This window comes from Arachis hypogaea, chromosome 13 (genome assembly GCF_003086295.3).
Source record: "Arachis hypogaea cultivar Tifrunner chromosome 13, arahy.Tifrunner.gnm2.J5K5, whole genome shotgun sequence".
NCBI classification, from domain to species: domain Eukaryota; kingdom Viridiplantae; phylum Streptophyta; class Magnoliopsida; order Fabales; family Fabaceae; genus Arachis; species Arachis hypogaea.
In genome coordinates, this window is record NC_092048.1 from 5,719,984 (window position 1) to 5,792,072 (window position 72,089).

The window sequence follows — 72,089 nt, forward strand, 5'->3', positions numbered from 1 at the left end:
ATTTTGTTAAAATATTTTTTATAATACAAAGATAACAATTTTATTTAATACTAATTTACTTTTTTTTCTCTAATATTTTTAATCAAATAAAGAAATTATTTTTTTATTTTTCTTTCATCTAAACAAATAAAAAAAATACATCTAAATTTTGTTTTCTTTCTATTTCTATTCTTCTATTCAATTAATACCTTATATATATATATAAGATAACTGTTGTGGGTAGAAAATATTTAACATTCGGTTGGACTCAGAACCAAGAAATATTTTGTTGGGTTCGAATTTGTTACTTTTACTTGATATTATTTTTACGTTAGATTTGAGTTTTATTTCCGGTTACTTAGCTTGGCTCAATTTTTTTATAATAAAAATATATATTTTAAAATAAAATTAATTATGTCAAATTATACTTTTATATTTTAATTAATATTTTTTATATTATATAAATTTTTTATTTTAAAATAATTTATTTTAGTATAAATATAATAAAATATTTATTAAATTTAATTTTAAAAATAAAATTTAATTATTTTAATATATAAAATTTTACAAATTTCTATATATTAACTTTACATCTAATCGGCTCGACCCGGTTTCGAGTTGCTTTCTAGTCGAATCAAAATAATTTAAAACTGTATACCAAAAAAAAAAAAATAATTTAAAACTTGTTCCGGGTCCAATTAAACTCGACCCGGCTTGGCCCTTGAATACCTCTGGTTGTGGGTTTATTTTCTGTGGATCGGGCTACGGGCCTCGTTACTGAACAAAAAATATCACAATAGAGAATCCTCGGTCTCGTGAGCCATTCATATAAATTATAAAACGTTGTCATTAGCGGTTTCGCGGAAACCCTAGCTACCACACAAGCTTACAGAGCTAGAATACATACACACAGGGAGTAGCAGCTTCAGCTTCTCAGTTTCGCAACGATGGTGAGAAATCTATATTCTCTCATTCTCAGTATCGATTTGATTTGAACCGTTCTCATCGATTCGTTGTTTCTGGTGATTAATTTTCGTTTTTGTTTTTGTGTGTTGAAGGCTGATGTGGATGCAGAGGTAGCGCCAACTGGAGTACCAAAGAAGAGGACGTTCAAGAAGTTCAGTTTCAGAGGCGTGGATCTCGATGCACTCTTGGACATGTCCACCGATGAACTCGTTAAGCTCTTCACTGCTCGTGCTCGCAGAAGGTACCTGTGTCAAACGTTTGCATTTGGATTTTGCATTTACGTGTTGAAGGTTTTAATTGTTTTTCGCTGTTGCAGGTTTCAGCGCGGTTTGACCCGCAAGCCTATGGCGCTCATCAAGAAGCTGCGTAAGGCGGTGAGTTTTCTATTTTTTAGTTTGAATGTTATTGATTCGTTATCTTTCTATATGATTGGCTTCGATTTTGATTATACCGTGCTAAGCATGAATAGTGTGATTGTTTTTTCTTGATGTATTATGTGTCTTTCATACTTGGAAAATATGCTAAGTTATGGTTTTGATTCTTATAATTTGTGTGAAAAGTCCAGAATTTCCTAGAGTGTGAATACTCATAGTGTTGATCTCTCTGATAGGGAGGAGAAACATGACCCTGTATAGCCAAAATTCAGTATATCTTTAACATCATTTGTTTTGTCGCAAGCTTTTTACCCTTTGACGTTTATTCAACTTAACTTGAAAGAGCTGTTCTCTTAGAGTGAGTTTTATGGCCTTAAAACAACACTTCTGTAACAAGAACATGGCATGTCAATTTTTGTCTCCCAATCACCTGTTTTGTCCAAGTGGCTGTTTAGGGTGTACCAAAAATATATTAGTATATGGCAGAACACATTGTGAGAATAAGGAAAATAAGTAGAAGGAAGAGTAAGTAGCAAGTTCTATGAAAAAAAACTAAGGCAGTCTTGGTTTTGCAGTGAGGACTGAGGAAATAGTTTGTGTGGGCATGTTATACAAATTCGTTTTCTTCATCTTTAACTAGTGATTGTTTTTCTGTCTGGTTTGCTTGTGCCACCTTGCTAACTCTGAATATAGTATTGCTGAGTTGCAATATATTATGATAAATTTGCTGGCTGTAGTGAATAAAATGTTTGCACATTAATTACTTAGGAAAACTGTGCTGTTGTTGTTAATTTGCATTGGTATTGGTCTTGGTCTGTTTTGTATGGATATGAATACTGTCTTGAACCAAATATTGTTTCTAATCATTCAACTGATGCCATTTGTTGAAACAGAAACGTGAGGCCCCAGCCGGTGAGAAGCCAGAGCCTGTGAGGACTCACCTCCGCAACATGATCATTGTTCCTGAGATGATTGGTAGCATCATTGGTGTTTACAATGGAAAGACCTTCAACCAAGTTGAAATCAAACCAGAAATGATTGGGCACTATCTAGCTGAGTTCTCAATCTCATACAAGCCTGTTAAGCACGGAAGACCTGGTATTGGTGCTACTCACTCTTCCAGGTTCATTCCTCTCAAGTGAAGAGATGTCACAAGGGCCCTATCCTTTTCTCTCATGTTGAACTTTTGCTTGTTTTTCGGGATTTTTTATATTTATTTTCTAGTTGATATTGCTTTACTTTTATGATATTAGTGAGCATAACTATGGATTCCAATTTTGTCTAGTGATGAACTTCCTGGATTTTGTTTTCTATATTAAATATTGTTCATGGGAAAATCATTTGATGAAGACCAAAAATCCTTTTGATAAAATATGATGCGCTATTTCAGTAATCACCACCTCTTCCAAGAATATCACATGAGATAGGTTCTTGAATCTGGAATGCAAGTTTTCATGCATAGACAATTCATATTAGAGGCTAATTAGGTTAAACATGGCTACTGAAGTAAAACTAGATGGAAACATTGCAATAACAATTGTATAACTTCTATAGTCACCAAATCACACTGCTCGAGTTGAGTAGTAATCAATTAAAGATTTTAAACAGCTCCACTGCACTGAATGGAACCGATATTGTTAGTCAATTTCCTCCCCGATCTTGAATCTTTTGTCGGCAACGAATCCATTTTCTGAATCCTTCACTTGCGAAACCCGAAAATCTTGCTCTTGAATTTGTTGCGTATAAAAGTTAAATAAACACTCCAGGGTAGGTTTGGGAAGTATCAATAGTCACAAAGCAATATGTGTGTAGTGGTAGTGAAGATGCAATCCTGCAAGGAACTGGATTTAATTGAGCAGATTTATCAATCACAAAAAATTGACAGTCTAATCGAAATTCATCAATCAGTTTCTCCATAGATATAGAATTGCCACAATGTTTTCAATTTTGCAGTTTATAAGGATTTTGTTAACCATATTTAATAAGAGTTTTTGGTATGTTTTATACTTTGTAACCTTGAAAAGTGAGAGAGAAAGATGATTTCATATAAGGTGAGTCTTTTAAATTTTGAAAACTTTACTCTAGATAATAAAAATGATCCACATTATTAATATATCACAAATGTAACAAAAAAAATATTTTTTCTTAATGCACCTAAGAAGTTCTGGTTGATTTAGTTTTACTGGAAAAAATTATACAAATAGTATTTTTGTAAATCATATAAATTATGTTTAGTTAATGTTTACAAACTCTGTCTATGCTACACCTGTAGTACGTAGTCAGCATCAAATCCGGATAAAGGAGGAGGGTTGTGTTACGTCTTTGATAGCCAACATAAAAACTTAGTTGCATCTTCATGACATGGATCAAAGACGTTATTGCGCTAAAGTTAGGTTGTTGCCTATAAGTAACGCGCTGTATGACTTGCGTACAATGTCAAATGTGCAAGAGCCATTGTATCGGTGTCCGAGTGTAGTGTTAAATGAGTAAGAGTTCTCGTGTTTTCGTGAACGGACGAGGGTAAATAAGCTAGTTCACAAAGAAAAAGGTAAAAATAAAGGTCGGAGCGAGGGAAGGTTGAGATTTGAGACATGGAACATAGACACTCTAACAGAAAAATTCATGGAGGTGGTGGATACCATGACAAGAAGGAAGATTAACATCATGTGCCTACAAGAAACAAAATGGGTCGACGTGAAGGCTAGGGAGTTGGATACCTCCGGATTCAAACTTTGGTATACAAGAAAGGTGAATAATAGGAATGGATAAAGTATTATTGTGGATAAGTAGTGGAAGAAGGACGTAGTGGATGTCAAGAAAGTGGGGGATCAGATCATCTTTATCAAACTTGGTGGAAGGAAGTACTTTTCATGTGATTAGCACTTATGTACCGCAAGTGAGTTTGGACAAGCAATACAAGCTAAGGTTTTGGGAGGATCTAGAGAGTTTGGTCCAAAACATACATTTGGGAGATAACATTTTTTTAGGAGGAGATTTAAATGGCTATGTTAGAAGAGAAGTGACTGGATATGAAAGTATTCACGGAGGTCATAGTTTCGGGGTAGTTAATACCGATAGTAAAACTATTTTGGACTTTTTCTCAATCTTTGACCTTCTCATTGCAAATACATGTTTTAAAAAGAAAGACGAGCATCTTATAACCTATAGGAGTGAGTGACATGACAAACTCTCAAATCGACTTTATCTTGTTGAGGAGAGTTGACCGAAAATTTTGCATTAATTGTAAAATTATTCCGGGAGAGAGTTTAACAACACAACAATGGATGCTCATCATGGATTTTCGCATTGAGCAAAAAATGAGAAAAAGACATCATACAAAGAGCCCAATGACGAGGTGGTGGCGGATGAAAGGTGAGGAACAAAGAAGCTTCCTAAGACGGATAAAAGAAGAGGCAAAGTGAGAAAGGGATGAAAACGCGGAGGAAATGTGGAGGAAGATGGCAGAAGTTATTAGAAGAACAAAAGAAAGTTTTAGTAAATCTAGAGGGATATGACCAAGAGACAAGGAGTCTTGGGGGTGGAATGCAAGTGTACAAGAAAGATAAATGCAAAAAGGGAGTACTTTAAAGAGTGGTCTTTGTGCCGCAATGCAGAAAATTGAAAAAAATATAAGGCAGCTAAGAAAAAGACAAAAGTGGCTGTAAGTGAAGTAAGAATAAAAGCATACGAGGGTTTTTACCAGCCTTTAGACATGAAGGAAGGAAAAAAATGTATATATAGAATCACAAAGAGCCGTGAAAGGAGAACAAGAGACTTGGATCATGTTAAGTGCATAAAGGATAAAGACAGAGATGTTTTGGCTCAAGATGAGAAGATCAATGAAAGGTGGAAGAGCTACTTCTACGAGTTATTTAATGAAGGACAGAAAACTCTTCCGAACCTTGGCCGGTTATGCACGAGAGAAGAAGATCAAAATTTTGACTATTATCGAAAGATTTGAGAATTTGAGGTAAAAGAGGCTTTAAAGCGGATAAAAAATGGTAGGGCAGTAGGACCAAATAATATTCTGATTGAAGTTTGGAAGGGCTTTAGAGAGAAATATATCAGTTGGTTAACCAAGCTTTTTAATGAGATTTTAAGGTCAAAGAAGATGTTAGATGAGTGGAGAAAGAGCAACTTGGTACCTATCTACAAAAATAAGGGAGATATACAAAGTTGCAGAAACTATAGACAGATCAAACTCATAAGTTATACTATGAAGTTATGGGAAATGGTAATAGAACGGAGGTTGAGATAAGAGGCATAAGTAACAGAGAACTAATTTGGTTTTATGCCAGACAGATCTACCATTGAAGCTACATACCTATCTACATATCGTGTTTATTGATTTGGAAAAAGCGTATGATAGGGTGTGAAGGGAGGTCCAGTGGAAGGTTTTGGAAAGGAAAAGAGTAACGATCGCATATATTCGCGCAATTAAAGACATGTATGATGGAGCTACAACTAGTCTGAAAACTCAAGATGGTGTGACATAGAAATTTTCTATTGGTATAGAATTACACCAAAGATCATCCTTAAGTTCATACCATTTCAAATTAGTCTTGGAAGTACTCACAGAGCATATCCAAGAACCTATGTCATGGTGCATACCTTTTGCCAATGATATCGTCCTTATGGGAGAGTCAAGGGAATACCTAAATAAGAAGTTGAATTTATGGAGAGAAGCTCTAGAAGTGTATAGTCTGCGCATAAGCCATAGCAAATGGAATATATGGAATGTAATTTTGGCCGCCGAAGGAAAAACTCTAATACAGAGGTGAAAATTGGAAAAATCATCCTACAAGAAATTAAAAGTTTTAAGTATCTTGGGTATATCATACAAGATAATGGAAAGATTGAAAGGATGTAAATAATAGGATCAAAGTAGGTTAGTCAAAATAGCGGAGTGCGTCTGGTCTTATATGTGACAAAAAAATCCTTTAAAACGTAAAGGTAAATTCTATCGCAATGCTATAAGACCGGCTATGCTTTATGGTACAGAGTGTTGGACGGTTAAAGGAAAGCACGAATATAAGTTAAATGTGACAGAGATGAAGATGTTGAGATGGATGAGTGGTCATATGCGACTGGATAGAATAAGGAACGAAGATATGAGAGAGAGAGAGAGAGAGAGAGAGAGAGAGAGAGAGAGAGAGAGAGAGAGAGAGAGAGAGAGAGTTGGAGTAGCATTTATTGTGAAAAAGATGGTAGAATCGTGTTTTAGGTGGTTTGGACATGTAAGAAGAAGACCGACAGAGCACTCAATTAGGAGGGTGGATGAGATGAAAGATGGATAACAGGTGACATGCAAAAGAAGACCTAGGAAGACCATCCATAAGGTGATCAAACAAAATTTATATGTAAACAGTATCTCTATAGACATGATACATGATAAAGCTCAATAGCGTCATTTGATTCATATAACTAGAGGCGGAGCTTAGTTTGGACAAAAGTGGGCATCCCCCCTCCCCCAAAATTTTATAAAATAATTAGTAGTTTTACCTTAAAAAGAAAAGGTAGCTCAATTGGTTGAAGTTGTATATTCCTAGCTAACTGTATTCGACGCCTATTTTCAATTTTCACACAAATTTTTTACTTTTTTGTTTTTTGTCAGAGTTGGAGCTAGGAAAACTCAACCCAAAAATAAAATAGTACAAGACTCTCCTCCCTCATAATTACTATCTATCCTTTTCCTCAAACTAATAACTCTGTCTCGCAATTATTTCGAATGTTTATTTTAAATATAATGGTTAATGGTTGAAATGGATTTTTGACAAATTTAAACATAATTAAATTCAATATCATTATAAAAATTAAAAAATAGTATTATTGTATTCAATAAATATTAGTATTATTATATTTATGTAAACTGATAGAGAATTTTTAAGTTACAATCTTAAAAGTTTTAATTTTTCAAACTAAGTTCTAAATAATTATATTCTTTCATATTATCTTTAAAAAATTAAGTATTTTATAATTTTTATCTTTATAATTATTTATTTATTATCGTATTACTACCAACTAAAAAATAATTATATTTATAAATTTTTTAATATAAATACTATTATAATCTTTACGTTAAAATTTTTGGTGCACTCAAAAATTTTCTTCAAATTTTGCCATTGCATGTAGCTAATCCTATTTAATGGGATAAGATTTTATTGTTATTGTTATTGTTGTTAGTTAATATTTACATTTATAAAATACTATTTTAATATATATATTTTATAAAGATAATAAATTTAAAAATTTAGATCTTCTAAATTTTGAATTTTTACTTTAGAGAGTAAAGTGTGATTTTTTATTATTTATTTCATAGGTAAGACGAAAAAAAAAATACGAGAGAGAAACTATTCAAGGGTGAGAGATCACACTTTACTCTTTAGAGTGAAATTTAAAATTTAGAAGATTCAAATCCTAAATTTTAATATGTACATGTATCATAGTTGATTTTTTAAAATAGGGTAAAGTATATTTTTTGTCCCTGAAGTTTACTAAAAGTTTCAAAAATACCCCTAAGTTTTAATTTGTTTCAATTTTATCCTTAATGTTTTCGATTTGCATCAATTTTATCCTTATCTTCAAATTTTTTGGTCAAACTATGGTCAACATTAATTTTTTCCAATAACACCCCCCAAACCCTAGTCTCTTTCATCATCATCAAGAACTCTCTTTCATCATCATCAAGAACAACAACTACCCAACTTCCCCGCCGCCGTTTGCGCCCCAACTCCGGCCACCGCAAGTGATGTATATCAAATCTTCCTTCTCTCTTTCATGGAGAAGACTCCATTACAAGACCCAGCATTCCACCACCGACCCCTGACCATGGCTCCAACCAACAAGTACTACGAAGCACTTGAAATTGAATCCATCAACATTTAAGAAGAAGAAGCAGAATAAAAAATGGGCAACGACAACATCAACAACAACAAAATACAACAACAGCTCCATGCAACAACAGATCAAAACTCCATAACAAATAAGAGGTACATGTCCCTTCTGATTCTCAATTACTTTCTTCTCTTTGTGGGTATCGTATATATCTTCAAGCATATTCTCAAAGATTTCAACAAAAAGATTCTACCTTTATCATCTTCGTTGGAATCATGTTGGAAATTAACAACCTTCTCTTCTCATGGGGCGTTATATCTTTCAGTTTGAAAGTGTTGAAGGTAAGGTTCCATGAAAGTTGTTGGAGTTAAGCCAGAGATGCTCGAGCTTCTTTAGAGCTCCGATGATGACCGAAATCCCACCGAAAAAGCCATTGTAGGACAAGTTAATGAGCTGGCGTTGAGATTTGGAGGAGAAGTCATTGGAACGTCGCCGGAAAATGTGCGGGAAGACAAATCGAGGTACCAGAGGAAGTTCGTTATGTGGCCGAAGAGCGTGCCGGAGAAGAGGTTGTGAGCGAGGTTGAGTAGCTGGAGGTTGGCGAGGTTAGGTTGGTGAGGTTGAGGAGCGGCGGAGGGAGGTGGCTGGAGAGGGAGTTATTCTGGAGGTATACTACACAGCAGAAGAGATAATCAGAGAGGGATTGAGGGATGGCTGGATGGGATTGTTGCTGAGTGAGTTTGGAGATGATGATGAAAGAGAATAGGGTTTGGGGGGGTGTTATTGGAAAAAATTAATGTTGACCATAGTTTGACCAAAAAATTTGAAGATAAGGATAAAATTGATGCAAATCGAAAACATTAAGGATAAAATTGAAACAAATTAAAACTTAGGGGTATTTTTAAAACTTTTGGTAAACTTCAGGGACAAAAAATATACTTTACCCTTTAAAATATTACTCTATTTTTTTTGCTGTGGTTCTATTAGTCTCCTAAATTGTAAATTATGAAATATATTATGGTATTTTAGTAATTTGAAATGGACACCAAAATTTAAAGTCTAATATTATAGGTCGCATTTATTTTTGGAGACAGGACACAGAGACATGGACAACGAAAATTTAAAAAGTGTTTGGAGGCAGAAACATGGACACTGGACACATTGTCTCCGAAAAAGATTTTTATATTTTTGTATCCATTCTTTTATCAAGGACAATGATGGATACGAAATTTGATAAAGTGGACACAGATTTTTCTTATGAAATTTTTTTTTGTCTATAGATATTTTTTATTATTCCATTATTAACTCTTCTTATTTTTCCTAATTTGAGCTTTTTCTCTACATCGTCGTTATCAGGGAGGTACTCTCTCCTCTATGCTTTTTTTTTTATCTCAGCGTTTTTTTTCTTTTTCTTTTTTTACGAGGTACTCTCTTCTTGTATAATTTTTTACTTGGTTGGATAATTCCTTCCTTTTTATTGTTCTTATTTCAATACCATTTTTACCTTGTTGGTTCATAGACCAGTTCTTCTTGTAATCCTCTGTACTCTTATGCAATTGTTTTCGGAGACAGGACACAGATAAAAGGACAACGAATGTTTAAAAGTGTTTGGAGGCACAGACTTAAACACCGAACACATTGTCTCCGAATTTTTTTTATATTTTTTTTGTCTATAGATCTCTTACACATTCTTATTTTCCTTAATTTGAGTTTCTTCTCTGCATCATCGTTTTCAGGTACTCTCTTTTTCCTACTTTTTTTTTATCTCGGCTTTCTTTTTCTTTCTCTTTTTATCAGGTATTCTCTTTATGTAGAATTTTTTAATTGGCTGGATAATTTTTTCTTTTTTACTGTTCTTATTTCAATACCATTTTTATCTTGTTGGTTCTTAGACCAATTCTTCTTGTAATCCTCTATACTCTTATGTACTCCTATGTATTCCTACGTACTCTCATTCTCTATTAAATTCGTTTGTACCTGATGCGAAAAATTTGGAATCACATGTCTATTTTAGTAATTTCATATAATATTTTTGTCTTATTCATGTGTATTCAAACATAATACTGGATATTACATTAGTGTCATCGTATCTAAACATAATACATAAAACATAATTTTTAATGCATCTGTTCTATTATCTCTGTCTCAGTACTGTCTTGTCGGCAAAAACAAAGGCACTTGTCACTCCTACGGCCATAGTCCTCTTCACTTTCCCACGGCCATAGTCCGCTCATATATTGAACTTGTCACTCCCACGGCCACGCAAAGTCCTCCTTACTTTCTTTGAGTCCGAAACGGATAGGAAGTTAAAATCCATGAAGAAAGTTCCGATAGAGCTATGCTCCGGTTATCCCTACAATTTTTTCTTATAAGTTTCTCTCTGAACTCTCCACCGCTAACCACTCAGAACCGCCACGAAAACCATCATGCTCTCCATTGCAACCCTCAACTTTTTAACTCCATTTAACCACTTACAGATTACACTGTCCGTCGTATCTTTAACCGTCACTTTCTCCTCCCATCCACATTCTCAATACTAACCAAATTATTAGCTAAGGTTCCAGCTTCAACAAACAAAGAAAAAAATATAGCATCGTTACTATGTACTCCTCTGTACTCTTACGTACTCCTATGTATTCCTACGTACTCTCATTCTCTATTAAGTTCGGTTGTACTTGATGCAAAAACTTTGGAATCACATGACTATTTTAGTCTTTTTATATAATATTTTAGTTTTATTCATGTGTATTCAAACATAATACTGGATATTACATTAGTATCTTGTACATGGTATCTAAACATAATACATAAAAGATAATTTTTAATGTGTCTGTTGTATTGTTTCTGTCTCAATTCTGTCTTGTCGCCAAACACAAACACACTTGTCACTCCCACTGACAGAGTCCTCTTTGTAATACCCCGTTACCCTAAACCTTACCTCTAGCGGTAAATCGAAGGATAACAAAGTGCCACGACAGTTTTAAAGCTCTTTACAGTAATAATAGTAGAAGAAAATAGTAATACTAGAAGTCCAATGAAGGAATAAAGTTCAAAGTTGCTTAAAGCGAAATTACAAAATGGGAAGCGTTCACACACGATAACTAAACACATAGGTACGAACAGAACAAAACATACTATATATAAAACCTTGTAGATAGCTCCAGGATACACAAGATAATAATTAAATTAACAAGATATATATATATATACAAAAAGAGGATTAATCACAGCCTACGAAATTTAGGCCAACTAGTCAAACTGAATACAACAGAGTTTTGATGTTTAAAGCAGCAACTACCTATCTCTCAAAGTTTTCATAAATAAAGCCTCTAAGGCAACAAGGTTATATAAATACAAAGGATGAGAGAGTAACTATATCAAAATAAAGTAGAATAAAACAAAGATGAAACCATACTCCACTCTATCACCATCTCGCAACTCACTGAGGTGGGTACGACCTGCATCTGAAAATTAACAACATATGGTATGAGAATCGGAGGTTCTCAGTATGATAACAGTGCTCAATATGTAAGATGTAAGGTTCCGGGATGCCAAAGGCAATCCTAGAACTTAACATCGAAAACAGATATTCAAACTTAACCAAAAATAAATAATTTAAACCAAGCACCATAAATAGGGTTATCTAAACTTAGGGGTATTTCTATCTAATATTAATCACACCTCTGTATCCCACAGCCTTCGCCAACCTAACCTCCGTGCGAGCCCATCGCCACTGCTCCTCGATCCTCCTCAACGCTAGTAAAACACATTTAATGCAAACAAGTAAAGCACAAATAGTATTAATGTATAACAGATAAGTCAATTAGCATTTAGACATATTAATCAAATAGGCATAACTCAAGTAATCAAAACAAACAAGCAGGTAGAAGATGCATATGATGAATGCCTACCCTATTTGGCTCGTGATATCACTTGTTGGTTCAAAATGCCAACCCGACACATCCCTGGGATGTCTCCTTTCTGCCACGACCAGTGTTATAGTGCCCTACTCACTCTTTATAGTGCCCAGCACTTTATCTTGCGTCCCGTGAGTTATAGTGCCCGGCACACTCTTTCGGGTTATAGTGCCCGAGTTCACTCTGGCGGCAGAAAGGTTATGTGAGCGGGAGACTACCACAGTCCTCACATCTCAACGTAGGCGGGAGACTGTCTCGGCCCCTACGCCGGCACCGCTACCTTGACAAGCGGGAGACTACCACAGTCCTTGCCCAAGGCGCACAGCGACTTACCAATCATTACAGTTCAGTAATACAGCACAACTCATAGCATAATTCCTCTTATACTCATTCCAATCTCATCATCCAACATCAATATCTCAAGTTCATCATCAACCTAGCCCCCATTAGTTCACAAGACAAACCACCCAACTGACATACCAAGCCTAAGTCACTGTCTTCTAAAACCCGTATATAAGTCCATTAAATATCAAACATAAACCCATCTATACTAGTCTTAGGCCTAATTATTAACCACAAGTCTTAAAGAGGAGTTATGGAAGTTTGAAAATTTAGAGAACCCTTAAAAGTGAAGAAAAAAATCATTTTTTCAGCAAAACAGGGTGTATGCGTACGATGACAAACGTATGCGTACGCATACCATAAGTTCACGTACGCATGAGGGCCTGACAGAGATACACGCTCGCGTATGGGGGTGCTCGCATACGCATGCCATCTCAGAATTGCAAAAATTCTGTAAAGTTGCAGAAATCAGTTTTAAACCCCAAACTTTAAACGTTCATAACTTCCTCTACAAAAATCCATTTTCCTCAAACTTTATAACATTTTAAAGTTCTTGAAATTATATTTAATTTAAAGTAAATTCCAATCAATTTTGAAAATCGAGGCTCAAGTTATGATCCACCAAAGTTTAAAAAAAAATCAAGTTTTACACAAAAACATAAAAATTCTCTAGTTTTCAAATTCCAAAACCAAACCAAACCAAAACATACTCAAACATCATAAAATACTACCTCCTACATCAATTCACCATTTCATAGCATTCCCATCAATTTCAACACCTATTCCCACTCATTCTCTTCCAACTCTTCCCACTGCAAATCCAACACAATTCACAACTTCCAAATCAAAATATTAATATTAACCAATTTGCACAATCCAACCATTTATAAACCCCATCCATCTTATGACATCTTCAATCCTCATAAATTATATCATTCAATACCAATATCAATCCTCAATATCATTCATTAACAATAACATCATAATATCATCAAAATCATCATATTCATCAAAATCATCACACATCATCAATTCAATAAATTTAACAACCAATTCAATCCTATCCTAAGGTCCACTAGCCTAAGTTTCCAGAAATATTACATATTACATAAAGAAAATCGAAATCATACCTTGACCGATTCTCAAAATACACCAAACACCAAAACGAAGCCACCAAGCTCGATCTAAAGCCTCAAACCAACTTCAACAAATACCAAAACTCAATCTAACATCATACAACATACCAACATCAAACCTAGGGTTCACAAAAATAACTAAACACAAAGGTTTAGTGAGACCTCACCTTACCCAACGAGATTAGGGACAAAAATCAACAATATTCCAATGCTAGATCAGTCCTAAATAAACAAAACACAAAGAAACTAAAAAATCCAAAGCCATTTTCGAGTTTTGGGTTAGGGGAAAAAATTGGAGCTAGAGAAAAAGTTTCTTACCAACAAAAATAAGTTAAAAATGACGGACTCAACGAGAGTTTCACGTGGCCACAAACGGCTCGTCAATCGGAGCTCCGAATCAAAAGCTATGGAGCTTTGAAGGAGGAGGTGAATAATGAAACCCCAATCGCCCCTCTTCTCTTCTTCTCACCGCCCCTCTCTCTCTTGTTTCTGAAAAATGAGGCCAAATGGTCTCAAACTCACTTATATATGTTAGGCTTGGACCCAACTTAGGTTCGGTCCAATCCGTTAGCATTTTTTGTTCGTTTGGCACACTTTGGGCCTTACCTTTAAGATTAACACCCGATTTTCGATTCTAAATTATTTTTGTCCTTTCAAAACAATAAATTAAATTTTCAAAATCTTATTTTCCTCAAAATGCGGTACCAGATAGACTAGAGTCGGTATTGCCGGCATAAGCTCCGGTACGCATTTTTACAAAAATCTTTCACAAAATATACATTTTCCAACTCAGAAATATTCATTGAAATCAAATTTTAGCTTTATATTTTAAAAAGAATATTTTTATATTTGTGAACCAAGTTCGGGCAATTAAATTATTATTTTATTAAAGCGTTTACTCCGGTTCTTACACTCTTCACTTTCTTTGAGTCCGAAACCGATAGAAAAATTTGTCTTATAAATATTAAATACCCCGCTCATATATTGAATTTGTTACTCCCACGGCCACGCAGAGTCCTCTTCACTTTCTCTGAGTCTGAAGCGAATAGGAAGTTAAATTCGATGAGAAAAGTTTCGATAGAGCTACGCTCCGGTTATTCCTACAATTTTTTCTTACAAGTTCCTCTCTGAACTCTCCACCGCAAACCACTCAGAACCGCCACGAAAATCACCATACTCTCCATTATAATCCTCAACCTTTCAACTCCATTCAACCACTTCCAGGTTACACTGTCCGCTGTATCTTCAACCGTCACTCTCTCTTTCCATCCACATTTTCACTATTATCCAAATTATTAGCTAAGGTTCCTTATAGTTTCAACAAACAATTGAAAAAAAATGGCATCGTTACTATGCGTTTGTTTTCAGAGACATGACACAGAGACATAGACAACCAATGTTTAAAAAGTGTTTGGAGGCAGAGACATGAACATTGAACACATTGTCTCCAAAAAGTTTTTTATATTTTCATATCCACTCTTTTATCAAGGACAATGATGGACACAGAATTTGAAAAAGTGCACACGGATTTTTTTTATGATTTTTTTTTGTCTATGGATATTTTTTATTATTCCACAATTACCCCCTTCTTATTTTCCTTAATGTGAGCTTCTTCTCTACATCGTCATTCTTAGAGAGGTACTCTCTTTTCTCTGCTCTTTTTTTTATCTCGGCATTCTTTTTTATTATTCCTTTCTTGTTATTGTTCTTATTTCAATACCATTTTTACCTTGTTGGTTCATAGACCAATTCTTCTTGTAATCCTTTGTACTTTTACATACTCCTATGTATTCCTAAGTACTCTCATTCCCTATTAAATTCGTTTGTACTTGATGTGAAAAATTTGGAATCACATGGCTATTTTAGTCATTTCATATAATATTTTAGTCTTATTCTTGTGTATTGAAATATAATACTGGATATTACATTAGTGTCTTGTACATGGTATGTAAACATAATACATAAAAGATAATTTTTAATGTATCTGTTCTATTGTCTCTGTCTCATATTCTGTCATATCTCCAAAAACAAACGCACTTATCACTCCCACAGCCAGAAAAATTTATGTCCCGCTCATATATTGAACTTGTCACTCCACGGCCACGCGGAGTCCTTTTACTTTCTCGGAGTCAAATAGGAACTTAAAGTTGACGAGAAAAGTTCCGATAGAGCTACGCTCCGATTATTCCTACAATTTTTTCTTATAAGTTCCTCTCTGAATTCTCCACCGCTAACCACTTAGAACCGCCACGAAAACCATCATGTTCTCCATTGCAACCTTCAACCTTCCAACTCCATTCAACCACTTTCAGATTACACTGTCCGCCGTATCTTCAACCGTCACTCTCTCCTCCCATCCACATTCTCACTGCTATCCAAATTATTAGCTAAGGTTCTATATAGTTTCAACAACAGAGCAAAAAATAGGGCATATTACTATGCGTTTGTTTTCGGAGACAGGACACAGAGACATGGACAACGTATGTTTAAAAAGTATTTCGAAGCAGAGACATGAATATTAAACACATTGTCTCCGAAAAGTTTTTTATATTTTTGTGTCTACTCTTTTATCAAGGACAATGATGGATATAGAATTTGAGAAAATGCACACGGATTGATTTTATGATTTTTTTTGTTTTTGTCTATATATATTTTTTATTATTCCACTACCGTTTCTTATTTTCCTTAATTTGAACTTCTTCGAGAGATACTTTCTTTTCTCTACTCTTTTTTTTATCTCAGCGTTCTTTTTTTTTATTATTCATTCCTTCTTATTATTCTTATTTCAATACCATTTTTACTTTGTTGGTTCATAGACCAATTTTTCTTGTAATCCTCTAGACTCTTACGTACTCTTATGTATACTCTCATTCTCTATTAAATTCGTTTGTACTTGATGCGAAAAATTTGAAATTACATTACTATTTTAGTCATTTCATATAATATTTTAGTCTTGTTCATATCATGTAATCATGTGTATTCAAATATAGTACTGGACATTTCATTAGTGTCTTGTACATGGTATTCAAACATAATACATAAAAGATAATTTTTAATGTCTTTATCCTATTGTATCTGTCTCAGTGTCATATTCTGTCCTATTTTTAAAAGGGGAGTGTTAGGGGAACAATGAAAAATACACTACACCTTAATTTAATGCTATTAGTTAAATTTATTCTTTTAACTCTATTAATTCACATTGTTTACACATTGTTCAAAAATTTTGTTGGTTACCTATACTTTTCCTTTCTAAAAACAAACGCAACAAGAGACGAATAATCAAAGATGAGAGACTAATTAAATTAGGTTATTTTAGTGATTAATTCATTAGTCCAAAAAAAAATAAGTGTCGGTATTTAAATTTTGCTTTGTATATATAGCAAATTATTAGTCCATGACACCCTTAAATGAAACTCTAATTTAGGATAAATTAGTCCTTGACTTATCAAGTTAAAAAATAGGGTTAATACTCAAATTCGTCCCCGAAAGATTACGCGATCTTCATTTTCGTCCTCGAACGATTTTTTTAATCAAATTAGTCCCTGAAAGATAAAAAATAAGTCAAATTAGTTCTCTTGTCAGTTGGGCGATGATGTGGCACGTTAAGTGCCACGTGGCAGGTCAGCAACACGTGGCACGTCAGTGACACGTGGCAGGTCAGTGACACGTGGCATATCCAGGTCAACGCCACGTGTCACTTGACATGTAAAAAAGATTTTTATAGTCAAAATAGTCCTTGAAAGTCTAGAAATAAGTCATTTTCATCCCTTAAATTTTAAAAATTAGTCAAACTAGTCCTTATATAATTTTTTTTTATTTTTTCTTCATAATATTAAATTTGAAATATTTTTTGATACTACTAATTTTAATAGAAATGTAATTGACAAACAAAATATTAGTAATTGTATCTTTTCTTGTTAAAAATTTTTCCAATAAAATTATCTCTCTCCTTTAATTCTTCTCAAAATCTCTCTTATTCTTTTCTATTATAAAACATTTTTCTTACATACATTTTGCTGGAATATATATATATACTCAAAATTGAAATGTATGTATTTATTAATCTAAACAAAGTTATATGCTCGAAATCAAAATTTATGTATTGTTACGGATCCGGCCCACGGATCCCGGACCCAAGGTTAAACCCGAACCCGGTTCCTCGAGTCCGACCCGTCTCCTTCTTCCGGAAGGCCCGGAAACGGCCCTTTAGAACTCCTAACCGACTTTCGAATTCAAACGTCTCCCTTATCTTAGCCAAATAAGATAAGATAAGATATTCACCATCACCTATAAATAGAGGACCCAGGTCCCTCCAGGTATTCATTCATTCCACACACTTTACACCTCTCAGATCCATTCTGACTTGAGCGTCGGAGTGTCTTTGCAGGTACCTCCCCCATCGCTCCAGTCACGCGATCCGGTCTTCGCCTTGACCCGCAGGTTCCCGATCCATCCTTCAACCCGTACCAGAGACATCTTGTACATGTATGTTAAGCTAAACAAAGTTATACCACTATTTTTTTTTCGATTACATCTTTTTTTGTCCATTACGGTATTACTTACGTATAGGATGTAATGATAGTAGTATTTAGAGTCAAAATTCACAAATTTTGACTCTAAGTATTACTATCATTACATCCTATACGTAAGTAATACCGTAATGGAAAAAAAATATGTAGTAGAAAAAAAATAGTGGTATAACTTTGTTTAGGTTAACATACATAAATTTTGATTTCGAGCATATAACTTTATTTAGATTAATAAATACATACATTTCAATTTTGAGTATATATATATATATTCCAGCAAAATGTATGTAAGAAAAATGTTTTATAATAGAAAAGAATAAGAGAGATTTTGAGAAGAATTAAAGGAAAGAGATAATTTTATTGGAAAAAATTTTTAACAAGAAAAGATACAATTACTAATGTTTTGTTTGTCAATTATATTTCTATTAAAATTAGTAGTATCAACAAATATTTCAAATTTAATATTATGAAGAAAAAAAAAAAAAATTATATAAGGACTAGTTTGACTAATTTTTAAAATTTAAGGGATGAAAATGACTTATTTCTAGACTTTCAAGGACTATTTTGACTATAAAAATCTTTTTTACATGTCAAGTGACACGTGGCGTTGACCTGGATATGCCACGTGTCACTGACCTGTCACGTGGCACTTAACGTGCCACATCATCGCCCAACTGACAAGAGGACTAATTTGACTTATTTTTTATCTTTCAGGAACTAATTTGATTAAAAAATCGTTCGGGGACAAAAATGAAGATCGCGTAATTTTTCTGGACGAATTTGAGTATTAACCTTAAAAAATATCATAAAAAAAATTTAAAAAACATACGAGAGACTAAATCAGTAAATTGGTCGCTGGGGCAAATATTGAAATTGAGACTCTCCCTGGGGGCTACTTCCTTGCACTACCTTCCCATTTCAACATAACTCAAATGCTCTTACTGTGTAGTATGTACTTTCTAACCTATTTCATTACCCCAGTAACGAACCCGCTTCCATAACGCAACCTTCACCTTCGACTTCAAAAAGACGCCGTATCTTCCGTATGACAAACCGCTCCCTCCTCCTCACCGGGATCAACCGGTAATAACTTCCAAAACCAAAATCCCAATCGCTTTTTCTCATCTTTAACTCTCCAATTCAAAGGTTTCATTTCTTGTCTTTTTATTTTACTATCTTCATATTTTCTGTTTATAGAATCGGTCATGTATTCGGCGCGCGAAGCCCGTGGAGCCCCGCGTCGGCTTCACGCGCTTCTTCTGCATCGTACGCGACAGAGGTGGAGTCGTTAAGGCATGAACGTGCCGGCGACGCGAAGAGGAACGGAATTCGGGAAGTGTTGAAATCGCGCAAACTCAGTCCGTTACACGCGCTTCAGCGTAACAGTTTTTCGCACTTTGAGCTCAGAAGCATTGCCAGGAGCTTCTTCAATTCGAAGCGCTACCTCCACGCGCTCGAGGTTTGGTTTTCTTCTTTAATTAACAGAATTTGTATGGAGACACATATTGAAATATGGTGAATTGGTGATTTAACATTTAAGTTCAATTAAGTGTGAATTTCAGTTATTAAAGCCAGGTTAAAAGTAGTGTATAATGTCGCTCTGGAAATTTAGCACATCATTTGATCAATGTATGAATCTAATCCCCAAAGTGTGCATCCAGAAATATTGATCAAAGGAAATTTCCGTTATTAAAGCTATGGTTAAAAGTAGTGTATAATGTCGCTCTGCAAATTCAGCACATCATTTGATCAATGTATGAATCAAATCTCCAAAGTGTGCATCCAGAAATATTGATCCAAGGATGTATTGAATTTCCAAAGCGACAAAGGGAGTATTTGAACAGTGACTATTACATATCAGTTATTACTGTGTTTAAATCTCTACTGTATACAGAAATAAACGAACTGATCTACTACTATTCCAACAGCTAGCGCTTCAATTTTGGGGGGTGGGGGTTTGAGAATTGATGCCTGTGTTTATTATTTATCTGTTGAATACTGTTTGTTCCTTAGAAAGGCTTAAATTTATTTAGATTTTTGGTGCTGTACTTTTCTCTGTTTTCTCCTAATGCAATGCCTCTTGTTGACATAATGTTATTAGTCATGCTCATGCCTAAGATTTGTGGTAAATGTGCCTTTGAGTTAGAATTTGGACATTAAATTGTAGCTACTATGATTTTTTTTTTGGGTCATCTAATGGAATGGATGTGATACCTGAAGTGTTATTGATATCAATGATCGGATGAATATGCCATTGCAGCGCAGATTATGGATTCACTAAGCATTTGATTGTTAAGTTATTTAAATTGATTATTGTTTTGAACAGGTATTGAAATGGATGGAAAACCAGAAGGATTTCTGTATGATCCCGGCTGATCATGCTATGAAATTGGAATTAATTGTTAAAAAATATGGTCTAATGGAAGCTGAAGAATACTTTCTCAGTATACCTGACACAGCTGCTAAGAAAGCTGCTTGTCTCCCACTTCTTCATGCTTATGTAAGAGCTAGGGACACGCATAGAGCCGAGACTTTAATGGTGAAGCTCTATGAATTGGGGCTAGTGGTTAGCCCTCACCCTTACAATCAGATGATGAAATTGTATTTGGCTACATGCGAGTATATGAAGGTGCCCCTTGTTATTGAGCAGATGAAGCGAAATAGAATACCTTGCAATGTTCTGTCTTACAACCTTTGGATGAATGCTTGTGGTGAGGGAGGAAGACACGGGGTTGCAGCTGTAGAGAAGGTTTTTAGATTAATGCAAAATGATGTTAAAGTTCAAGTGGGGTGGAGCAGTCTTGCTACTTTAGCAAATGTTTATATGAAAGCAGGGCAATCTGAGAAAGCCATTATGGTTCTAAAATATGCTAAAGCAAAACTATCTACCTATAACCGTCTTGGTTACTTCTTCCTAATAACCTTGTACACCTCTTTGGGGAAAAAGGAGGAAGTCTTGCAGTCATGGGAAGCAAGTAAGACGGTTTCTGGAAGAATTAGTTGTACCAACTATATTTGCATTCTAACATCTTTGGTGAAGCTTGGGGACATTGTACAAGCAAAAAGAATCTTCACTGAATGGGAATCTAATTGTCAAAAGTATGATATCAGAGTCTCTAATGTTCTTTTGGGTGCATATATGCGAAAAGGATTAATTGAAGAAGCCGAATCATTACATATCCACACTTTGGAGAAGGGTGGTAGTCCTAACTACAAGACTTGGGAGATTCTCATTGAAGGGTTTGTCAAAAGCCAAAAAATGGACAAGGCCATTGTTGCTATGAAGAGAGCTTTGGCAATGATGAAAGATTGTAACTGGAGGCCATCACATGGACTTATATTAGCTATTGCTGAGTATTTGGAGAAGCATAAAAATTTTGAATATGCAAATGAGTTTATAAGAGATATCCGTGATTTTGGTCTTGTAAATATATCACTGTACAAAATATTGCTTAGAATGCACCTTTATGTTGGAAAACCTCCTTTCCGTATTCTTAAAATGATTGAGGAAGATAATATTGAGATGGACAATGAGGCTCTTGCAATTCTTAAAGCCTTTAATAGGTAGTAGATACTAGATAGTCATTCAGAGGCTAAAAGATGGATGATTTTGATGATGATGAGTTGGACTTTGAAACATCAAATATTCGAGGGACATGATGTTGAATCCAATACTCTTTATGGGATTTTAATTCTTCAGATTTCATAAAACAGGTAACGTCATGCTTTCAAAGTTTTTGCTTTATTTTGATTTTGTATTTTAGTCTTTCTAGTGGATTTTTATTTATTTATTTATTTATTTATTATTTTGGGGTGCTCCTACAATTCATGCTGCCTGAAGTGGCTATTCATATGAAGCAGAGATTTGTTGGCCATTACAGTGTTGGAACTGATACAAAATTGGCCACTTTGCTCGGTTAAAGAGACATATGCTATCTCATGTGATTTTACAAATTTGTGAATCATCTTCTGCAAAATGCCCCCTAAAAGCTAGTATGCTCTCTTCCACTTTTATTTTATTTTCATATTTATGGAAAAAAGAGTTGCCTTCAATCGAATTCAATACTAATGGATACATTTCTGTTATAAAAAAGAAAAATGGACTGCCCTTGAAACAGATAAAATTATTTCTTTCAATGTGAATGTCAATATCTTCTTTTAGAAATGATAAGCAATGGTTCAGAAGTTATAAGCATAGCCACCAGGAAAACAAGGATTACATGGTTTTTTATTGGCTTTTATTTCTTTATATCACCATAATAAATCCCTAATTTTGATCACTCATATTTGTTACATAACTTGAGTTTTAGTAGAGAGTTGATCCACCATGGTTGCAAAGTTTATTAAATATAATCTCTCATTTGCAGGTAAAACTGTTGCTAGTGGAAGTGATGATGGCAGATACTGGTAGACTCGTAAAAATGCTGAATGGTGATGAATCCAGTAACATTGTTTTCCCTATGATTTGGGGGTTTATTAGTCCCCCTCTTCTTTGTGTTTCCTTAAAAGATTTCGTTTCTTCATTATGCAGTTGTGGATTGTGTACAATGCTGCTCATCCATTTGATTTCATGGGTTGGCTTATATCCTCTATAATGAGTTCACGGGTGGTTCCATTTTGCTGATTCAGAAGGGTTCTAGGGTGCCTTTTTGGGAAGGTGAAAACTCATATGTAGATGTCTTCACGTGAAATTGATAGTTGAAAATCGTTAGATGCTAATTTATTCATCTAACACTTTTTGACTATCAACTTCACGTGAAACCATCTACACATGAGTAATGATATATATACACTTTCTTAAACATCATCCTAATTATTCTCTTTACTTCTCAAGGTATATATATTAGAAAAAAAAAGGTACTCAATATCTTGCCCGCTAAGAGACTAGAGAGTAGGAGGATAATTAGAGAATGGTTTAGGAGTATATATATTGAGTTTAGAATTGTGCTTTCTTTTTTTTATTATTTGAAAGTTGGGAATTGAAATGGGTATGTCTAGTACCTAACTCCTTGATTGGTACTAAAACCATCAAGGTGGAAGGTGCAAAGAATTTGATTATCCCAGTGTAGTTTAGTATGAATATATTCAGATTTTTTTTTTGGTGTCTAAGAATGAAAAAGAACAAGAAACACGAATATATTCACATTTGTATAATAATGCTAGTAAGCATTTTTTTTTTTTTTATAGAATTTAATTTTAATGAATGGTTAGTATAACTTTTCTTTTTATATATCTAGTATCAAGTATCAAGTAATTATGTATTTTTATGTATTATTTTTAAAGAAATTATTGTGAGTTAAAACGCACCGATATTGGAAGACTAAATTATAAAATCTTTTTCCACCAAATAAGTATAAAATGTTTTATGCCAATACATCAATATTAAACCCTAAATCGTATACAAAAAAAAAAAAAAAAAAACCCTTTCATCAAAGTCTTTTAGGCCCCAGGTTTTATTATCTAGAGGTTTTTGACAATGTTTATACCGTTTATTTATTGTGCATTGTTGTACTGCGGCGCATATTGCCTCTTGTATATTGTTTTTTGTCTAGTGAAGTTGAGAAAATTTTACCAAAAATAAAGATCCAAAAATGATTTAATGAAAAATAAAGGAAAAAATGAAAAAGTATAAGTGCTGCTTGAGACTTTTGGGCCACAGTATTCGGCGTTGTGGTAAATCATGCCTCTTAATATGGTGTACTGGGATTCAAACTTTAGTTAATATGTTAAGTATTAAATATGAAACTTTTAGTTGTGTGGATAAGTGTGTAGTGTAGGTATATTATGATGTTATAATATTTAGAATTGGGGTTGTCGAATCTATATGAACAAAAAAAAAAAAAAGGTTAAAACTAAGAGCTCAATCCATTTGATTAACAATATACAAATGGGCTAAAAATAATAACTTCGGCTGGTTTTTAAGCTTTTTTCATTTACTGCTGGAAAGTAGAAATTGTTGGTAAAGAAAATTGATAGCAACTCAATAGAAACTAGAAAGATTAAAGTGAAGCACTTTTTATGGGTGGTTTTGCACTTTGTTTTTCTTTAAGGATTTAATTGAATATAACATATAGACATACACTTAAGGAGATATAATTAGAGAATGGGAGGGAGTTTAAAAAAAGTGAGTTTTTCCTTTAATAAAATACCTAAACGAGGAAAACTTTTTTTTTAATTAAAAAAAGGGTAGAACAAAGAAAACCTGCTGCAAATATAAAAGGAAACCATAATTTTGTTTCTCTTTTTATATACATATTTTAGTGTGATTATCTTTATGGTTTTAAAGAAATCAACGGTAAAAACCTAGGCTGCTTTTGTAGTTTTGTGTTGTTTTGTTGTTTTAATTTTGTTTTCCAGTCTATCTTTGAGTCCAGGTACTTTGTTAAGTTATTTTATTTGCGCATTGAATATATTTTTGATATGACACTTATTTGATACTCGTTTAATATATATTTTGTATTTAATTGTGTTTTATTAAAGACAAATATTTTTTTAGAAGGGTTAAGTACTGTTTTCGTCCTTAACATCTTGGGTCAAAATCAAAATCGTCTTCGACCTTTTTTCGTTATTAAAATCATCCTCAACGTTTAAAAACGCTTTAAAATCATCCTTTTCCGAATTCTTGGACCAAAATACCCTCATCATCATCATTCTCCTCTTCACCTTCCTCACCCCACCACCTCCACTGCCACCAACATTCCCGGTGAGAAGAAGAAGAAGAAGAAGGCTTCGCCGGAGAAAAACGACGCAGCGACAGCATTGTTATTGGATTGCCATTGCCGCTACAAGGTCATCCTTGGATCACCGCTGGTTCATTAGAGAAGAGAAAGAGAGAAAAGCGATGCAAAGAAAGGAGAAATGAGTTGCTGCTGTAGGGCTGCCATTGTTGCTGCAGGGTCGTCGCTGCTGCCGCTGGTTCATTGGAGAAGAGAGAGAGAGAGAAGCGATGCGAAGGAGGCACTGCCACCGCTGGTTCATTGGAGAAGAGAGAGAAGCGATGCGAAGAGAGGGAAGGACGGGTTGCTGCTGCCGCTGGGTCGCTGGTTCTCCACCGCTGGGTCGCTGGTTCATCGGAGAAGAGAGAGAGAGAGAGAGAGAGAGAAGCGATTTGAAGGAGGTGCTGCCGCCGCTGGTTCATCGAAGAAGAAAGAGAGAGAAGCGATGCGAAGGAGGAAGGGATTGCGAGTTGTCACTGCTGTCGCTGCGTCGTTTTTTGCCGGCAAAGCCTTCTTCTTCTTCTCGCCGACATTGTTGGTGGCAGTGGAGGTGGTGGGGTGAGGAAGGTGAAGAGGAGAATGATGATGATGAGGGTATTTTGGTCCAAAAATTCGGAAAAGGATGATTTTAAAGCGTTTTTAAACGTTGAAGATGATTTTAATAACGAAAAAAGGTCGGGGACGATTTTGATTTTGATCTAAAACGTTAGGGACAAAAATAGTACTTAACCCTTTTTAGAATATATTTAAACACACTTAAATACTATTAGTGTTGACATATCCAACCTTATTTTTTAGCTGATGGTCTAGAAATAAAATTAAAAATAATATGTATTTTTTATTATTAGGCGTACGTATAAGACTAAATTCATTCAATTTAGAATTTTCAAAAGGATTACTATACTAATTCTTAACTTTTCAAGAAATTTTGGTTGTGAATGACCGATTTTTTTCAATTTTTATGACTTGTTCATACGGAATCGAAGTCGAAAGATTGAGAAATAGAACTATTTGATTTGACTCGTTTTCAATAGCCACGAGATGATCATTTTAAGGTGATTCTTTTATCGACAGATGTTTCTATTATACTTGTAATCTCTGAAGAATGATACAAAAATTATTTAAAATATTTTATATAATTATAAAAGATAATAAAACATTTAAAATTTAATTTATACTTTATAAAATATTAAAATATTAATTGTTATTTATTTAAAAAATCAGAAAGAGACGCATGGATGCCCACACATATCTTCGTGTGTAACAAAACATTGAAATTAATTTATGAGTATAAAGCTCGTTAAAGACGAACTTTTGCTGAATTTGAATTTTCGATATTTTTTTAATTAAATTTTAAATATTTTTATTTTTAGAAGATTATTTTTTTCTTTTATATTAAATGTTAGTTATCCAATATTTACTCTCAAATTTTCTCTTAATATATTCATGTATCCCGTGTCGTTTCCTTTTCTCAATATGTCCCTCAGTGGTCAATAATTCAATATACGTTATTGTAAGTTATAAGGAAACTAACACTACCAGAAGCACGGTAGTTTACCACAGGAAAATACTCACGAACAAGAAACAGTGGCAAATTTTTATGATCGTCGTAATCACTTGCAACGTTTTGCTTTTTTTCGTGGTTAAATTGTGTGAAAGTTTTCCACGTTTTTGTTTGTCTGTGGCTAATTTGAATTAGACTCTCTCAATTACCACAGACCCAATGCTCACCGTGGCGAAATCAAACGATGTCTACTTTTAAATTACGCGCTTCTAGTGTTTCCTTCCATCCCTTTCAAAAATTTTATAAGCAGTTCCTATTTTTTCCAAATTTAAACTTTAATAATAAATTTCAATTTTTAAGGGTGTGTTTGGCAAACTCGTTGGAAGGGAAGAAGTACGTTTAGACTTCTTGAAAGCTACAACTTTTGGTTTGGCAAAATTTTTTTCCATGAACGCAGAAGTGATTCTGCTGCCAAAACCAACGTTTACAAGAAGTGACTATTTTTAGCTTCTGCGTTTTCCTAACCAGCTTTTTAGCCATGATACTAACCATTTATTTATCTTTTACCAACTTTATCCTTCATGTATGTTATTATATTATTTATAAAATTCTTGTTATTTCTATTTATATGAGCTCTATTTTTTTTATTATTTATTTTTTTTATTTTTTTCAACTGTTTGTTTGATATTATACACTTTTATAATTGTGATTTTTGTGTATTATGTTTGTTATTATCTTTTTATAATATGATTTATTGATTCTGTTAGGTAAAGTAAATTAAACAAAAAATTAACTGTAAATAATAATAATAATAAAAAATTATAACATACTAAAAAAAGAGTACTAAAAATACTAAAAATATACTATATAAAAAGATCATCAAGGATTTTCAGATTTGTTTCAATTACTATAAAGTAAATATTTAATTTTTTTATTATTTTTAGTACTCTCTTTTATAATTGTAATTCTCATATACTATGTTTTAGTATAATTTTTTATAATATAGATTATGATTCTATTAAAAAAATTAAATAAAAAATTAATCATAGATAATAATAAAATCATAAACGTTGGATTCTAAATTAATATTAAGAATAAGATTATTGAGAGTACTAGAATAAGAATACGATGTAAAAAAAATACTAAAATAACATTTTTAGTTAATACTTAAAAAAATATAACATATTTGATTAAATATTCTTTTATATATTTATAAAATTTATATTGTTTTATTTTTATTTAAAAATATATTTTATCTATTTTTATATGTTATTTTTATTTTAGTAAGTAAATATTAATTTTATTATAAAATTAACTAATAAGATTTATTTAAATATCTAAATTAAAATTATAGGATAATATAAAAAAATTATTTAAGTTGAGGTCTATTTTAGTAATTTTTTATCTAAAAGTGATTTTGAATGGTATAAGCCAAACAGCATTTATTTTATTATAATCAATTTTGATACAAAAATTACCAAACATAAATCACTTTAACACAAACTTACTTTTTATCAAAATCAAGTTTACAAAATCAATTTTATACAAACTCCCGTTTATAAACTGTAATCCAAACACACACTAAGAGTGCAAACTTATCTAGTTTGTCGATGGTTTTTTCTCTCTCCTTTTCAGCCATTTTCAATTGATAAGATATGCATTAGTTGAAATAATATAAAAAGAGTACATACTTATAACTCTAATTAATTGAGAATAAACGATAAAAATATAAAATTCATAATAAAAAGAATACATTTTTTTTGTCCCTAATTCACAATATGTAATTAATTTTTTAAAATTTTATTTTTCTATTTTTCTATTTTTTTATTAATTTAATAAAAAAATATCCAACATAAGTTAACTAGGTTTATTTTTGAAATAGTTACAAAATTTTAATATTTTTTTTCTCTGCTAATTTTTTTTTTATTTTTTTAAATCCGAGTCAAAATCCATAATCCTAATTAGTATGTACCGTCTTTGAAATATGATATATAATTATAATTTTATATTTTTTTATTATAGTTAACTATTAATTTAAATTAAAAATCTTAATTACTTGACTGAAATAAATTCAAATGAACGTTTACAATACACAAGTGAAATTTTGGGCGGAAAAAAATAACTTTCACTTAACACCAAAGTAAAGCCCACTCACTAGAAAATCGGAAGAACTTTCTCACATGTTCAGACTATTGTTCAGTTTCTCCATATCCTTAGTAAATTCAGCATTGAGTAACCGAAGATGCATTATTAGTAAATTCAGCATTGAGTAACCGAAGATGCATTAATTTTTTTTAGTGACTAGAAGATGCATTAGTTGAAATAGTATAAAAAGAGTACGTACTTATTGCTTTAATTAATTGAGAATGAATGTTAAAAGTATATATAAAATTTATGATAAAAAAGAGTACATTTTTTTTGTCTCTAATTTATAATATGCATTAGTTTTTCTAAATTTTATTTTTTTATTTTTTATTACCTTTTTATCAATTTAGTAAAAAAAATATCCAAACATAAATTAACGTAAGTTTATTTTTGAAACAGTAATTAGTATGTACCGTCTTTGAAATATGATATATATTATAATTTATATATTTTTATAGTTAATTATTAATTTAAATTAAAAATCTCAATTACTTGACTGAAATAAATTCAAATGAACTTTTACAAGTGAAATTTTAGGCGGAAAACTTAAAAGTAATTTTCACTCAACACCAAAGTAAAGCCTACTCACTAGAAAATTGGAAGAACTCCCTCACAAGTTCACACTATTGTTCAGTTTCTCTGTATCCTTAGTAAATTCAGCTTTAAGTCACCAAAGAAGGTTCCAAAATAGCGGAAATCAAGATTTTGCAGGCAATCCTGAATTACAAAGAAGAATGGAAGGAACCCTAAGCAGCTTTTTTTATGTTTATCTAATATTCTCTTGGATCTTTACTTTTTTTGTATTTAAAAGACTATTTTTTTTTTACCATTCACTAATTCTTTCCCAATATTCTTATGTAGGAACTAGATCTCTGTGTATCAATGCTGCAACTTTGTCTCTTGTCAATGCTGGGATCTCCATGCAAGTTTGTATTTTCTTTTAAATTGTTCAACTTTTAATTTAGCTTTGTAGCTTTGTAATTATTGAAACTTATATGAATATTGATAAATTTGAACTAAGTAGAAAATAGTGTTAAAGGTCCTGATACCAACATTGAATAAAGTTGCACTTCTTTAAGTTATTATCTGTGCTCTCACAATTTTCGAGTACATAGTATCTAATTATCTATTTCTTTGTATTATCAATAGCATTTTTGCTTTAGTGTTTGTTTCAATATTTAAGCTGTTAATGGATGAATATGTGAATAATGGTAACTTAGAGTAATGGATGCATGTTGCCATGGAACAAGGGACACTTACCTGAGAGGTCCGCATGAAAATTTTATTCGATAGTTACCTGGTAAGCTCAACTTTCTACTTTAAAATATTGACCTTAGTAATTTCTAACACATTTTTATTTTTACTTTAAGTGCATGTTTGGGCGCCATTATTTTGTTTAAAAAAGATATTTTTTCAATGAAAAAAGATCTTTTTTTTATTTTTTAACGTGTTTGGTAAATTTCTATTAGTAAAAGTAAAAGCACTAGTAAAATCAAAAAAGATCTTTTTTGAGAAGCTGTAATGTACATCTTTTTTTAAAACATCTTTTTTCCTTAAAAAAAGATATTTTTCATGTAATAAATAAACAAAAAAGTACTTTTATATTGTTATACCCAAACATAATTGATTAATAAAAAGACCTTTTTACATGAGATATCCAAACATAAAATTACTTTTACTTCTCTATAAGATATTTTAAAAAAAGATAACTCGAAAAAAGATCTTTTCTTAAAAGCTCACCCAAACAAGCCCTAAGTTCTTTTTCTCTAAATGGTTTTGATTACAATCCAATCTCGCTAATAGTATTCGTTTGTCTCGTTAAATAATACTATAGTTAAATTTTAATATGAGAAAATATCATTAATATCACTCTCTATTTTATCTTTATTCTTGACAAGCTTGCTTATTTACTTGCATGAAGCAATTGAATTGAAAGTTGTTCACCAGGATATCAAGTCTAGCAATATATATATTGATTGATGACGGGTTCAATAAGATGTTTTATGTTGTGAAAATGAAAACTCAGCATTATTGGGTATGCATTCCTATTTTTTTTTAACTACATTAAAATATTATTTTAAATAATGTCTTGGGACTTTTTTTTCATGAATTAAGAGATAACACAATCTTATTTGAATGTTTTTGCAGGTATTCCAATGAAGACGTTAGAGATCTAATAATGATACATTCTGATACTTGATTTTGTAATAGTTTAAACTCATTTAGTTCAGGATATTTGCTTTTCAACACTGTTACTTAAATTTCATATTTTTATTACTAAAAATATTACTTATATGGATATGGCTAATCTTTTTAATTTTGTATAATATAATTTTGTTCTAAGTAGCATCTTTATTTTATATATATATATATTTTTTAATTTATCTTTTATGATTAGCCACGGAAAAATCGTGGCTAAATAACCCAACAATGTTTAGCCACAGAAAAAATGTGGCAAAAAAGCCCAGCTTACCAATATTAGCCACGGAAAAAATGTGGCAAAAAAGCCCAGCTTACCAATATTAGCCACGAAAAAATTGTGACAAAGCTATACTTGTTGGTTACACTGTTGTCATTTAGCCACGGTTTAGAATGTGGCCAATAACGTAAAAACCGTGGCTATTCAGATGTCTCCACAGATCATAAAACTGTGGCTAATCGGACGAAAACCGTGGCTAACTGAAAAGGCGTCGCCCTTGTTAGCCACAGAAATGTATTCGTTGCTAAAGCTTAATCGCTATGGAATTTCTTGATTTTAACCACGGTTTCGTGGCTAATCACTGCATTTATGGTAGTGTAATAGTCTATTTTTGTATTATTAACATTAAAAACATCGCAACCGAAAGAAACAAACAAACTAAACAGTCCCGAGAATTTCGTTAATGCACTAAAAAATTGAGAAATAACTCTGCAATAAACTCTCACTAATTTATCTTTCGTCATCTTGTATTAAAAATCCTTAATAGTTAATACGAATGTTCTTTTTTTAATTATTGGGAGTTAATACGAATGTTTAGTGCTTGTTCCTGATTTGACCCTTTAATTATTGGTTTAATTAGTCTAACAATGATAGTGATGATACTGATAGACAATCCAAAATTAAATAGGTAGAGCCCATAGTTTTTGTTCCATCAAAGTATATATATATATATATATATATATATATATATATATATATATATATATTGGTGGAAATAATCATCAATCTGTTGAAACAAAAGTCTACCCTCATTTCATTCATTCTCGATCAGAACAAAACCATTATTACAATAATGCCTTTCATTTTTTTCTTCACATATCAAATCAAAATTGGACTTGTCACCAGATCCCTATTAGCAACATGTGTACACTAAATTATAATTATTCATAAGTGAGGATTAGTGGGATAATCATTATTATAATTATTCACAAGTGAGACATCTTTAGATTATATCTTAATTTTTTTAGTGTGTTAGTGTAGAAATGTTTAGTAATATATTCTTCCTTTTCAATGTTGTAAGCCATTTAAGTCATTATATTATTATAAGAGACTTTGGGCTTGTTTGGGTCAGTTTTTAAGAAAATATTTTTTTTTTAGTTATCTTTTTCTAAAATATTTTATGAAAAAGTAAAAGTAATTTTATGTTTAGATATTTCATGCAAAAAGATTTTTTTATCTATCAATTATGTTTGAGTATAATAATATAAAAATATTTTTTTTGTTTATTTATTATATAAAAAACATATTTTTTTAAAGAAAAAATATTTTTTTTAAAAAATATGTAAATTACAGCTTCTCAAAAAAGATATTTTTTATTTTTTTAGTGCTTTTACTTTTATTACTAGAAATTTGTCAAACACGCTAAAAAATAAAAAAATATATTTTTTCAATAAAAAATATCTTTTTTTATCAAAATAATGACACCCAAACAAGCACTTTAAACTCCATCCTAATCCTAATTAAAATTCTAGACTAGATGTGCCCAATAAGGGAGAAATACTGAATATAATAATAAAACAATTTCGGTAGGGTTTATCTAGTCAAATTTACATTTTAAAATTAGGTGGGTTTAACATTCTAACTCTTAGTAATTTTTTTTTATTATTATTAAAAATAAAGAGACTCAAATTTGTGACTTTAGGTGAATTCATTGACAAACTCTTAATACTTATGATAAATATTAAGTACAACTGTACAACTTTTATGTACAATTAGAAATGAAGGAAAGAAAGACAAATAATTATCATTATTATGATTTATGAATGAGATCAAATATAAAATTCTATGGTTATAAAATTATTCTAAATAGTTATTCATTTGTATTGTGCACGATTTTTTGAGGTAAAAAGTGTAAAAGTTAAATACTTTCATGTGACAATACATATGGAAATTATTTTTTTTTAAAAAAAATAATATAGCTTTCTAGTGATTAATTATAGTAATATAGCTTTGAGCATATAGAAAAAAAAAATAATGTTATCATTATAAATGGCTACTAGTGTTTTTATGGCATTATGGCAAGGTATTTAAAATCACAAAGCCTAAAATTTATTCTCTAAATAAAATGCTATGGTCGTGGACTATACATGGTGTATCATGCATTAGTGTAATTCAATAGTTCAAAATTGGTGTATGATAGATTGCTTAATAAACTTAAAATTTTATCAATAAATTAGTTTAAATAATACCCCAAATATATCTCAGTAGATCTAAGACATTGATATCTATAAGTCTATAACAATATATAGGAGATTGTCTCTTTTGATATCTAAATTTATGTTTCCTATTTTAACCTTGATGATATTTGCCTTAACTACTTTTTTAATTAATGGTCAAAAAATAATAATTATTAACGAGGCTAAAAGTGTGACTAGATCTGGTGGTCTCTTTTCCTATTCAAATTCTTAAGCAATTACTTTTCTTTTCTATTTTCATACCTTAAACATTGGTATAGCGTGTGATATGAACATGGTTTAAAATGGAAATAAAAATTAATAGTTTTGATAGAATAGTGAAATTATAGATGGATTAAATTATTTGTTGAATATAAAATTGAAAAAAAAAAATTTGCCCATTATGTCTGTTTTAACTTTGTTACATATGGTAATGAAATAATCCCCCCCCCCCCCCGCCTTTACCTTCTTTAATTCAAATTTCTTTATTGTATAAATATTTTTTTAATATATATTTTTGAATAGTGTGTTATTTTTAAATCAAGTTTCAAACTATCAATGTCTTATAATCATATGAATTAAAAAAAAATAAAAATCTCTTTAAGACAATAAAAAAAAAAAAGATTGAACAAACACAAGTGCTATGATAAGAATTGGTTTTGGATCCATGAATAATATATAGAGCATAATGCCCATATTGGTCCCCTAGCAAGTCACATGTTGTGGTTAGAAACTTCCACAAACCAAGATTGAGTTTCTATTAGGAGGAACAACATATTCAATGAAGCTTTTACATGTAAGCATAGCAATTCAAGAAATAGTGGTGACACTTAGCTCATGTCTTCAATAGTCCAACCTCAATCATTACATATTGATCAATCAAGGAGCTATTCAATTCTTGACTTAATGGTCCAACATCAGCTTCAACTTACAATGCACAAAGAAAGGAACAAAACAATGCTAGTTATCCAATTTGTTGGTACTCCATTATCAGTACCCTGTCCATGGTTTTTCTTGATTAAGCCTAAACATCCAATCTCTAAAGGAAATTTGTCTACATATCTTTAAAGGATTTTTCAGTGCTTACCATGTTCCTTAGAAATTTAGAATCATTTTATAGGTAAGACATGGAGTTAATCTAATCAAACTAATAAAAAGTATAAATTTAAGGTAAAGTACTATTTTATCCTCTAACATTTGGACAAAATCTTAATTTAGTCCCTAACGTTTCAAATGTATTATTTTTATCTCAAAAAATTTAAATAAGTTTAATATTGTTTTACTATTAAATTTGACACAAATAATTATCAGATTGACATGGACGTTAACCACATATAAATTAATTCATATCTTATCTTATTTTGGCGTGTCAAGAAAAATATATCTTCTCATTTAATAGGTGAATAGAGTTAAAGTTAATCTAATCAAACTGAAACAAAGGTTAGAACTTTAAGTTTTTAAAACACTAGACACAGGGAAAGATTTATATATTAAAAAAAATTATTTTATTTTATTTTTTTCTGAACTAGTACAAAATAACCATCAATTTAAGAATTAACTTGATAGGTAAATAACTAAATATACAATGAAAGAATAAATTAAATTAATGTTTGCAAAACTATGTGAAAGTCAGATTAATGTCTTAAAGTGTTAAAAGAATAAGGAGAGAACCAAAATTTCAAGAAAAAAAACTTGACACTTTTCAAAGGCATTCCATTCATTTAGAAAACCCTGAAAATGGTTATAACATGCTCAAGAAAGATTATATATCTTAAAGAAGAAAAAAAACAAAAAAAGAAATAAAAAAAAGAGTTCTTGAGAATTGAAACTACCCCAATTTTACATACTTTTTCATTTTCTAAAATCAAAAGGCCTTGTTAGCCAAAATCTGCACCAAGAACAATATCATCAATCCATCCATCCATCAATCCCTGCTTGCATCACTCAAAATATGTACACAGCAGCATTCTGAAGCCAATGAATCTCACATCACAAGAAGGTCTTTGACAAATTTGAATGAGGGCTTGATGTTGTTTTTGGTAAGCTCTCTCTCCAATGAAGTGGTTTCATGCATTTGCAGATTGTGTTGGTAACTTTGGATGGTTATGCTCTCCTTCATAGGTAACAATTAGCATTGTTGGCTCTTCCAAGCACCTCTCAACATGCTTCCTTGCAGGGCACCCTCTCATGCTGCTGCACTTGTAATATCCCCTGCAAGTAACACAAACTATGCCTCAGTCTCATAACAAATTAATCTTATATATGCTATCGCTACCGAAATTCATGATTACATCAAACAAAAGAGCAATGACAAAAGTTCCAAGGTTTAATTTCGATGTACTGTCAGTATAAACTGTAAAACTGTTTTACACTGACATCTAATCAAGTACTACCACCTAGATAAAAGTCGTTTCTCTTTCGGATTATGGTCATGCTACATGGCAACATCTGATTGTCTGTAGAGATCAATTTTATCTATGTGGTTTACTGTTTACGGTTCAGGGTTTAGGATTTAAGATTTAGCCTAAGCACAATGGAAGGTGACTATTTCTAAGCTTCCCGGACCCCATTAGGTGGAAACCTCGTGTGTTGAACCGCCGTATTGCGCGGCAGATGCTAGAATTGTTGATACTAAAACATAAAATTGAAGTATATAATGTTCAAATCCACCTGAATACCAAAAAGGAAAAATTACAAACACACTAGCAACTCATATAGAACCACCACCATCACACACACACAGACACATATCCACCAAACAAAGTGCATCATGTGAGGTTACTTTTTTACTACTGAAAAAGAAAAAGTTTACACCATAAATGCATACCAAAAGAGCAAAAGGGTCAGAAATAGCCAAAATGGTTTCAGAAACTTTAGAAAAAGAACAGCACAATTATATGTTCATGTCCCACTTGAACCAGTCAAATCTCCAAAAGAAGAGAGTGAACAAACCTTGGGTGAGGAGAACCCTTGATTGGTTTCTGTCCATACTTCCTCCATGAATAATCATCAGGAGGTATGTCTGCAAGTTTTTTGCTGATAGCTGGCACCTTAATTGATCTCTTCACTCTATGTTTCCTGCTTAGAACATATAGTTTGATTAATTCTCATTATAAAGAACTCCATAAATTTAATAACAGACATTAATGATTAATGACTAATTGGTATTACCTCTTCTTTGAGCAATGACATCTAGCACTGCTTCCACATTTCACACTGCCCTCGTCGCCTCTAGCGGAACATTTTCGCTTATGCTGTTGCGAATTTTGATCAGAAGAGAGTGGAGCTCCTATAAGATGGAAGGAACTTCCGTCCAGGTTCGCCACACTTCCGTCTATGCTCAAGGAAGAAATGAAAGACCTAGTAGTAGAAGACATTGTCGGCGTGCAGCTAGTGCTGTCGAAATTGAGGTTTATGCCGCTGTTGTTCCTTCGGAACATCATCTCAGCATGATTTTTCATTTGTTGCTGCTGCTGTTGCTGCTGCATCAACAACCTTTGTTGCTGAATTTGTTGCTGTTGAAGGAACTGATAGTGACTAGATGAAGAACCTTGTTGGTTAATAGTACTTTTGGCACTTGAGCTCAATTCCAAAGATGGATTCACCAAAGAAAGTGAGTTCCTAACCGTACTTGATCCCAATTCCTGAACTGAATTCTCATGAAGCATCACTACTTTCTTTGATTGACCATGGTTAAGGTTGTTGTTGTTGTTCTTGAAGCAATTCGGGTTATCTAAGAGTATGCTTTGAGAAAAGGGTACTTGAAGCTTTCTATGCTTCCTCACTCTTGCATGACCCAAACCATTGTGAAGCAAAGAAACAACTTTCTTGAACCTTAACACAGCTTCACCAGTTTCCACCATTAAATTCCTATTCTGAACTTGATCCCTTGGCTGAGACAAAATACTAAGAACTCTATGACAGCTTTCAACAGCTAATCTATTAGCTTGTTCAACTTCCTCCATTCTTAACTATCTAATTATCTATCTATCTATCTAAGTTAATCAAGAACTCTCAAATCAGAAGCTAAACATGCCTTAATACTAAAAAAACATGAACATCTGAGTTATCAACACAGATACCATACATTCAGCCATAAGTGGCATACAAAACGACCCAGATATAAAGAATCCCATTTTTTTCAAAGGGAGCCACAAAAACAGGATTTTTCTTGTTCAAGTCTCAAAATTCCATCAAAGGATGAGAAAGGGTCAATTTTTTTTCTTTTTTGTTTATGTTTTCTGTTGTTGGTAGAACAAACAAAGACCCTGGGATCAGAACTAACTAATAGGAGTTAGAAGAAATTGCAGCATATCTATATCTGCTTTAGAAAATAAATAAAAATAAAAAAATTCAACCCAATCTTATCTTCAATGAACCAAGGAAAAAAGAATAAGAAAGCACCAAAGCACAGACCTTTGATGCTGTCAAACCCTAGATTCTTGTTCTTCCATGGTTTTTGAGATTGAAAAGTGTGTGAAAGAGAAGACTTTGCTTGGCTTGAGAATTCACACAACCATCACACCCATATAACATAAGAATACAAAGCTTCCAACTTTAGACTATATATATAAAATATAAATATAAAAACTATATAATATAAAGTCCTAAGCAGCAAAGGAAATAAAAAATAAAATAATTCTTTATTATTAATTTATTTCAGTTTATTTAAAATAAGCAAAGGGGGCAACAAGAGAAGGGAAGAGAGGAGATGAGAAAATGAAAACTGATGTCTCTGTCATAGATTCGAAGGTGGGTCCCAACCGAAGACCTTTGTTGTTATTCTTTTTTATTTTCATTTTCTTTTTCAGCTTTAATTAATGTTTTTTTTTTTTTCCTTAGACCTACCACCCTTTACAGCTTCACTTTTACTGTTACTTAGAGTCTGTTTAGAGTCCGTTTGAGAAACAGCACAAATTACTTTTTTTTTTTTTTTTTTTTTTGAATTGTGAAAAATTTTAGTATACATGTTTGGCACTATTTTAGAAAATTTTTTTTAATTTTTTGAAAAGTTAATTCATAATTTTGTGAAGAAGTAGAAATATATAACTTTTCTGCTTCTTGATAATCATTCTACTACTTCTTTTAAAAAATTTAATTTCAAAACAAAAAAATCTACTTTTCCTCCACCATTATTTTTACGTAAAAGTCTGCTAGGTACTGGCCTTCCACCATCATTCTCACGTAATGATTTATCTGCTGGAAGTATTGATCTTTTACCATTATTTTTAGACAATATTCCATCTGAATAATCTACTGCATATATTTCTTTTAGGTATTTTTTTTATCATTTTATCACTCTATTTTTATTATTAAATTTGTATTTAATTGTGGTATGAAATTTTAGTTTTAATTTTATTTTTTTCGCATGTGTTTTTATAGCTTGCTATTATTTTCATAGTTAATTATAGCAAGTTCTTGACCTTAATAAAGGAGAAAGAAGTTCTAATAGGAGTATAAAAAAATAAAAAACAGCAACAAAATATACATTGACACACATTTTATATTTATTTTTTATTTTTACCTACCATATCATACATAATATTAGTGATTATGTTATGTAAAATTAACATTTAATATTGGAAAGTATTTGTTATCATCGTTATCCGTTATTTTAATATTCATTCTCTTGTGTAATTTTTTTTTTGTATTTTTTGAGTTATTTATCCAAACGCTACAACTTTAAAATAAGTATTTTTATAACTAAAAATTCAAATAAAAAATAATTTATTTATAAGTTACTATTAATAAAAGTTTTTATGCTTTAAACGCTTTTTTCAAAAGAGCTTATTTAAGTTATTTACTCAAACTAGACTACTCCCACTTATTAATTAGAATTTATTTATTGTTATTTATGGGGAAAACAGGTTCATTTTAAAAAATGATAGGATATTTTACTGGTCATACTAAATACATATTTGATATACTTCTAAATATATATTATTAATATTTTATCTATTTTAAATTAATTATCACTTTTATTTTTATATATTTATTTTGTGTGTGAATTATAATATGATTATATATAGTGACTACAATAATAATATAATAGTTGTTAAAATTAAAATCACACATTTATTTATATTTTTGTAACTTTTTTTAAGCAATATTTTTAAAAAAATATTATTTAATAATAAAAAATATTACTTTAATTTTAATATTTTTTAAAATATTATAATCAATGTATCCATCGTAACATATATATATATATATATATATATATATATATATATATATATATATATATATATATATATATATATATATAAAGAATTGCTGTATTTGGATATCTCATATGTACTACTTTTTAAGATATTGAAAACTTTAAATACGAAAATAATTGAAATAGTAGTAATATATAAAAATTTCTTTTTTATTTAGTTTATTTTGTTGACACAACATATGAATAATTAATGGTAATATAACACATTTTTATATTAATAATATGTTTAAATTAATATCTCTAAATTAATATCTCTTTTTCTATATTAAATTTCATCTATAATTTTTTATTATGAAGACAATTTATATAAATAAAATATTTAGAAATTAAATTTCCACAAATATAATTTTCTGAAACAACTTATATTCATTTTCTAAATCTACTCTATGTAAACCGTAATAATTTACTATAATTTTTTTTTATGTAATCCACTATACCATACAGCGAATTAAGAACAAATTCACTCAAGCATAATCTGTCCGTTACATCGAGTCGCAGATTAGAAGTAGAAAAACCAAAATGTATGATAAAAGTATAGTGTACTAAATGTTTTATTTATATAAATTACTTTTATTATAAAAAAAAAATTTCGGTGATTAAACACTAAAACGTAATTAAATCATGAGTTAGGTTGTGTTCCTGTTTAGAGTGGGATCCTAGAGGATTCTGAGTCACTGAGAACTAAGATGAGTTTTATTGTTATTTTATTCTTGTTAAGTGTAGATAGTGAAAAGGGTCATAATAGTCTCAAGATACTAGTAATTAAGTATTTTGTGATATAGTAATCGCTGTTGTTTTTATTATTATTTGTGTAAATATCTATTAGTTCAAACTTTCTTTTTTCACTCTCTTTGATATAATGATATATTATGTCAATAATTCATGATGAGATGTTATTATCGGATCTTAGGTTTTGATATAAAAACAAATTGTAATTATGGTTTACTTTTAGTTCCTAAATTTAGGATTATGATTTTGAGTTGAAGTTTGCTTAAATTACCGAAATATCTTATTATGGTAATATGAAGTATATATAACTATTTTTAGATTATTAATTGCAATATAGTTTTGGAAATGTGAAAACTTACTTTATATTTTTTTTTTCGTTTTAATTCTACAATGTTATTGATAACTGATTATTATTATTATTATTATTATTATTATTATTATTATTATTATTATTATTATTATTATTAAGAACTAGAAGAAATAAAAAACTCATTAGCGCCTTATTTGGCAAAACATATTCGTCAAGCCACATTTTTATTTATTATATATTTTTATATAATTAATAAACACAAAAAATTGTGGTTTTAAACCTTGTAAAGAATATATTATGAAGAGATAAATAAAATAGTTGAACAATTGGACGTGAACTCAAATCATACATACACTTGTCATGAGTTGCACAAAAGGATAATGATATTATGATATAAAAATAGTTATACTTATATATACATCAATTAAATCTAAAAATAAAGTATATAGAAAAACGTAAACGTATATGGTGAGTTGGTGGCCATATTAAGTCAAATAATAGTAGACCCGTAAAAGGTTTTCCGTTTTCATAAGGAGATTAGTTTAATTGGAATGTCAAATGTTTTTTCTTCTTCTTCTTCTTTTTTTTTTTAAATGCTGTTTTTTTTTTAACTCTAGTAGTAATTTTGAGTTTGAATTTTTAATATAAAAAACTAGTAGTGAAAGAAAAGTCAAGCTCTATGATGAGATTTCGAATGGTCCTTAGTATACATATAATATAAGTGATATTGAAAAAATAAATAAATAAATAAATAATAAATAAATAATACATCTTACGAAATGTTGATGAACTCCGTTTTTCTACATGTTGGGATTTTGAGTTTGAATAGTAATCTTATAATAATTAAATTTATACTAAGTAAATAATTTATATTTGAGAAGATTTGTAAAGTTATTATTCAATTCTAAGATTTTTTTTTTAAGTTATTAAATTTGTTTTTGTTATTTATATTAAGAAGGGTATATTGATGGATTTTGGTTAATATATTAAATTTCCCAATGGATCACTCTATATATCATCATTACATTACTCAAGCATTTCAAATAAAACAAATAACACTTTTCTCTTCTATAAAATGTTTAAATGATATTTTTATTTTTTCTATTTATAAAACATATATTTTTCTTTTTTGTAAAATTAAAATAATATATTCCTTAAAACACTTGAACAAAATGCCGTTCAATAATAATTATAATTATATGTACATTAATGATAATTATTTAGATAATTTAAATAATAATATAAAATCTATTTATTATTAATGTAAAAAAATTAATTTATTTTTAATATTTTATAATTAATAAAAGTATAAAATATAATAACATAAATCTAGCACATATTTCAAACGGAAACGCGTTTTGCTTTTGCATGCACTAATTAATACTAATTAACAAATGAATTAGTCAAATGTAACTACATACTATTCTAGAAGGTCGACCATGGGCAATTGAAGAATTACTTATGATTATCATCATTATATATGGACAATTCTATAGGCCAAATTATTATGACCACAATCAAAGTTACGTTGTACATATATGCTTATCAATTCATAATAATACTTACTTATAATTATATACTAATTTTCAATATAAAATTGTGTACTTGTAATTATAATTATTTACTTTCACAAATTTTACCACCAAACATACAAACTTTTATAGAAGACTGCATTTAATTTTGAAAATGAGATAAAATAAGATATAAAAAATAAAATCATAAAAAAAAATTTATATTTTATTTAGTAATAAATTAAAATAAATTACAAAAAATTAATTTATTTTTATTTTTTATACAAAAAATTTAAAAAAATATATATAATTATAAAAAAATTAATGAGAATAATAAAAAATAAAAAATAAATTTTATGTTTTATTAGTATTATTATATTTTTTAAACAAAAAAAATACAAAACATACTAATTTAATATTTTAAATATTATTTTTATTTTTATTTTATCTGTTAAATATAATTTTATATTTTTGTATTCCTATTATAAATGTCTCATATTTATAAATAAATGCAGTCTAAATGCCTGTAAATCTTTGGAATTAATAATGACCATTAATAGGTTCAAATGTTTCAACTAATTAATAAAAAATTTATCTTATCTTGTGGCATGAGGCACTTGCATCACTCAAGCACCTAAAAAAAATTGGAATACACCTATTTGAGCTTATAAAGGCATACGACATTGGTCATATATTTAATTTCATTAGACAATTAAAGGTTTTAATATATGGTACATAATTAAATATAAATATTTTCCAATCACAAAATTTGTCGCATCTTATAGCTAGACCGTGGAACTCATGCATTACACCACTCAAGCACTAAGCAAGTGAATATTTAAATAGAATTATTATGAGCAAATTGATGAAGGTTTTGATATGATGAGGTTTTGAATGCTTCAACCACAACCTTCTTGCATAGTGCACCGTGAGACACTCGAGTGTTACATCACTCATCAAAACTTTATAAATAAATCTTTTAATACAATTATTATATGATGAGTATAAGGTTGGACATGTCCCATTATTGAATATTTTGAGATAAGTACTCAAAATAATACTAGTATATATAGGACTTCAAAAGTTTATCACATCATGAGGCACTAGGGTTTAAATCAATTTAAAAAATATATATATATATATATTAGGGCTTACCTAATATGTGAACTTTAAAAATAGTTGTTAACAAAGTAACGTTAAAAAAATTGGATAAGGCTACAATAATTATACAAGTGTTAAAATTAAGGTGGCATTTTTTTATTTTTTTTTATAATATTTTTTTAAGTAATATTTTTTAAAAATATTATTTAACAATAAAAAAGTGTTACTTTAATTTTAGTAATACTTATTGAAACACTATAATCATTAGCCACTAAAACATAATCATATTAGAATGACGATTCTTACAAAAGTTGCACATTTAATATATAGAAGACTTCAAAAAAATATTTTATTTTAATTGAAAAAAATATATCTTTTTCTTTCTTTCTTTAAGAAGCAGATAGATTGATAGTTAATAAGAAAACCCTTGAATATATGATTAATTATTTCCAGAAGGAAGTTGGTCATACACCAATTAATATTTCCTTAATCTAAACTAATCTAACATGTATATATGAAAAGCAAGTGGAGTTGAGGAAGTGCCATTGCAAAATGTCTTTTGCTTTTATTTGTTTTTTTTTTTCTTTTTAAGTAACCTGAAAGATAAAATAATAAAATTTTGTAAAGTTAACTATTAAAATACCTTTAATTAGTTGAGTATGTTTATTTACATAAATAAATGAAATGAGATAAAAAATGTTAATAAAATAATTATTAACAATTTAGGAAAGAATATATATTGAGAATTTAAATTTAAGAAAGAGATAAAAATACAAAAAAGATATAAGAAAGATTTTTAAATAAAAGAATATATATCGAAAATTTAATTGAGATAATTGAATTATTATTAGCTAAATATGTTCATTTATTTATGAGTAGTTTTATTTAATTATGTCATGCATTTTTATTTTTTTGAATTAAATGTTAGAATGCATCACTTCTAAATTAGTGTAGGAGTAACAAATCTACTCCCATATATATCTTACAATATGCACCTCATAATAATTTTGTTATTTTAACTTTTTTCTAGTATATTTACAGGCTAATTTTTTATATATGGATAATTTTAATGTGAAATATAAAAATATTTTTAATTATAAAAAGATAAAATATTATTGACGTTTTATAAACAAAATAATTTTTTAATTATAAGAAGATAAAACGTTATCGTAAATAATATTTTTAATTATAAAAAATAATATCACTAATATTTTATAAAAGTCTACAACAGCATATAACATATACTTTGAGTTATTTTTGAGAAATTTACTCTTAATGGTCTAATATTAGAAAAAAAAAATTCACATTTACAAGTCAAAATATCCAAATTTAGATATGTTGATTATGATATTTATATACTCAAAATTATAAATATATCAAATAGGAAAACGCCGGATATATTAGCCAAAGTGATGAGTAGTTGAATACATGCTTTGGGTTGGTCATATCATATGTATTTGGACATCAAACACAGAAGAGATTAGGGAAACAATCGTTTAATCATACCAAATAACTGAGATTATTAGTCAAAAGGCTAATGGCTAGGCTTACATTATGCCACACATATAATTAACAACAATTAAGATTGTCAATACTTGCATTTGACTTATTTAAGGACTTTTCACTACGCGTAATTAACCAATTTTGTCTAACAAAAAAAAAAAAAAGAAAAAACTAATTTGATATGATACTACTCAAATCATTCATGAATTACTTATGAGTCATGTTATGTGTATTAAAAATCAGTTATATTATGTACTAATAAAATACATATTAAATTATAAAATATATATTAAAAATAAATTAAATAATATATATTATAAATAAATATATAATAATTAATTTTTATGTATATATAATATTTTTTTAATTATAATACGTACAGTTAATTAAAAATAAATTATGAGTTAGTTAATTATTTGACCAATTCAACCATCTATCATATTTAATTTAAAGTTAACATGATGATATTAAGTTACAGAAAATTTTGGACTGTTGTTTATGTTGATATTGTCAATAAAGTCCTCCAAGAAATACCCAGAAAAAACAAACTAACACTGCTCATTATATACTCACAAAATAAGTAGTCGATGGTTTCAGTGACTAAGAGAATTGGGTTGAATCTTAGCCCCCTTTTTTTTGCTAACACTTGCTGAACTTAGATGGAATTTTTCTGTTTTTATCTCGTCCCTAACAACGAGACTTTTTCATTTTGTCTCGTCATTTGGCACGAGACATTTTTTATTTTTAGCTCCTGTGCAGCAGAAACAGAAATGTAGTAGAGAAGAGAGAAAATTACACTAAGATATATCCTGATTCAGCTGCTAAGTGCAGTGTAGCCTACATCCAGTCTCCATCACAAACATGATGGAATTTCACTATAATCTTCCAGATTACAAACTGTAAAATGCTAACCCAACTTACAAGGGGATTCCCACGGAATCATGAAACACAACATAGATGAACAAAGGAACTCTAAGACATCTATGGCTTTTTCTTTTAATTTTGCACTCTCTGCCTTTTTTCGCTCTATGGCTTTTTCATACAAACCTCACTGTTTGCCTTTTTCCATGAGACTCAAGACATGACAAAATTAAACAGAAAAATACTAAACATAATACATTGAAGGAGAAGAAAATCTGTAAGCTTAGGTAGCTCTGAGAATTCTGTGCCTTGCACTCTCACTGCTTACTTCTAACTCCTTGCTCCAAACAGTGGTTGTTCTCTCTTTTTTATAGAAGAGAGAAGCCTCCACACTTGAAGCCAAAACCCAAGCCAACTTCTTCTTCTTCAAGGAACATAACCGGTTCGGCCACACAGAGAGAGAAGAGATAACCATGCAATAACCAACATGCAATTACCTCTAGTCTTTTCTTGGTCATCACTCTTCATCAATCCGAGCTCTCCATCATTGGCTTGCTCTCCAAGATGGATTTCTGGCCCTTGATGCTTCATGATGATGATGACTTCATCTGCTTCAATCTCTGCCTCTACCATCACTTCGTCACTCTAGCTACTTCCTGTGGTGGTTGAGCAGAATCAAAGATAAGTCACGCCTCCAAGAGTCTCTTCCTTCTTGGCCGAATCTTTTTCCTTCTTTTTGAGCATGAAGAGCTCGAGATTACCTCACCAAATCTAACCATATTTGGTGAAAATCTCAGCCACAGCACACTTTTATTTTGGTATGTTTTCTTGCCATCATTGTGATGGTCTTGTAGAGTGTTCTTCCTTTACTTCGATAGCTCCATTTTGCTTTCATGGTTTCTTGGACAATAACCGAACCAGAGAAAGAAATGAGAGAGAGAAGATGGAGTTTGAAAAGAAAAGCAATTAAATGAAATAAAATAAATTAAATGTAATGAGTTGCTTTTCCTTTATGCTGAGTAGCATACTTCTTTAATGCACTCAATCATGTCAATCATACTTTTCTCTCTCATAGTTCAAATGCTAGCAAATTAAATTTGAAATCCATTCAAAGAAGAGAAATGGGATCCGTTGAAAAGCATTGAAGCTTTGTTTTCTTTGCTTCATGGATTCGGACAAAGCATGAGGAACTCTCATCTCAAATAAAATTGGGCTTAGTTGCAATAATCATTTAATCTGGCCCAATTAGTAACATTTACTTTCCTGATATATATTTTTCGGATCATGCATTGAGCATATAGGAAAGCATTCATTTGGACTTGTAGTAATAATAACTCAATTCTGGTCCAAGTAATATAATAATCAATATCAGCCAAGCTTATTTATTAAACCAAGGCTGAATGTAATTGGGCTTGAATCAGAATTTTGTTTTCGGCCCATTTAAAACCTACATCACAAAATTATTAATTAGCATATGTTAAATAAAAATCAAATTAATAATTTTATAATTAAATATTTTAATAATATTTAATTATCACAAATATTAATTTAGAGTTTTCCAAACTCATAAATAGTGATTCATTAATATAGGATAAATTAAGAAGTCCTTTTCAATTATTAGTTCCAAAATTCAAAATACAGTTGATAAAACTTTTGACTTTCGAACCACGCACTCATGGGAGAACTTCAGACAAAAATTCTGCAATTTTATTAGGAAAAAAATAGAGAATTGATTAGTAGTGATTTAGACAAAAGATAAATTAAATGTAAAAAAATATTAATTACCTAACATTTATCTGCATTATATCTTCAATAATTTTCTTTTTTTTTTTTTTTTTTTTTTAGAAAAATAATAGAAAAAAAAAAGGAAAAACAGTCCTCTCTCCGCTAATCATTAATATTATCGTTTTAAGTTCAGGGATTTTGGCCAATAAAATATATTACTTTAATATCTTAATATACTATTAATTATTTTAAAATATATTTATTTTTATTTATTTATAGTTTATTAAATATGTTAATTTTTAAAAAAATTTTAATAAAATTTTAATATAGATGTTAACATTTTTAAATCATGAAAGAGGATTATATTATACGCAATAGGTAACAATTAAGAGAGGTTATCAACTTATCATAAGTGATTCACTTTGACTAACGCACGCGGCTAACATGCGCCATGGAAACACCATTTTCATTCATTGGACCAGTTCGTTGACTTTTTCTATAACCATTACTCTATTAGCATTAGCCTCTCTCTCTCTCTCTCCAAAATATAATATCGAGTAAAGTATTGTTTTTGTCCCCAAAATTTGGGGTAAGTTCTATTTGTATCTCTAACATTTAAATCGTCCTATTTGTATTCTTAACTTTTATAAAAGTGATTCAATGTTATCCTACTATTAATTATACTAACAAATTAGATTATATTTTTCAATTATTCTCACTTGAATGTATTCATTCTCAATTAGATCTCACTTGGATGTGTTCGATTTTAATATTATACCTACTATTTGTGTTTAGATTCAATTATGTTCCTAGAAAAGTGAATTATGTAAATGTTGTAGGAATTAGTTTCAACATTCGATGAACTATTTTTCGGAGTAAATCATCGATTCAACCCCAGACATTTGTATTCTAACTTCAAGAAGAGATTTTTAAAACTCAAACTAAATCGCTCATGATTTGTAATTGACGGCAGGATAACATTGAATCACTTTTACAAACGTTAGGGATACAAATAGGACGATTTAAACGTTAGGGACACAAATAAGATTTACCCCAAACGTTGGGGCCAAAAACGATACTTTACTCTATAATATATATAATTTTAATATACGTAATATATGTGAAATCATTAGTAAAATAATAATAATATTATATAATTTTAAATTTTATTTTAATTTATGTTATGTATATAATAATGGTTACATAAATTTTAAAATTTAATTTTATTTGTTAGATTTTAATAATTATAGGAGTGGATTAAAATTCAATTTTTTATTATCCGCAAATAAAAGTAGAATGAGTTCTATGCAGATTATTATCGAATGAGACAGATCGAATAGGACAAAAACTCATTTTTATTCATCTTATTGTCATTTTTAGCCTTCAAATTTTTAAATTGAATTTCTATTGTAAATTTATAAAAAATCTAATAAATCTCAATCATATAAAACTTAAGTGAAAAGTCTAAATCTTGATAAATTAATGTATAAAATTAATATTATTTATAAAAATTAATTTAAAAACAAATACAAATTATTATTGTAAATTTTAAAATTTAAATTAACTTAATTATAAATTTAAAGGTCAATTTGAATTCGCCTCAAATTCAAAAACTAAATTAACTATTCACCGCAACAATTATGTAAACCCAATTGATTCGGCCACTATCTGCAGTGATCTTTATAGTGATGTAGTTGTACTATCAAATATTATAATTAAAGTATTAAGGTGAGTTTTATGATGGATTTCTTCTATATATATTTATATATTTGTGTTGTCAAAAAAAGATTACAAGACAAGTATATAGAAAAAGAATAGTTAAAGACAAATTTTGTCTATGATAACTGATATATTTTATGTCGACATCATGTCACATAATAGTGGTATATAGAGTAAGCTGGTTAATTATATTTATTATGATTAATTATTAAAAATGATATTATACCTGATTGTAGTTGTATTTTTGGTTTAAAATATTTTGAAAAAATAAAAATAAATTTTGATTATAGACTAATCTATTGATCCCAATATTTTTTTGTCCTATAAAATTTTGAGCGTGTATTTTTGTGAATTGTTAAGCTTGCAAAAGGATTATATGTACTCATCAAAGTAACTCTACTAAACTCACATAAAATCCATACTCTCTTTTTTTCATGAATTAATTTCTTTTATTCACACATGAAAAATTAAATTTAGCTCTCAAACATTTATTAATAACTACTTATTTTAATATGTGTATATAATTATATATTTATATATAAATATATATTTAATTATTATATATAAATAAATTAAATTATGTATATACATTAACATATATAAATAATTAATATCTTTTTCAAAGTATATATTACTAATTAAAATTTTTATTATTAAGTAATTATATTTTAACTGTATTTTTTAATAAATTTCAAGAATTATTTCAAAAAAATATTTAAATTAGTACTTTAAATACTAAACACATACCCTAAATGTTAAATCATACCTTTTAAATCCTAATCCATAAATCTTAAACCTTAAATCTAAATTCTAAATTATAAACTATAAATTTTAAACTCCTAAATTTTTAATCTTAGATTCTAAATCTTGTCGTTAAAATCAAATTGTGACCCTAGAAGCAATACTTTAAAAAAGTCTGATTACTTTCATGTATTTTCATATTGAAAAATGTTGTTTATATCATTAATTATATCTATATCATAAAAAAAAGTTTAGGGACAAACATTTAACTAATAAAAAAAATAAGTAATTCAACACCATTAGATATAATTTTACACTATTAAAAATACTAATAATAATTAATTAATAATTACAAATCACAAAATTTACTGTCCTTATACTCATCTATAGTGAAACTATTTGAAAAATATATATTTTCAAAACGCGAAAAAAATGTCCAACAGTAAATATATATTTTCAAAAGATGCCTTAGAGATTGAATTTTGATGTGATTTTTGTAAGTAAAATTATAAAAATGAGATATTATTATCATTAAAATTTGATCATTATTTTTAAGTATATTTTTTTTGTAATTTTTTTGTTAACAACCAATAATATTTTTAAAAAATTACAAGAAAATATATACCTTGATGAGTACATATAGTCCTTTTGCAAGCTTAACAATTCACAAAACACACGTTTAAAATTTGATAGGACAAAAAAATATTGGAATCAATAGGTTAGTCTACAATCAAAATTTATTTTTACTTTCTCAAAATAGTTTAAACAAAAAATACAACTATAACCAGGCCCAATATCATTTTTAATAATTAATCATAACAAACACAATTAACCAGCTTATTCTATATACTACCATCAAGTGATATAGCTCAAATGGTATAGTCTTTCCATACTCAATTAAGAGATGGCGAGTTTAAGTACATTCTCTCTCTATACACACACTTGTCTCACAACCCTTTTGACAACACAAATATATAGATGTAGAAAGAAGATATAGAACTCACTATTAAAGTAACATATATACACATACATACATATATAAAAGTATTGCTCTAAATTGGACTCTAATTATTTTTGTTTCAGATAAATTAGTTATTAAAAAATACTTTTAAAAATTAAATTAGCCTTTAATTTTTTAAAATATTAGACATATTAATCTCTATATATCAAAATGAAACAACATTAGTTTTTAATCTTTAAAAATATTAGATAATTAAATTTCTCACTCATATATTATTTGTTTTTTTTAAAATATTAGATAATCTTTAACCAACTTATTCTATATACCACCATCACGTAATATTAATGTAACATATGAAGTATGTCAGTTACCATAAGCAGAGATTGTCTTTAACTATATTCTTTCTTTTTTTTTTTGGTGACTAACTACATTCTTTCCTTATACACTTGTCTCACAACCCTTTTGACAACACAAATATATAGGTGTAGAAAAAAGATATAGAACTCACCGTTAAAGTAACATATATACACATACATATATAAAAGTATTGCTCTAAATTGGACTCTAATTATTTTTGTTTCAGATAAATTAGTTATTAAAAAATACTTTTAAAAATTAAATTAGCCTTTAATTTTTTAAAATATTAGACATATTAATCTTTATATATCAAAATGAAACGACATTAGTTTTTAATCTTTAAAAATATTAGATAATTAAATTTCTCACTCGTATATTAATTTTTTATTTTATTATAAATTAATTCAATTATTATTTTAATTTATCAATATTTTTTATAAAAAACTAATTTATTTTAAATGAGACCCATTTTATTTGTTTAAAATACTTGTTTTATTTTATTTACAGTGTAAATAAAATATGTGTATTATCAATCTGTTTATATTATAAATGAGATAGATAATAAGATCCAAAAATATAAATTATTTTTAATTTATCTATTTCGAAAAATAAAAGAATTAAATTATTTATTTTAAAAAATACCTAAAAAGTTTTGTTGGGTATTAATTTGAAGTTCTCTGCTTAATAATTAAAGTATTTAAGTGGAAAGTAAGGTAGCTTGGTTTCATAATTAAGCTATGGCTAGTTACTAGCTATCTATACAGCTATGTATAAAACAGGTGCATATGCTCCAAAGGGAGGAAACTACTACACTTTTTTTGTTTGGTGGTAGGAAACTACTACATTAACTAGAAGTCTATTTTACAGTTTGTCATCAAAATAAATTAATTAGCACACTACTTAACTACTAAGATTTGTATAATTTCGGTGCCTAATGATGATTATATTATATTATATTGTTTTAACTGAAATGATGTTAGTTTATCTAAAAACATATTTCTCTGTTTGGGTCATATGTATAGTATTTTTTTTTTTTTTTAGTCTCATTTGATAAGCAAGACATACGCAGGCTTATTTATTTGAGTTCTATTTTTATCATTCAATGAGAGAATAACGTCTGCATGGCTTTGTTTAATTTGAATATAGTAAAATATTGTTTTAGTCTTTAATATTTGAATTAAATTTTAATTTTATCATATTTCTAATATTTAAAATATTTTATTTTTATTTCAAACATCTTATTTTATCTTATTTTAATTATTTGGTTACAATTATTTTTTTTCCAAAACTACAATTTTCGTCCATTATGATTTTTCTTTTTTGGTAATGACAAAATTTTTTATTGTAGTGGTCATAATAATAATTATAGTCATTCAAAAGTAAAAATGATAGAATAATACGAAAAAAAATAATAATAAAAAAGAATATTTTTTTAAAAAAAATTGATTTTAATTAAAAATAAAATAAAATAAAATAAAATATTTAAAAAATAATTTTAAATATTAAAAATAAAATTAATATTTAATCCAAACATTAATAACTAACAAAGTACTTTAACCTATTTTAAACCATCATATAAGTGTGGAAATAATAATTTACTTTGTATGTAGTACAACGTAACAAGTAAAATATACTTAATTCTAAAATTTTTAGATAAAAAAATGTACAAAATCCGAAATCATCAATAATTATTTTTAAACTTACTATTTAACCCAATTCATGAAAACTTATCTTACTTATTGTCCAACCATTATTTAATTAGTTAAGTTCATACACAATCATCAATAGATTTGGAATTTTATCTAAATAAGAAACCTAGAAATATATGTCCCCACTTAGTGATATTTGACTTATATATGCTTATATTAAGTTTCATTATATACTTGAGATTCCATATTTTGATAGTTTTGTTACTTGTCAATATATGTTTTGAGGATTTGCCACGATATCATCCAAGTTCTTATTTTAGGTCACAGTACACTAGCTAGGGTATTAGATAACTAATCATTATCTCATTCCTCATTTTTCTTCATTCAGTTGACAAATGGCACATGCTAACCATATCACTTTATAATTATATATATCAACCTAGAATCTCGTTAACATCATTGATCACAGTGTGTGATTATTATTATTATATTTTTTGTTGATTTATTAGTATATTATAAAAAAATTTCAAATATTTTTGAACACTATTTTTTGATAATTTTAGTTGTGAATCTTAATTATAAAAAGATATATAATATATTAATTGAAATTAAGGATTAAAATTAAAAGAATCTGATTTTTTTTTCTTTTATCTTATAAATGATGAAAGGGACATATCACTTTATGAGTTGAATTTTAAATAATTGTGGGAATCTAACTTCCTACCTATGTTGCTATAATAGTGAACAATCAACGGATTGCTGATTATTCAGATGAAATAACAAGACAAGAATGTGTTTTCATCATATATTAATTCAAAATTTAATTGTGGATTTTCACCTTTAAAAAAAAAAATACTACAAAATTATTTATTATAGACAAATATTTTTTATAAATTTTATCTCACAGAAATATAGATAAATTTTATGAGGAATTTTTTGTCGAAAAAAAAAAAAGATGAATTAGCATGAATTACAAATGAAAAAAAAATTTGTTGATAATTCTTCAAAAATATTAGTTTTTTTTCGTGAAAAATAGTTACCAATAGAAAATCTGTATGTATTTAAATGAACAAAAAAGTTACATTTTATTAAATTATTACAGATAAAAAATATGTCTGTGTAATTTAAAATATTCCATTAAAAATGTTAAAATAAAGGTTTGGGGATCACATTCTCCTCTTCATTTCACATCACACTTCGGTGTCTCCACACTCATCCCCTCTAAATACTCTATTGGTAGCGCCTCTCGACCTTGCACTGCCGTCGCACCGAAGCTTCGTTACATTGAACTTCCATCACACTGTCATGCCTCTTCCTAGTTCTTCTCCATTGCACCCCTTCCATCGACCTTAGCTTGCTCGTGTTACTCTCTTTCAAACCTTAACGTGCGTTTCTCTCTTCGAACTTACTACTAATACTTACTCTAAAACTCTCAACTTTTTAATTCATTGTGAGTCCTGAAAAAATAAGGGTTTAAGTTCTTACTAAATTATGATTAAGACAAATTGAAAGTGCCTGTGAAAATAAATTTGATGAGAACTACCATAAACTACCCTACAGAGGAAATTACCACAACCGAAAAACTTAAGACTTTTTTTTTGTATTAAAATATTTAATTTAGGTATATAGTGTAGAATATATAACACAATCATTTAATTATAATCACATCATTAAAAATATTTTACTATCACCACCATAATTTTACAAATCATATAAAAAAAATAACACAAGATATAATTAAACTAACAGTTTCAACATTTAGATTAAAAGTATAACAAAATTAATCTAAAAGATATTTATGTAAATTATTTAATATAAATATGAGTAAATAATCAAAATAATTTCTTAAATTTTAATTACTAGTCAAATTGATCTTTTAAATTTTCACTCAATTAAATTAGTCTTTTAAATCTTTTGTTATCATCAATCATATATTTGTTGTTATCTTATGTTTCGTCCATACTTCATTCTTTGCAATCATATTTGGGTTTTTTTTTTTAATTATAGTTTCAAATCCTGCGAAATAAAAATATTTTTTTTGCTAATTTGTTGTTCTTATTAGTTGTATTTCACTAAAGGAATTGAATAATAATTGCATTTTTGTTTTTTCAATTTATGTTTGATTTAAGTAGGAGTTTTTTAACCAATTTAGGTTAGTCGAGTAGTCAGCTCATTCGTCTACTTAAGCAAGTGGCTAGTGGCAGATCTTTAAATGGAGTTCTGATTCGCGATCGATTAGTTCTTAGTCTGTCAGGTTGAAAGATACCGTGAACAAAAAAAAAACATGAGAGTTTTAAAAAATTAAAACGGTTCAGTTTTGTGAGGGTTCAAACGTGGTTAACGTTAGAAAATTAGAAGACTAATTTAATTGAGTGAAGATTTGAGGGGCTAATAATTTGATTAATAAATAAAATTTAAAGAACTATTTTGACTATATTTACTTCATAAATTTACTGCATCATATACAATTATGATATAGTAAATATATAAAAAGTTTTAGTATATATATAGTCTAACAATTCCTTATTACCCATAAGCCATAATAGAAAAATAAAATTGATGCTACAAAAATTATAAATCTGGTATGCTTTTCTTGTTCCAATTGCAACTTTGCAAGGAATCGAATAAGAAACACTATTATGACAGCCTTTGTATTCTATAATTTGCAATGGCAACAAATAATATTAATGGAATCATAATCAATCTAATTTATGTCACGCTTCAAATTGAAATGTGTCCCTTGCATATGGTTTTGTACTATAGAAAACAATGGAATGGACCATATTCATATTCTACAGTGTATGTCTTGAACAAATTTAAGAAAAGCAAAAACAATGAAGGGATTCTCAATTGAATTTTATTTATTTATTTATTTGTTTTTGGGTTCCATTTGGAGGGGGAACAAGATTGGGATTTCCCAATAGACATTATTTATTTTGTCATGTTGCAATAACACATACACATCCAAATTGGATTTTCCATATAGCACGTTGTACACCCTATAATGTTTCAATTTCAATTTCAATTTCAATTTCAATCAATCAATCAAGGCCTATTGCCTCTTTCATTATTGTCTTCCATTCAAATCAAACCATGCATGCGCAATGCCATTGACTTTCTACAGCGCAATAATATTTACCATTTTTAATATTTTTTATTATTATTTGATTATTATAAATATTAAATTGTTTTTAATAAATAAATTTTATTAATTAATATATATAAATTTTAATAAATATAAGTACAAACTATATATTTTTTATGTGTAAAATTTTATAAATATAGATACAAATTATTGTTGATCATAAAAAATAATAATATTTACTGACTTATATACAACATTACTCTAAAAATTGTTTATTTTTTTTTTAAGGATTAGGAAACTAATAATCACTTTTGAGTATTATCAAGTTTCTTTCAACAATCTTAGTGTGTTCTTTGTTATTACGCCAACTTTATCTCTTGTTATTATTAGTAATCTCGTTCCTCAACTCAAATGTATCTTCCACTCCTTTTCCTAATTATTTCCAGTAAATTTACTTGTTGAATATTAATATGGGACGATAATGCACTATTTTTGCAACAAAAATTATCTTCTTTTTAAAAGAATTTAATTTTAATACATTATATTTTACATATACATCTCATTACATAATGTTATATCAGCAAAAATAATTATAATTTATATCGCAAAATAATTGATTTACTACGATTATGCCAGCGGTTGTTAGAAACTACCGCAAAATGTCATCCCCGTGACCCCATCTCCTTATATACTACGTTTGTAGTTTCACTTGTGTTATGTTTAGCGGCGGTTTAAAACCGCTGTAAATCGGCAATTAAATCGTCGATATTCTCCATTCCTGTTGTAGTGATATACGATTATATGACTGCGTAAAATATTTTACATTATCAATATTTTAAAATTAAACTCTTTTTAAAAAGCCAAAATTAAACCGTAATATTTATTGTATCAATCATTGTTTTATAGGATACAAAAACACAAATAAAAGAGGACTGTATCAAAAAAAATTAGATAAACACATAAAGTATCACTTAACAAATAAAAATATACATTCAAAATCTATATTAACTTATAAATTATTGATTTTTCTTATTTTTTCCGTATTTATCCTAAACCAATTAACTAATGTTTGGTTAGGCTACTTGATTCAACACTTATTTTTCTAAAATAAAGTTTCTAGCTTGAACCTTTTAAATACAAAAAAGCTAATCAATGTTGAGAGATTTTTTTATCCGTTCAGAAGATTATTTCAATGATCGATCTGCTCAACTCAATCCATATTAGCTAGTTAGAGTCCATTAACCGAAATCTTAATAATCTAGAGTTGAAAAAGATAAATCATTCATATTTGTTTCTAACGTATTCTATTTCATAACTTTCTTATCTAGAACACCCTTGACACAGTAATATTAAAAAGATGAATTTAATTTTGACGATCAAATAGTATAATGAAATAATTTTCGGAATGTATCTAGAATTTAATATTATATCAAAGAAATAATTATCACTTTTTTTTATTATCGCATAAATAGCAATCTATCTAAAAAAAATGATGTGATTAAATAATTATGTAAAATAATTTTTACTATTGATATATTAAAACTAAATTTTAAAAGGATAAAAAAATGACAATGACACAACATGAGTACATGTATCTTTTAAACTAGTTAAGATTTAGGATTAGATTTATAAAATACCCAAAAGGTAACTTTAAAAGGTATCACTACCAGAAATACGGACATTACCAACGGGAAGATACCCACGAACTAGAAAGAGTGGCAAATTTATATGATCGTGGTAATCACTTGCAACGTCTTATATTTCCGTGGCCAAATTTTGTGAAATTTTTTGACGATTTTGTTTGTTCGTGGCTAACTTGAGATGAGTTCTCTCAATGACCACAGACTCAATGATTACTGTGGCAAAATCGAACGATTTTCACTTTTAAATTCCGCGTTTAATTTAGTTTTGTCCTCCATCCCTCTCAAAATATTTTTATGCAGTTTTTACTTTTTCAAAATTTAAACCGTAACTTAAAGATAAATTCGATTTATCATGTGCAGGCTTTTCCAATTCTTTAATTGTTGAATTCTTCTCCCTCCTTTTGAGTGCTGCCATGAGAAATTAATAAAGTATGCTAATGGTTTGATTTTAGATGTTGTTGATGATGTGCAATTTTCTCACTTCGTATGATCCTTGAATTTGGCCATATCTCTGAATCATGTGTTTTTTTACTTAGTATTAGCTATGCGCTGATTTGATTAATTTTTTCTTTTTGATTTAACAGTAGTTTTTTTAACGTGGTTGTATTATTTATTACTTGTTAATAAATCAGATCGTAATATAACCAAAAAGACTAAATTATATACATACAATTTCAATATTTATATTTTAGTTGTTAATTTTTTGTGTGTGTTTTTTTTTGTCAAATGCAGTTTTAATGTCCAATTTTACCGTATGCATTATTTAGAGACTTTGGCGATAGAATAAAATGATTCAATTGAAAATAAATGTTAAAATTATAAAAAAGAGTACTTATAAAAAGAGTACATATTTATCTTTGATAAAATAGTTCTAACTAATTCTAGAAAGTAAAAGATACTAACTATGATTTATTGAAATAATAACTAATTTAATTATTCATTATTTAATTACTCACTCTTAATTTATGGCAATATTAATAAGCAGAATTTTAACTTTTAAAATTCAGAATATTAGTTTTATATCTATATTTTATTAATTTAATTTAAAAAATAAATTAAAATTATTTTTATGGGAGTTCATTTTTTAATTATGTACAAAAATTTTTTTCTTCAATTTAAAGGTATCAAATTCTTAAGTTTTAAGTTTATTTATTTTAACTTTTACTGATGCCATTTTTTTAAAAATCAACGAGTAAAAATTCTAAATTCTAATTAGTATGTGAAATTTTTGAATATAATTTAAAGTTGTAAATTTTATAATTTGATATTTTTTTATTAAAATTAAATTTTACTCTAAATTAAAAAGTTATAGTTAGTTCACTAAATAAAATTCAAATTAACATCTATAATAAGATGAATGAAATTTTGAGCGGCAATGTTAAGCGCAACTTTTATTAAGTAGCCCACTCACCCAGTCTTAACAATAACTCCCTTCCACTATTTCCAAAATTCCTATTTGTTAGCTCCTGCAATTGATTCAAGTTTGATAACATGCAGCCAACCCTTTCGTTAATAATATTTTCTTCCGTTTCTCCTGATCCTAATTTCTTAACTCCTGCACTCAGATCAATTCAGCTAACCTTCAGAGCAATTCGCTCAAGACGTTCCTGTTTAGGTTCTAAGTACGATCACACCGGACGTTCTGTGAAAGAGCAGGGACCATAATTTGCAGTTCGAGTACCGTCAGTTTGAGTCGCCGAAGAAGCAAGCAAAATCGGTGGAATCAGAATTCTATCTGTAAACCCAAATTGCGAAGAAGATTTTCATGACATCATTTTGTTTTTTATATTTCTTTTAGTCAAGAATAAAAGTTAATTTTAGACTTTTTTTTTTTTCCAACATGCATTCTTTCTTTTGTTACTGGTTGTAGATAGATTCTAAATTACCAATTGGCATTTTGAAAGATGTTATGTAACTGACAATTGAAGGCCGCAAAGCAGCTGCAAATTACATCCGAGAAGTAAGTATTGTACCTTAATTTTTTATCATCTTTGAATGAGTCAAATCATGACCTATTAATTTTTTAACTTAATTCTTGATCTCTATTTTGCTTAACAGATTTTATTGGAGTACACAAAACAACTGGAGTATCAACAGCGTGTATAATTCAGTGGTGTATAATCTAGTGGCTGAAGTTATGTGTATTTTTTACTATTTACCTGAAAATATTTTTGCATGTAGATTGTCTTTGTAACAAGAAATGGAGAGCTTGATAAATTCATTATTTTGATACTTTCAAGATTTGTATCATTTTAGCAAAGTTTGATATTTATTTTGTAATAGTTTTATTTGAATATTTTTTTAACATTAAATCCATTAATCTAGGATATTTGCTTTTCAATACTAGGTATTTGTTAATTTTATATTTTTATACTATGAATAATACGTATAAGAATGTGATTAATTTTTTTAATATTATATGATGTAATTTTATATTAAAGAGCATTTTTATTATGATATTTTTTTTTAATTTAACTTCTATCGTTAGTCACGGAAAAAAGTATGGCAAAAAAGCCCGGCCTGGTCAATTTTGTCACAGGTAAATGTTTTATTTTGCCACGGAAAAGAGTGTGTCTAAACGTGCTAAAGTTGTGGCTAACCAAATGTCTCCACGGGTGTTAAAACCGTGGCTATTGGAGTAAAAAGCGTGGCTAACTAAAAACGCGTCGCCCTCCCTAGCCACGGATGTTCATTTGTTGCAAAAGCATAATTGCCACAGTTTTTTTGGAGTTTAGCCACAGATTTTTCCGTGGCTAAACCCCTTCTTTTTGGTAGTGTATAGTGATGAATGAAAGATTGAAATCTTTTATACCCTCACCATGTGTTGAACAGGCATAAACATCATTTTTATTTTTTATATTTCACCTTTAAACACTAAGTTATTATTCATCTAGTTATCGATATCGTCCACAGGTGGCACAGCATATTCTTAGTTTCTCTTACTTTTATTTTCTTCATTTTTTTGGTTGGACAAAAGTAACATATTCGTAATCAACATTCTTTTCAAATCAGTGAGCGTCTCTTATTATTCCTTTCAAGTTTCCACTTAATCATATTTAACATCTCAATCTTTTTCTCTTTCAACATATATATATGTATATATGCCCTTGATTCTCTCTTTGTCATTGCATTATTGTTGTAGGATCAAGGAACTAAAGTTGTGCATTTACATTCAAGCCATGATGCCATGGGTAGCATTTGGTTAAAGAAAACATGTCTCTGTTTTTAAAGATAATTTCTCAGTTTTTGAAATAAACACAATAAAATATTCAATTATTCTCCGCGTACAAATCATTTATACATACAAGTTCATACAAGTTATTTATATTCACGCATCCTGTACGTTCTTCTTCTTCTCCTTTTTTTTTTTTTGATACTTCGTCTTCTTCTTCTTCTTTTTCTCCTTTTTCGTTATTTTTCTCTTTCGTTATCGTCATCACTAATATCACTACCACCTCCTCCTCCTCCTCCTTTTTTTCTCGTTGAATTTTTTTCTCCTTCTTCCTTTTTCTCCTTCTCCTCCATCATCTTCATCATTATGGTCATCATCGTTATAGCATTGTCGTCTTCTTCTTATACGTATCGTCGTTATCATAAAAATTTTGTCATATTGATGACGTTGCCTAATCCAAAATTTTTGCCATAGAATTTTCTCAATTTGTGTAGTTGTAGCAAATTTTGGGATAAAACTAAGACATTTAGGTGTATTGTTTAAGAATTTTAGGTGGATTTGTACTGATAAATTTTACATAATTCAAAACTCTCCCTCTTCCTCCTTTTTATCTGCTGCTTCTTCTTCTTTTTTTTTTTTTATTCATCTTTCCTTTCTTGTTTTACCTTCTCAAATTTCTTCTTGTTTTACTCTTTCTTAACAAGAATTAAAACAAAAAAATCAAACAAAGAAGAAGAAGAAACACATAATGCTACAAAATTAATCGAAAGAGGATGAACTTATGTTCATTCAACTAAAAGAAAGAAAGAAATAAGAAAAATAAGAAGAAGAAAAAAATGCAACATTAGAGAAAATATTTTTGTATAGTTGCAGCAAATTTTGGGGTAAAACTAAGACATTTTGGTGTATTGTTTAAGAATTTTCAGTCAATTTGCACTGATAAATTTTGTATAATTCAAAGCTTTTCCTCTTCCTCCTCCTCATCTTCTGCTGTTTTTTCTTCTTTTTTTATCATCATCATCACTATCTTTTTCTTTTTTTCTTATTCATCTTTTCTTTCTTATTTTACTTTCTCAAGTTTCTTCTTGTTTTACTCTTTTTTAATAAGAATAAAAACAAAAAAAATCAAACAAAGAAGAAGAAGAAACACATAATGCTGCAAAATTACTTGAAAAATGATGGACCTACATTCATTTAACTAAAAGAAAGAAAGAAATAAAAAAAAATTCAGTATTAGAAAAAACATTTTTATGTAGCTGCAGTAAATTTCGGAGTAAAACTAAAATATTTAGGTGTATTGTTTAAGAACTTTCGATAGATTTGTACTGATAAATTCTGTATAATTCAAAATTCTTTCTCTTTCTCCTCCTTATCTTCTGCTGTTTCTTATTCATCTTTTCTTTCTTGTTTTACCTTTTTAAAAAAATACATAGTATTGCAAAATCAATAGAAAGAGGAGGAGGAAAAAAGTGCAACAACAATAGCAGCGATAAAAAGAACGACGAAGATGATGAAACACACGAAAAAGAAGAAGGAACACGAAAAAATAGGAGAAAGAACGCAGAGAAAAAAAAAAGAAAGAGGAGGAGGAGGAAGAATGCAGGATACAAACGTTGGAGGAGGAGCATCGTGATTTTACACGCGCGTTATAAAGTGAATTTTGTTGGATTAAGATTTACTTGTATAATTTTATATGCCAAAAAAACTTATATGTATAACAGATCTCAATGTTTTAGTTTTAGAGACTATTTTTAACTTTTAAGTCAGTATTTATATATCTTCAAAAATAAAAAATGTTAGAGACACATTTACACAGTTCTGTTATTTTTATTCAATAATGTCTTTTCTATTGTGTAGGTACAACACAATTAAACAATGCTATTCTTATATATACTCCTTTTTTTTCTATAGTTATTCTTATACTATTTGTCTATTTAGCCACTTTTTTTTATTATTTAAAAAAAATAAATTTTATATATTTATTTTTAAAATTTTAAATTTGATTCTAATAATTTAGAATAAAAATATTTTTTATAAATTATTTAACACACATATATATTATATTCAATTCTAATTTTAGTAGATATCAGGGTTTTTTATTTTTTACAGTATTTTTAATTTGATAAACTAATAATTAATTTGTTGCAAATTAATATTTTATTTAAAATTTATTATTAGCCAATATATAAAACAGAATTTAAATCTCAATATTTATTTAAATGAACGAGTAAATTGATCACTTGATCAATTTAAATTAGTTAGAAGAAAGTATTTTTTTTTTTTTTTGGTCATGGAAGAAGGTATTTGATCCTTAGCATTTATGGCCAGAGAAGCACCTTTGAGACCAGGCCCCCACTGTTCTTGGAACAAATCACAATAAAAATAAAGCAAAGTAGCAATACACTTTGCCATGGCACTTGGCACATTACCCATGAAAAATTAACATTCTGTCAATCTTTGATTCTTTGTTACTTTATTTGATTGAAGAATATTTTCCCCATTTGCCTTTCGTTTTTTTTTTTTTTTTTTTGGTTCTATAATACTTTTTCATAGGAGAGAGAAAAAGGGTATATAGTTTTACAAAGCTTTTTTTTTTGTTTTGTTTTTTCAGCACATGGATTTAAACGCTTTAGCTTTATAAATGGGCCAACAAGAAAGGTGATAAAAGCAAAATAGGCAGCGTTGGGATCTGGTGAAACACAGGTTAAGGATTATTTAGGTACGGCCATGATTGGAAGTTTGAAACCTGAAATTGTTATTGCTTGTTCACATTGGTGGCATGACCCTCAAATTCATCAATTCACGTATCAAAACTTTGATTCACTGGCCCTCAAATTAATCAATCAATGTCTCTACTTGATTCAATAAAATATCATCAATTTCTAAACGGGAAAATTGGGTGCTTACATTTTTATGTATTAGTAAATTTTGGCAACATATCACGCCGTAACGATTTATATCAATTTATATAAATGATGAAATGGGACATGTACGTTATGAAGCACAGATATTTTACTGAGTTATTGTGTTCGTATGTGAGATATATTTTGGATATGACTCATTTGATACTCAATCAAAGTTGTCTTTTATATTTAATTGTCTTAATAAAAATTTAAAAATAGTATATATTATTATTTAATAAAATAGAATTACATTAAATACTTTATATAAAAACATTATTTTGAAAATATTAAGATATTATCATAATTTATGTGAAAAATAGTTTGTTTTATATGTGATCTGTGTATTCCATGTCAACTCCTGTGCCGTGCTTTGTATACATATGAAACCATTTTTAGTTTAGAACAATATGGTAAATCTGGATTTTATTTTGATGAAACATCCAAAAAATATTCTTAGTTTTCATTTTCTAATTAACTCCATTAGATTAATAAACAAATGTGTCAAACTAAAAAATTACTAACTCAAGTTCAAGTCTTGAAGATAGAAAAGCCTGTGCTTAAATATAGCAATAATTCTTCAAAAAGAAATTAATCGATTTCTTGATAATTAAGATGGAAACAAAGAGCCATATCACCCAGCAATGCAAGTATGGGTGGAAATGAACCAAACCGAACTGAGCTTTAATTTTGACAAACTTAGCTCATATTGTAAATAGATAGTCTAAACCTAGGCTTGTTACTTTTTATAGACTTTTTTCCAAGTTCAACTTTGACTTGTTTAAAGTTCCACCAGTCCGCGAACCTATCTAAAAAGTTTGTTTTGTGAATTATAATCAATACAATAAATTTAAAAAATATAAATTGACATTAAATACATTTTAAAATTTATAATTCATTATTTGTAAAACATAATTTAATTATATATCAAGCGTTAGTCACCTATCATAATTATACTTCAAATCCATAAACTTTTTCTTTGAAAAAAAAAAGCTACAATCTTAACTAGTCATGACTATTGATTCTTTTTGGTTTTATTTTGTTTAAACTAAACATTTATTATTAAAAAAAAAAATTGACAAACTATTGATTCTTTTTGGTTTTATTTTGTTTAAACTAAACATTTATTATTAAAAAAAAAATGACAAACTAACCCAATAAGCTTCGTAGGTTTTTTTTAAAGCCTATGATCTATCTTTTTTAACTAATACGCTTTACAAAAAGTCAAAGTTTAGCCTGTTTAATAAAACGAGCCAAATTGAGTCTAAAATGAGCCAAGCGACGATCCTTTGTCGGGTAACCCGACCCACTTCCACCCCTAAATGCAAGTCACCCGTGAAAAGGCATGCAGGAAAATATGGTTTGAGGTAAAAAGTAAAAAACATGGCATTTAGAACTAACCACCAAAGTTATAGCTATTATGCTGCTCCCTCCATTGCCTTTTAACATCAATGCGAGAATTTATCAAATTTTCATTGTAACAAAAAAAAAAAAAAAGGAAAATATAAGTTTTAATGACAGTAGCAATGGTAAAGGTGATACGGATTTTTCCAGTGCATTGAAATGATTTTTAGTGAAACCATAAATAGTTTAATAGTTGAGTGAAAAAGAACCTAGAAGACAAAATTCGGTTGAAGTGACAAAGTATTGCTGTATCTGTCTGGAAAAGGGTAAAAATGCTACAACAATTTTTATTTCAAAAAATTCATCAACACTATTTTCATTGCCACATACATGAGCTATTGTTTCCTTCCTCTTCCTCTTTTGGTCGGTTGTGCATCCGTTTGTTCTTTGCCAGTGACTTCTGATAAATCCACTGCAAAATTAGATCATTTATTTCATTAGAAAAGAGTAAGAAATCGTTTCTATAGTCAACATTAGACAATGGAAAGAACATGGTGGTAATGTAAGAAACAAAGATGTTGTGGGGACAAAAATATGTCCGGAGAAGAATACCAAGATAAAATTGTCACTATTCTACCATCCCACTATCTCTGTTTTTTTTTTTTTTCCCAAGATAGAAACCCAACACCAACCTTGTGTAACCAACACAAGCCAAAGACAACTATTCTCAACAAAGGGTTTAAGACTCCATTTAAGCTCTACTAACTATCTTGTGACATTTACATGGTTTTAACATTTATAGCACTAAAAGGAAGACTATATCAAATTCATTTCCAAAACAAATGTCTCTTGGTCTCTCTGCAAATTTGTTGTAAAGTATACGGTATCCTTATCGACAAAGCAGAACAAAGGAATTACCTTCTGGTCCCCGGGCCATCAAAGTAAAGAATATATTGTTCAGTTTTTCCATTTTCTTGGCCTCTTGTGCTTGATCAGTCTTATACTTCAGACACTGGTCAAAAGAACAATCAACTATGTGAAATGTGAAGGAGACAGCAACGGACAATATAGAAGAGAAGTTCTTGTTCAACTTCAAGTGCAAAGAATATGTTGACACATTAGTGACAAACAATATATTCTATTCGAGAAAAAAAAATCACCGATGCAAAGAATCACACCTTGCTTACTTGTAGGTACCCTACAACAAAATGCAAGTCATGAATTATGTAACTTTGAACAGCCTCCAATGAGAATTCTCAACTTGATGCGAATGAGGTTAACATAAAACATGATAGAAATGCCAATAATGGATTTGTCATCCATCACTAGTTACCAAAAGCAAAAGGAATATAAAGATTTATAGTGTATCCCTAAATCAATACCGCTGAACAAATTCCTCCACTAGTGGAGATTCCCAGAGATAGCATCATGCTGTTATCCTTGGTATAAGGCATGAGATGCCATATAAAATCTAGTTGGTGGTGTAATGGCATAAATTAATTTGTTGTTACTCTTCAGTGTATCACAACATTCTCCTAGTTTTAACCAGTTTTTAGCATTGCAGAAAGTGAGGTTGCACTCAGAATCCTACAACACAACTCCTAAGTGTATGTTTTTAAAAATAAAATAATTTTGAGGATTGACCATGATATCATCCAAGATCTTATTTTAGGTCAGTCCACTAGCTAGGGTATTAGATAACTAGTTCATTGTCTCATTCCTCATTTTTCTTCAATCAGTTGGCATATGTCACATGCTAACCATATCACTTTATATATCAACCTAGAATCTCTTAACATCATCGATCACAGAGATTATTAGATTATATTAATAATTCTAGGTGCTCACTACTATTGAGCGTCTCTGATTTTTGGTTTATTTTTTCTTTCATCTTATAAATCACGGAAGGGACATATCACTTTATGTGTTTAATTTTAAATTGTGGGAATCTTGCTTCCTACCTATGTTGCTATAATAATGAACAATCAACAAATGCTGATTATTCAGATGAAACAAGACAGGAATGTGTTTTTATATTAACTCAAATTTTAATTGTGGATTTTAATTTTTGTTTTTAAGAAAAAAAGCTCAAGTTTTAATTCATTGTAGTCATGAAAAGGAAGGGTTTAAATTCTTAATTATGATTAAGACAAAAGGGTTTAAACTCTTAGGAGTATGTTTTTAAAATAAAATAGAAGTAATAAAGCTACAGACTCGTAGACAGAGAAGATATTTATATCCTGAAATGGATATACTTGAAAGAAGCTAAATCCATGAAAAATAATGGAAATCATCACTGGTTGTTCAATCAACTCAAGACCTTAACCTTGAACGAACATGGAGTTTTAACTTGTATGCCTTCTCAAATCCAAAATCCACATTTTACTTTATATATATTGCAAGCAATAATATCATATGGCACATCTTACATTTGAGGGGAAAATAACAAAAAAAATAAGGGAGCGCGCGCTCGGGGTGTGGGAGGAAACAAAATTAGCTATGCTCATGGCCACTGGGCAAAATAGCACCGGAAGAAAACTCTAATTTTCATGCAGATTAATTTGGCAAAGTACCAGTAGAAGTATTCCATGGGTATTTTTTCTATTTTATTAATGAAATATCCCACAGGTATGTTATATTTGATTTTGTAATAGCCATTAGGAAGCTAAATATGTGTAAGAAGTGCGCCGAGCAATTAACTCATGGATATAGCGACAATATCAATAAAAAATGGTTTCCCAGAAATTATTTATTCATCATGCTTATTTAACAATGGAAGCTAAATACAGAAAAAGCACACTTTGTTTGATGCAATATAAGCAACATGGAACTCAAGAAGAGTAAGTTATACTATATCATTAGCAAAATAGAGCATTCATGATTAATTAAAAATTGAAAAGGAATGTAAATAGATAACTAATAACATTACAGTTTAAATATTAAATATAAACCTTCAAATCATCCATGAATAGATTGAAAAAAAAACATATTTCAAACTACTCTTCATTAAATGACAACCAAAACAAATAAAGCTAAGAAAGAAAAAAGGTATTGTAAAATCAATCTGTATAGTGCTCGTGAAATTAAGGTTTTGTCCAACAACAACAAAGACAGCATTCAACCTTAGAATCCATCACATTCCAAAACCAAACACATACTAATCATTGATTAGGTCTATAAGAATTATTACCTCCCGATTATCTGTGACCTTGAGTACCAATTTGCCATCACAGTGCCTGTACTTCATGACATACCGCGTCTACATCACAAATTCAACCCAAGATTTTTCAGCAAAAAAAAAAAGGATATGATACACAACTTGGGAGGGTGTTGAAAGCAAAATATGAGAAGGAAATTTAACGTTTAAGTAATTGGAGTTAACTGAATTTGATTTTATTGTATCTATTTTCTGGGCAACATAATAGCTGTACAGACATAAATAATCTGACAAGGACCAAAGTTACTTACAGAGTCAGGATCAGCACGGAAGAGCTGAACAGATCGTTCAACAAACTCGTCCCATGATGTTATGTAAACCATTTGATTGCACACACTCAACACACCTGGAATTCACAAATAGTACAAATTTTCAGATGCATTGTTATGTTGAGACCCAAACTAGAGGTGTCAGAGATCAGCCTTCCTGATCGGTTTAAACCTGCAAGCCAATCAGGCCCGTCTTATAAATTATAATATCTACTAGAAGGCCCATACATGACCCGGCCACAGGCCTAAACAGGCTCAATAGTCCCTTTTTTTTTATTCTATGCACTTAGGCTTGGTTTCATAGTCCTCTCTGATAAGGTGCTCCTGGCTATGAAGCAAAAAAGCTAATTGTGTTTCATAAACAAAAAATCAGACATTTTCGCCCCTAGCTTTAAAATGTCATGAATGTTACCAAAAGCCACCATAGGAGCTTTTCAGACTAGCTCGCAAAATATTTAAAAATACAAATATAACATTAAAATTTAATAAAATCCAAATTTATGTTTTAATTCAATAGATACTAAGTCCAGAGACAACACATGACCAAGACAAGCAAGACAATCCGCCACCCTGTTACTCTCTCAATACACATGCTAAACTCGCACAACGTAGCAGCAACATAAGAGATCCACAACCAAGCAAAGAAGCATGAGGATGATGACCTTCAGACCTTGGGTGCGAGTTAAGATCAATTAAATGGCTACCAATTCATATAAAAATGTAGACACGTGATAATAAAAAATTTATTATATTATAATGATTATAATTATTATATTAACAACCAAAATCACAGTGATAATCTCCATCACAATCAAAGTGAAGGTGAATACAGAGAAAAGAAATCAATAATTGGAGGAATAAAGGAATCGTGAATCCAAATAGAAGCATACCAGGATATGCGGTGGGATTGGGCGTTGAAACAGTGACGAAGACGAATAGGGTTAGAGGTTTTCTCTTCTTTTCTCTTTTCTCTTTTCTCTTTTCTGCCAGAGTAGACACGCAAACTTAATTGGAGCAAGGTTCTGAAAACCGAAACGGTCATCGAATCGTTTTAGTTACCGGTTCACTAGTTTATTAGTCCAACTGGTTCAACCGAAAGAACCGTTTTATAATAAAATAATAAAATAATAAATAGAATATAAATAAACCCACTAAAATATAATTATAGTATAATATGAACCTTAAAATATCATCCAAATTTAAAGTACTATATCAACCAAAGTCTTTTAATCTTATCAAAGTACAAACTCAAAAGTCAAATAACAATGAAAATGTCCAAACAAATATTCATTGAATTAACTAAACCAGCAACGAATATTCGGTCATCTACTCATTAAGGTTTTCAGCACACTTTTAACAAGTTTGTCAGCACAAAAGTTAATAAAAATTAACAAGCTTTTCCAACCAGATATACACCAACGTAATTTTAACAAAGTTTTCAGCGCAATTTTAACCAAGATTAACAAGATTTTCCAGAAATTAACAAGGATTGTCAAAAAGCTAATCATTCAATATAATTTCTAGAAAAAAAACCGAAGAACTACAACAGCAAAATAAAATGTCCAAACAAATATTCATTGAATTAACTAAACCAGCAACAAATATTCAGTCATCTATTCATCAAGGTTTTCAGCTCAATTTTAACAAGGTTGTCAGCACAAAAATTTTTTCAGCGCAATTTTAACAAAGATTAACAAGCTCTTCCAGAAATTAACAAGGATTGTCAAAAAGCTAATCGTTCAATATGATTTCTGAACAAAAAAAAAAAGGGAAGAACTACAACAGCAAAATAAAATGAAGCAAAAATGAAAAAATTCAAATGGTTCAAAGCAATGAACTATATTAAGATTTAACAGTATTTAAGTATCAATATATCTATCTCTAAGTAAAGGTAGTTATTTTCTTCAAAACATTGAAAGTGAGAATGCATAATCAAAAACAGCATTCAAGGATTGAATTGGAAGAGATCATGATCACATTATTCTCAAGGTCTTCATTGCTTTTTAATCTTTACCCAAATTCCATCAAATTTCAAAAATACCAAATTACCAATTGATACAGAATAAAGATATTTATATTCAAAAGAGGACTAAGCTATGGCATCTCATTTTGTTAAGGCAGTGCATTATAACTAGCAGTAGGAATGTATTTAGCATGAGATGGAGGAATCTCAAATTGTTTGTATTCAGCCAACCAGGGATGAATGCCCATGCTCATTCAGAAACACAGACACAAAAATTAACAGTGTATGTCATCAAAACCATGGTCTTATTCACCAGTCTTTTAAGTTGACTATGTCACCAATACTAAGTAATTTCTGATCACAGGATGCCAAGTTTCTAAACTGACATACATTTATAATAATCTCTTTAATTGGTTCCGAATCCAGTATACAACAAATGCGCCAAAAACATTTGCATTGAATCAAGATGAGTAAAGTTGTTACCTAAATCCCAAACTTGAAATTTAATGTTGTTATGTTGGAAAGTTTCAAAATTAAACCCGATTGCTGCATCAAATTGTCAAATCAAAAAATAAATCCGTCAGTCACGACACAGAAGCGCGTATAAGCAGTTTGAGCAGAGTATGATGGAGAGCGGACCGGTGTGACGGACGACGGCGACCAGGCGACGAGCACGACGAGGGATGGCAGGCGAAGCGCGACTGAGCAGGATGAGGGGTTGGAGCACGACGATGACGAAGAAGCTGGCGATTGGCGAATGATGAGAGGGGCTGGAGCACGACAAACAGACGAAGATCTTGAGTGCGACGGACGGCGATAGTGAGAAGAACGGTGGCGGCGGTGGAGGAGGCTAGGGTTTCTCTTGAGGGAAGAGCTCTGAAGGTTCTTTATTCTGAAGTTAAGGTGAGATTGTGAGAAGGCTGCACATTAATCGGATAATATCCGCATATCTGTTGTAATTATCCGCGTTCGATTCGAATTTTGTGGATATTATTCAATCTGCACTATGGTAAGATTGGATTGCGGATTTGGCAGTTATATCCAGGATCTAATTCACAAATTTGTATATCTGCACATCTTATATAAATAGTATAGTTTAAGAAAGTAAACCTTAATGTGATATAAATTTTAGTGTGTTATTTTATGAATTTTATGATATTTTGTTTTTAATTTTTTATGTTATACTTCAACTTAAAGTGATTAAACTTAAATCTTGTGTTATTATTTTATTTTTATTATTCAAAAGAACTTTTATTGATAATATTTTAGAAGTAAATAGGCTTAAACAGGTGAAAAATGAATTTTTTGGATTTTTTTTGTAAAAACAGCCAAACAAAATCTTAAAATATTATTTTTGAATTATGCGGATATACCCGATATCCGATCCGATCCGCATACTTGCGAATCGGTTCGGATCCAGCCTGAAAAAAATGCGAATATCGTATCCGATTCGATCCGATGAGTGCAGTGCGAATCGAATAGAATTTTAGGCTATATCCGATCCGATCCGATTCATGTGCAGCCCTAATTGTGAGAGTGAAGATAGGAGAACGAGAACCAGTATTGCTTAGTTCGAAATCAACCCTCAAACATTTTTAAGCCGGATAATTTAATCTTAAGAAAATTAATACAAGAAAACATATTTTCAAAATGTTATTATGGTGGATTAATCACTTCAGTCCTTTTTTCGATAGAATAGTTACTTAAATTAGTTTTTAAAGATTTTAAAAATAGTTGGGTTACACATCAAAAAAAAAATTTATTCAAATTCATTCAAACAGACCTAGAACAAAAACACCCAATTTCATTAAATGAAATGTGTATACACGCATGGAAACTTTCCCACTCAAACATTATCATTCGCGTTTGAATATGAAACAACGTTCATTCTTCACACTTAAAATTGCTACTGAAGAATTTTAAATTTCTCTCAAAATTTCTCAAACCACGTTTGTTTCTGCGAAAACTACTGCTACTGAAGAATCCGTGAAACTTTCAAAAGGAAGAAAAA

At 29.5% G+C, this 72,089-nt stretch overlaps 4 protein-coding genes across 8 annotated transcripts; 2 read left to right on the plus strand and 2 right to left on the minus strand.

Annotated features, from left to right (window-relative positions):
• The first annotated feature begins 724 nt into the window (after positions 1–724).
• Positions 725–2,656, plus strand: LOC112736736 (small ribosomal subunit protein uS19x). The gene is made up of 4 exons (XM_025786310.3): positions 725–929; positions 1,038–1,186; positions 1,262–1,319; positions 2,213–2,656. The coding sequence occupies exons 1-4, from the start codon at positions 927–929 to the stop codon at positions 2,459–2,461; spliced, it is 459 nt and encodes a 152-aa protein (XP_025642095.1). The 5' UTR covers positions 725–926; the 3' UTR covers positions 2,462–2,656.
• A 16,278-nt stretch (positions 2,657–18,934) lies between these two features.
• LOC112736737 (pentatricopeptide repeat-containing protein At5g27460) lies at positions 18,935–23,281 on the plus strand. 4 transcript variants are annotated; one of them, XM_025786312.3, is made up of 6 exons: positions 18,935–19,160; positions 19,275–19,536; positions 20,404–21,791; positions 21,919–22,070; positions 22,445–22,508; positions 22,609–23,281. In XM_025786312.3, exons 1-3 carry the CDS (start codon positions 19,123–19,125, stop codon positions 21,643–21,645), a joined length of 1,542 nt encoding a protein of 513 aa, XP_025642097.1. In that variant the 5' UTR covers positions 18,935–19,122; the 3' UTR covers positions 21,646–21,791; positions 21,919–22,070; positions 22,445–22,508; positions 22,609–23,281. The 4 variants fall into 4 exon arrangements, with proteins under 4 accessions (XP_025642097.1, XP_025642096.1, XP_025642098.1 ...); XM_025786311.3 differs by having other exon boundaries at positions 21,939–22,070; XM_025786313.3 differs by having other exon boundaries at positions 21,959–22,070.
• An 11,513-nt stretch (positions 23,282–34,794) lies between these two features.
• Positions 34,795–37,786, minus strand: LOC112736738 (probable WRKY transcription factor 21). The gene is made up of 3 exons (XM_025786315.3): positions 36,267–37,786; positions 36,048–36,173; positions 34,795–35,306 (listed from the first exon to the last, which is right to left on the minus strand). The coding sequence occupies exons 1-3, from the start codon at positions 37,058–37,060 to the stop codon at positions 35,162–35,164; spliced, it is 1,065 nt and encodes a 354-aa protein (XP_025642100.1). The 5' UTR covers positions 37,061–37,786; the 3' UTR covers positions 34,795–35,161.
• Positions 37,787–64,812: 27,026 nt separating this feature from the next.
• On the minus strand, positions 64,813–71,102 carry LOC112736739 (signal recognition particle 9 kDa protein). 2 transcript variants are annotated; one of them, XM_025786316.3, is made up of 7 exons: positions 70,718–71,102; positions 70,562–70,624; positions 69,006–69,137; positions 68,098–68,192; positions 67,820–67,888; positions 65,548–65,641; positions 64,813–65,101 (listed from the first exon to the last, which is right to left on the minus strand). In XM_025786316.3, the coding sequence occupies exons 4-7, from the start codon at positions 68,167–68,169 to the stop codon at positions 65,025–65,027; spliced, it is 312 nt and encodes a 103-aa protein (XP_025642101.1). In that variant the 5' UTR covers positions 68,170–68,192; positions 69,006–69,137; positions 70,562–70,624; positions 70,718–71,102; the 3' UTR covers positions 64,813–65,024. The 2 variants fall into 2 exon arrangements, with proteins under 2 accessions (XP_025642101.1, XP_072069184.1); XM_072213083.1 differs by having other exon boundaries at positions 69,006–69,098; positions 70,718–71,002.
• Between the last annotated feature and the right edge of the window lie 987 nt (positions 71,103–72,089).

Coding starts and splice junctions, on each gene's coding strand:
- LOC112736736 (XM_025786310.3), top strand. Junction 1,187..1,261: donor ACTGCTCGTGCTCGCAGAAG/GTACCTGTGTCA, acceptor TCGCTGTTGCAG/GTTTCAGCGCGGTTTGACCC. Junction 1,320..2,212: donor TCAAGAAGCTGCGTAAGGCG/GTGAGTTTTCTA, acceptor TTGTTGAAACAG/AAACGTGAGGCCCCAGCCGG.
- LOC112736737 (XM_025786312.3), top strand. CDS start 19,123: ATGACAAACCGCTCCCTCCTCCTCACCGGGATCAACCG. Junction 19,161..19,274: donor CTCCTCACCGGGATCAACCG/GTAATAACTTCC, acceptor TTCTGTTTATAG/AATCGGTCATGTATTCGGCG. Junction 19,537..20,403: donor GCTACCTCCACGCGCTCGAG/GTTTGGTTTTCT, acceptor TGTTTTGAACAG/GTATTGAAATGGATGGAAAA.
- LOC112736738 (XM_025786315.3), bottom strand. CDS start 37,060: ATGGAGGAAGTTGAACAAGCTAATAGATTAGCTGTTGAAAGCTGTCAT. Junction 36,174..36,266: donor TGTCATTGCTCAAAGAAGAG/GTAATACCAATT, acceptor TGTTCTAAGCAG/GAAACATAGAGTGAAGAGAT. Junction 35,307..36,047: donor AAGGGTTCTCCTCACCCAAG/GTTTGTTCACTC, acceptor TGTTACTTGCAG/GGGATATTACAAGTGCAGCA.
- LOC112736739 (XM_025786316.3), bottom strand. CDS start 68,169: ATGGTTTACATAACATCATGGGACGAGTTTGTTGAACGATCTGTTCAG. Junction 65,642..67,819: donor AGGTCACAGATAATCGGGAG/GTAATAATTCTT, acceptor TCTTTTGACCAG/TGTCTGAAGTATAAGACTGA. Junction 65,102..65,547: donor GATGGCCCGGGGACCAGAAG/GTAATTCCTTTG, acceptor CTAATTTTGCAG/TGGATTTATCAGAAGTCACT.